We start from the raw sequence: 72,089 nt of genomic DNA on the forward strand, positions 1-72,089 counted from the left end.
TTTTTTTTTTTTTTTTTTTTTTTAAATCTAACACATGCATTCATCAGGTCCATCTTAGAGACTTTTTTTAAAAGGCAAATATTTCTTTTATCACTGTAAAAGAAGAAGAAAAAAAAAAAGAAGAAGAAGAAGAAGAAGGAAAAAGGGGACGTGTGACGACATGTGGAGACCAGAGGGCAGAGTATGATCTGACTGGCTCTCACATCCTCTCTTCCTTCTCTCTCTCTCTTTCTCTCTCTCCATACTTTTCTCCCTCAGTTGGACAGTTGAGGTTTTAAAGAAGCCTGATTTATGAACTTGTATTCTTGTCAGTACACCCGCCCCCCCCACCCCCCCCCCCCAAAAAAAAACACCCCTCTGCCTCGCTGTTTTGGTTTTGGGAGATATTGGAAAAACAATATACTGTAATTTACTCAAAATATTTTTTTTTTTTATAATGCAGAAGCAGGGCTGTCAGCCTCTCGAGTTGGCTCCGACTTGCGATTTTTAACAAGAGGAAACGGTTTTAAGATCACTGAGGAAAATAGTTGTGATTTCTGGGTGGACAGAAAAGACTTCCAGCTCATGTAGATTCTTGAATTCTGACTCCGAGAACATTAAGCAGGAGGAGGTTTTTGGGAAACGTCATCGAGAGCCCGGTGATTTATGTGTGCAAGATGTGAATGTGTGTGTGTGTGACGGCTGCCAGTGACAAACAGAAGTGTGTGTGTGTGTGTGTGGGATGGATGGATGGATGGATGGATGGCAGGCTGGCTCTTCACAGTGGTGGAACAAAACTCTTGAGAAGGTTTCCACACAACATGTTCTGACAGTCCCACCTGCTTCCTATTAATTATATTCAACAACAAAAATACAAGTTACCCCGTAGTGTATAGGCTGTCCTCTCTTTGTGACATAGCTTAGCATTTGCGTCATCTTCTACACAGCCCTCCCTACCTGGGCCTACCTTTCTGTGTTCAGTGTCCCCCCTCCACCCCCCCACACCCAAACTCCCCGACTCCCCCCTCCCTTCCCCTCCCCTCCCGTCCCCCGCTATATCCAAAGTTTTGTACAAATGTTTTAAAGTGAATAATTCCCTTTTTATTTTATAATCGTAAATGTTATGTTTTTATAAATATTATTTATTATACAATGTATATATCTGTATGACTGAACTAAGATTATATATTTGAAGAACAAAACTGTCTCGTGCTTTTGCTTCTTTGCCTTTTATTGACGTTCGCACAAACTTTCTTCTGAAGTGAACTCCAGACTGTGACTGTAAACTATGATCAGATATTTCATCACAGATCTATTAATCACTTCCAAAGTTGTATCACATATGGTACGAGATTAATCCCATTAAAATCTTGTGATATTCCATATTTTTCTTATTGTCAACAAATCCTATGAAAAGACCAATAATGATCTGCTGACAAGTATCGTCTGTTTATGTCTAATCTGATCAAGTTTATTCCTTTGCTGTCTATTAGAAACACCAGAGCTCCAAACGTGTGTTAATCCGCAGCTAAAAATAGTCCCCAAAAACTACTATTTACTCCAGTTTGACTAATATTTTCTTTAAAAACTACAGCACCCAGCTGCTTTAGGAAAGTACTGAGCCCTAAACATAATAAAAATGATATATTTATGACCCATTTTCAATGTTTTTAATCAATTTTGTCATAAATGTCAAACAGATGCGCTTGAGGCTGACAAACTAATACACTGTTGGTTTTGGTCTTTTCATGGGACGTATTAACAGTAAGAAATATATCAAATAACACATTAAATGAAGCATCAATATGTAATATTATTGAAGAATGAACCTGCTATATACAGTAGTTACATTTTACTGGTTATAATTTATGATGAGAGGATCCAGATGAGGCGACACAATCATCCAGGACATACTGGAAATATAGAAATATAGAATCTAGGATACATATTATCCACTTTTATTACATTAGTTTGCAATATGTTTACAAAAAGGTGAAAAGTCAACATTCTTGAGTTACACACAGACAGAAATGCAAACGTCACAGCTAATAACTCACTATCACTGGATTGTTTTTATTTATTTTCACTTGTTTAAAAAAACAAATACAGAAGAAGAAGACCACAAGCACGGTTATGAGGAAGATGAAACATGAAACAATATGTTTGATACTTTGGGTTACAATCATTACACACTGGATCCAGAAATCTGCATCCAACGGTTTTACTGTCATTGTAGCCGACACACGTGTAGCTACTCGGTAAATGTTTGGCATGCAGTGTTTTCTCGCCCAACAAAGATGATTTGGAGGTTAAAGGACAGATTCACATTTCTTAAAGTGTGTCTTAAAACAACTCACATGTACAATTAAACCATTCTTGGTTGCTGTACTCATTCCTCTCGTCCATACTGGTCCTGAAGAGATGATTTCAATATAAATGATGGGGGACAAACCTCCTGCTGTACTTGACAACGTATGAGGGAGCAGCTCTCAAAGTCGGAGCTCCGACTCGGAAACTCGAGGCACCTCGACTTCACCGAGAAGTGAAGACGAGAAATAAACATGAAATCAAAATGGTAAAATATCAACTGAAGGCCACGTAGTCATTTTCTCTGCCTAAAAAGAGTCGTGAAACGATTTCGAGCTCTGAATTCTGACTATTTCAACTTGGAAGTTTCCGACCTCAGACTCGAATGGAACGCACCACAGAGTTTTAGTCAGAAAGCTAACATGCGGCTTCAGCAGTCAGTGTTGGTGAAATCAAAGCCGGTATTTTCCAAACTCAACCACAGCTCAGTGGAGGAAACACTGAAGCTGGGAAACAATAGGAGGGAATTTTTGCGCTAAAAAAGACTCAACTTTGACAGATACCCACTCGATTTGGCAAATTCAGCCTCACATCAGCTTGAAGTTGAACTCGAGGATGAATCTTTGCACGAAACAACTGTGGACTTTGGTCCCCAGCGTTAGAATCTTTAATGTTCTGTTTCGACGTACATTTGGGCAACGTGAGTGTTAATTTTAATGTTTTTAAGTAAGACGGACATCAAAGAATGTGAACTTATTCTTTAACCGCCAACGTCTGTGTAGCTTCCTTCATGAGATGCCAAATTTCTCATAATTATGAGACGCCTTCTGATGATTTTGGTATAATCGTAATTATTAGAAGAATACTAACAAAAAAAACAAAACAAACAGTATTGGTTTCTATAGAGACGGTAAATTGAGAGATGTTTTTCTGGGGCTACTTGGGCAATTTCCACTAAATGATGAAGGCCTGAATATTCCTCTGTGGATTTTATACTATACATCAAACCGTCTGGGCTGAAAGCAGCGTACACATTTCTCAAGCAGCAGAAGTCCCTCGTGTGTGAGATAACTTCCCTTTAAAATGTTTGGCGGTCATTCATTTTTATTATAAAGTCCAGATACTTCAGTGTTTCTTATTAGTAATAGAATTAATTTATTCATAAAATAAAAAAAAAAGGTCTGATACAAGCAAGTAAACAACATGATAGGAACAAATCTTTAAGTCACAGAGCCACCATGTCCTGGAATGATCAGATTACAAATCCGTGCACAGAAATCAGGCCGATATAAACAAACAGTATCTTAATTAGTGTTCGTGCATGCACGTGTACTTGCCGTAGAAGTGTATCTTTCACCTTGGCTTTTTTATGTATAAAATCCCAATGGAGTGCTAAAGGGCATCACAAATAGATAACAGCACTGATCTTCAGGAACTGAAATATACACAAATGAACACAGCTCATTTGTCTTAATTTACACTGTTTTTTTTTTGTTTTGTTTTTTTCCACATCGTGCTGAGGAGGAGAGGGTTGCCTGGTTGGCTGCTGCAGTGCAGAGAGAAGCACGCAGAGCTTCAGGGATGGGAGGGAAGGAAGGATGCAGAGAGAGAGAGAGAGAGCGAGAGAGAGAGATGGAAACTATCTCTCGCTTGCTTCCTTCTGCCAGCCTCTTTCAGGCTTCCGTTCCTCAGCAACTGAGTGAAGAGAGACAAATAAAAGTGAGAAGAGACAGGCAGGCAAAGGAGACATGCTGCCACAAGAGAGCACCTGTCTAGTCGACCTATTTTTATGCACTCTGTGCGCTAACTGTACCATAAGTCTCCGAGGCTGTGATGAGAAGCAAAGCTCTCGCTGCAAGTTGAAAAGTTGTTCAAGTTTTGGGTTTTTCCATCACCCAGGGCAGCCCGTCCCGCTGGGGTGCGACTCACAAAGCAGAATTAGTGAGATAGCCCGATAACTGGTGTGTTATGAAATATATTCTGATATTTAGCCCGTTATTAACCTGCATAAATGTATCATATAACTAAACTGAATATTTATTTTTTTATGTACAGATTGAAATAAGAACTACAGAGGTAAAGGGTAATATATACAGTTATATTTAACTTTCTAATCCTGTTTTGTGAGACTTTGCACTGACACTGACTGTGATTATTTACGTGGGACCCTACAGAAAATAAAAAGTAAGTGTGGATATTTGTACCCTTCTCACCTGTGCTGTACTTAAACCATTTGTACTCTCATTATGCTCAGAATTTAACAATCTATATTCTCTATAGACAGCCAGAGATATCCAGATAATAACAAGATGAAAGCAATTGTTAATAATTATTTGGGGGGGATTTATTTGTGATTTGCTTTCTTGCTGAGAGTTAGATGAGAAGATTGACACCAAGTATGAAGCGACAGCCAACAGCCAGCTAGCTTAGCTTAGCATAACGACTGGAAGCGGGGGGGAAACCGCTAGCCTAGCTATCTAAACATAACAAAATACACCACATCACAATACACAGCACCTCTAAAGCTCACTGATTATCTCCTTTGTTTTATCCATACAAAAAACAAGATGTTAAAACAACATGTTGCAGTTTTTTTAGGGGCTGAGTTTTTTATTTTTACACTTTGGTTTTTGTACGCTGAGCTGTTTGCGTGCTAAGCTAAGCTAACCGTCTCCTGGCTGTAGCTTCATATTTATCTAACAGACATGAGATTTACTTCTCAGCAAAAAAGCACATGAGCGAATTTCCCAAAATGTCAAACTATTCCTTTAAGGCAATCTGGAGATTAAACATTTAAATGTAAGATTTGTGGCTTTTGAGGAAAAAAAATAGCTATAGTTATGTGCAAAATGCAAAATCAAACAGTGGAATCTAAATCAAAATCATTGTATATTACAGCACTGAAGTGGAAAAACCTCTCTACCATATTTTTTCATAATTCTTTGTAGATGTAGATTAGTTGCACAAGTTTTGATATTGAAGTTTATGAACATATACAGTAAAATACAAAGCTAGGGTCATTTTAATAATGAGTCTCCTGTTCTGTTAACCTTAAACATTTTTTTGACCTTGTGCCTCCATCCAGGTGAACCTGACCTGATTACTCTCATACATCGTTAATTCAGTGCAAGAAAAGTATAAATTACTAAACTTAACTGACAGTTTACAGAGAAAACTGAGTAGAAAATGTGACCTGATGCAGGCCTCGCAGTCTTACCGTTGAAGGATGCCTCTTTTTCACTACGTGGCTCCACTGAGTCTAGATCTTTGCAAACTTATTAAAACCCGGTCTGCAGGAAAAATGACAAAATATATTAATCACACTTGACACGATGCTAAAATGTAAATGTTTACTGCTTCTGTCGACATTTCTCCCCTTCTGTGTTACATTAGTAAATGAAGACTGGTAAGTGGATTGAAAACTAGGTGACGGATGTGTGCGTGGGTGCGAGTGTTCAGCGTCACCGAAGACCTGCTCGACGGAGTCGCGTAGTTAGAAACAGGAAAAGAATACTTACGCTCCTTCATCATTCAGTAGACTCAGGAACTTGCTGACTCTGTGGTCGGGATCCATCTAGAGAAAGACAGACGCGTCATGTTTTAGTGCTTCCATGCGTACAATATCATAACATTGTTTACTTTTGGATTAATTTGACTTCCAATTTAGAAGCGAGGTGTTGAAACAGCGGCATGTCCTGGAGTTCATGCTTCAGTTTGTACAAACAGGATTTTAGGGAGAGAGGGGGGGACAAGGGGGGGAGGGGGGAGGGGGGGAAGAGGAAGTAAAATTAATGGCAGCCTATGCAATAACTTACAGTATGTCTGGAATTGCCTGTAGCCACTGGAGTTAAGACATGAGAGAACCGTTGGAATGAGAGGAAAAAAGATAAAGACTGAAGACAAACTGTGAATGTGTGCGAGTGCGTGGCTGCGCGGCTGTTTGCAGCATGTCTCGGCAAACACAGGTTCATACTTCTTCAGGCTCGGGGATGGTGTGTGTGTGTGTGTGTGTGTGCAAAAGGGTGCGAAAACATGGCTGCATTGGTGCATACCACAGCAATTACACAGCATCCAGCCTCAACAAACAGGCCGTACACGTCGTCAACATACCACAGACACGCAGTCAGGGGGAAGAGAGATTAACACCAGCCGGCAGTCAGATTTAGGTCAATTTCTGCTGCTGATGCTTGCTGTCAGTCTCCTACCTGTTTTAGTAAACAAAACAGTATTTGGAGGCCACTGTGGGATGCAGATTGAAAGTTCTGGTCTCGGGAGCATTAAAGAAGAAGCTGCAGTGAACAAAAGATGCTTCGGATCCTGTATTTCGTCCCAGTACAGTTAGAACCGACTGTAACTGTCAGGCTCAGGTTCAAATGTCTACGTCTGACTCAAGATCCGACTGAAAAATGCCTTTTGGAAATGAATCATGTCCCGCAAGTTAAGCTTTTAAAGGAGAACTCCAGCAGTGTAGGACTTCGCTTCCATGAGGCTGGAGGATTTAAAACAGATTTAAAAACAGAATTGATCCAGCAAAAACTGACATATCCTGACTTGTTCCTGATATGGATCACGTTCCAAAATCCAAGATCCTACACCTCCCATAATGCAACTCAACAGTATCTTTTGTTAGACACTCTTCTATCTTTTAAACGCTCATTTATTTTGTGTCTGAGATCACTCTCTGTTTGTTGCATGGTGCTCTATATTTAGCCCATTTTATGTGGTTGTGTGTGACACATCACCTGCCAGCGATGATGAAAAACGATGATGAATCATAGATGTCCGATATATAATTTAATGCTCATAATAGAATAAACGACTGAGTGTCTTTTATATGGAAAATGAGAGAACGTGGGGAGTGATTTCGGTCACAGCCGCACACTTTCCGTCTCTGATGACATCACTATGACGTCATACACTCACCAGCCACTTTATTAGGAACACCTGTGTGCTCTGATGCAACAGCTCTGCCATAAATTCTACATTTACAAAGCTTATATGTTTTCAGTATTTGTTGACATTGTCAGAAAGGTGATAATTCTACTTTATCTTCATTACTGAGGTCATAGTGGGTGATGGTGGTGTACTGGAATTAATTATATTTAAAAGTGCTCCTAATATCTCATGTATGTTAATGGAGTGGACAAAATATTAGGAACACCATTCAATCTCATCTGGAGTTAACAAGAAGATGAGAGACAGGACTTACAGGGGTGTTGAGTCAGTTCAATGTTTGTGGACAAAAGGTGGGATCCTGTGCAGTTAGGATGCGGATCATCATGTTTAAAGAGTTCTGGCCAGTTGAGAAAGGAGGTAAAGTTGTTAACAAAGGGGATGCAGCTTCCCAGGCAGTAGCCCTTCAACCGTATATGGAGTTGATGAAGCCGGCTGAAAGCCAAAACAGGGAGGAGGTCGGAGATGACGCGCTGTTTACCAGAGTCCAGGACATCGTCAATGAGGCTGACAGGATCCGTTCTGAGTTTCTTACATTGTTGAAGTTTGATGTTGTTGATTCCAGCATGAATAACAACAGTGGAAGCCAGTCTACCGGTATGTTGCTGAAGGAGCTGTAAGGCGCCTGGGTAGCAAAACGTTTGCGTTTGGGGAACCACCACATGCCAGACCATAGATGTGCCGACCACTAGAGCATTGGGGGGGGGGCTGGGGTGGCCATCAGCAATGACACCCTGTCTGGACTGCCCCAAAGACTGGGCGAACACAGCACTCTCTGCACAGCGGCACCACCAGCAACAAGAGTAGAGGAGAGATGACCATCTGGCAGGTGTCCAACTGGTGAACGTGGACAATCCACCTCGTCCAAGGCTTGGAACTTATTGCTCAGCATCTGGAGCATCTACTGCAGCCTTTGTTGTTCCTGACAAGGACTCACAGCTCCGGGAGGCAGGAAGTGGAGCACGATTGGGACTTGGGTTTAGCTCCAAGAATCGGCCACACTTCATCCTTTAAAGCCAGGAGATCAGCCGTAAGAGTCGGTTGCCACCCATGGTGAGGAGACCTTTTCTGAGGTTCCACCTTCAGCCCTCTTATGTTGTCTTTCAGCTGTGAGTCTGCACGCAGGCATTTCCCACACGCAGCCAAGATTTTAGTTGTTTAGGTTGGTCGGCTAGCTTAGCCACAGGCTAAAGACAAACAAACCTAGCCAAGCTAGTCTGACGTGGGCGCTGACGGCAGCTCACTTGCAGGGAGTCCAGGACACACAATAATCCCAAAAGTCTCTATAAAAGATGTGTAACTTACTGCAGTTGCCACTATATTCAAATTCCATTGGCAGCAGGAAATCAGGAGTAATATCCACAGGTAAGTTACTAGAGCAGCTGAAATTCCCACACTGTTCCCAGGGGTACGGTCTCTCCACATACAGACGGTGATACGTAGCCAGCCTTCCTAATCAGGACTCTGGGAGCTGAACAGTCCACATAAGTCACCTCTATGGCCACGTCCTCTCCAAAACAAACAGACCCAGAACTCCATGTTTCTCTGACACTGTCTTGTAGACAGAGGACGTTCAATGTCACCACTATGAACGGCTCTTAAAAAAAATTAAGATCGACGTCCGATGACTAAAATCCTTGATCCGGTTGAAAGATACAGTTAAAAATTACCAAGATCCACAAAGTGTACGGCAAAAACGTGTCCTAAAACTGGATAAAAAGTCAATTCAGAGCTTCTGGCGGGCAAAACAACGCTGACACATCAACACACAGTACATACAACTTGTGTTGAAAAGAAGCCAAGAATCTGCTCTGACTCGGTGGTCTATGTTTTCATTTTTGTTTCCACAGTTGGATGGGTTTAATGTACATGTGTGTTGGCCCTCTGGGATGACCGTTCTTTATGGATTTTGCTCTAAATTGTAGGTACACCAAAACCATGGAAGTGTGTGTGATTGTTCTCCTCTGAATCACAAGACGAGACTGTGACTTGGAAAGCTACGCAGAACATGGTTTCAATACTATGAATGTATTGGATCTCAACTGTTCGGAGGATGGTTTGTGAACTAGAAATGTACTGGATCCTTCTGCTCAACAAATCATCAGCAAAGCCACACTGTTTTTCATTCCAGCTAATAGATGACAGTTTTTTGTGACGGAGACAGATTCTGTTGACTCTTGAGAATGCTGACCAGATGTCAAGGAAGAGGAGGGACAGCCTGCGAGCCTCAGACCGCACTATTATAAAAACATAATACCGAGGCTGAGCCAATTTGAAATTTGTGTTTGAGGATAAAAGGTGTGAAGTGATGCTGAATGGGTAACAATGCAATGATTGTTATTGCCCTTCCACAAATTACCTACACCAAAGTCTGCCTGAAACCACCAGTGCATTGCATTTATCATGTGAACAACCAGTAAAACCTGATGTTAGAGAGAAACAATTTTAAGAGTCTACAGCCATGCTAGCAGCTCTGTGAGGCTATACTAGCTAAATGCTAACACTAGCATGGCAACATGCCCACCGTGACAATGTTAACATGCTGATGTTTAGCAGGTTTAATGTTAACCATGTTTAACGTTTTAGTTCAGAGTGATAACACACTACTATTTGCTGAGTAGTGCTAAACACAAAGAAGTGCAGTTTTACAGAAATTTGACATGACATGAAAAGTCAGCAGATCACCAAAATTATTACCATTCAGCCTGAGGGCGACATGCATGTCAGTGCCAAATTTCATGACAGACCATCTAGTTGTCATAAAATTTCCCTCAAAACCACCAACCACCAAATATCAAAATCATGGTGGCATTAGAGGGAAAGTTAGGGGATCACCAAAGTCATCAGGATTCATCCTCAGGGGACCATGCAGTGACCAAGTTATTTGAGATATTTCAGTATAAATGAAAGTGGTGGACCGACATGACGTTAGCATGGTTAAAAAGATGCAAATACAAAGGAAATATCTCTCCCACCTGCGCCGCCATTTCAATGAGCATGAGTAACTTCTTTATGCCGATCGAAAGATGCTGCCCTTTCACCACTTTAGCTATGCTGGCCCGTTCGTTCTCCTGGAAACTGCCCAGCAGCTGTGGGGAGCAAACAGCAAGGGATTAAACTAGACAAATACAATATTTAAATTGGACAATGCATACAGGAATTACACATGAAATAAAAATATTACGCTATATTTTATCATCTTAATGCTTTTGCACAAAAATCTGTGACAAATCTGCCTGTCAGTGTCTTATGGTTGAAGATGTGTGAGAGACAGAGAGAGAAGGTGGCATCTGGTGTATGACAAAGTGTATTAAAAGTGTGGCGGTACGCATGTGTAGGTGTATGCAGTGTGCGTTACCTCCAGGGCATCGACCAGCTGCTCGCCGCTCGAGATGTTGGGAATGTTGATGGTGGTGCTGAAAGCATCTAACATCTCCATTTCCTGGAGGACATCTTTACGACTCGTGGTGCCGATGATAAGCAGTTTACGACCCTGAAAGAGAAGCAGATATGACTTCAGATTTAAAAAGTTTATCATTCATTCATCTTCTTTACCTCTTTTCCTTTTCAGGGTCAGAGGGGTTGGATTCTCTCCCAGTTCGTTGCACACACACACACACACACACACACACGTGTCCAGCCCACATGGACTCACGACTTACAGTAAACTAGAAATACTGTTGTGGTGAAACATTTGTCATACATGAACTTAACTTCTTACACATTACATGACATGAGTGCAAACAAAGAACAGTATCCCGAGCTCTACAAATAAAACATTACCACAAAAAACACGTTATTTATCAGAAATGAAAGAAATCTTACAACAAAGTGTAGCCTTAAATTATCTTCAGATAATGGAGAGGGTGCTTCATTATGTGGTTTGACCATTTTTACTCAACTATCCATTTGATTATGAACTGGGAAGAGAGACAGTTGCGTAGAGGAACAGAAGAGATAGTGGGGTAGACATAAAGACTCCAAAATCGTAAAATGAGAGATGAACCTGGTACGCATTCAAAATTCAATACTTCACTGCCATTTTAATATAGCTGAAAGGAATTTACTTTAATTTACTACTTTAGCTCGCAAGAAAAAAAAAAAAAAAAAAAAAATCTTGAAATCTTAGGATGTGATATAACCACACTGAACACATCAAATGTCAAATCGTCAAACTGTGAAAACTTTGTGCATAAAAACATACGTGTACACCATCCTATGGGGTGTTTATGAGTTAAAGAGGCGAACTGAACTGAACCTCATAGCTCAGCCTTTTTAAAACAAGGGAGGAAATTAAAATAGATGATTAGCCAAGTGAGAAGAATCCTGTAAAATCTCATGTTCCTTTCATGTTCCTGTAGACTGGTGGTATAAATTTTAACAGGGTATGCTAACTCATGGCCTGAGGGTTTTTAAGCAGTCCACTTTCTTCATGTTTCCTGTGTTGAGCTGAAGTGTTGTCGTGCCACAGAGTGAGCACAAAGGTGAGGATGCTCTCGGTATAATGTGATACGAAGTAAATCGGAGCTTTTGGGAATATTGATCGTGGATTCTCTGTGCTTATTCAAGTCACAGAGAAAAATAAAGGAAGAGGACGAGAGGAAAGAGAAGGGATGAGGAGAGGAGAGGACAACAGCACGGGAAACAACAGAAGACAATAGAAGAGAAGACAAACATGAGCGGAGAAGAAAGGAAGAGAAGCGAAAGAAATGTCGCTCCAGTAAGCTGACGAGTTGGAGAAGGACCAGGAGAAGACGACGAAGAAGGAGGAGAGGCAGAGGAGTGGCGAGTAGACAGGGGGATTATGGCTGCCGGCTGCCCCCCCATGGCGTGGGGGGTTGTGATGCTGCATGCAGATGAGGTGCCACACAGGCGGCGGTGCTGCCAGGTCCTGGCTCTCTCACAGAGCCCATTCTCCTCCATGTCCCCCTGGCCTCCCCCGGCCCCAGGCACCCCGCTGGGCCCAGCGCTTTACAACCCCAGAGGAGCACTGCAGCCAGGCATTCAACACCAGGCCCCGCGCCACTTCTCATGCACATGCAGCCATATAGTGGGCTATACTCTCATTCACAAACCCATCAACAACAGACACACACACACAAACTACAACTAAAGAAACTATGAGAAATGGGTCTCTACCACCACCATTCACTCAGAGCACAACAGGCCTGGACCAAAAAACACTCCCTAATAACCATACACTCACACACACAGTCGCTCACACATGCCAGTTGCAGCCAAAGACCTCCAACAATTCCTCACAAGACTTTGCGTTGGCATCCATAAGATCTGCTGCCCTCTTTCTGCCACCTGAGGACTAGCAACACCACAAGAGGGACAACAGAAATAAACAGAGTGTGCGTTTACCTTCGGAGGAGGTTTCTTGAGCAGGACCAGCAAAGCTTGTAGCACCAGGTTGGAGAAACGAGGGCCGATCGGGACAAAGTCTGAACATCAGGCAGAAATGAGACAGAGCATATTGAAATATTAATAAATAGGAATAAAATTAATAGAATATGATTCAACATGTTTTTAGGTAGTTTGTCTATGTAAACTGAGGTCTTACCCAACAAACGTTCGATGTCATCCACAACCACACAGCTCAGCTGTGACTTGTAAGCGTCTTCAAATATCTATCAAACAATCAAAGATCAAGGCAAAAAAACTGTTTTAGATTAAATTTTACATTATTATTTACTTGTTAAGGAGTTAAGGATTTAAGAACGGTGTCTGTAAATATATTTTCTACCATATGAACCCCATTAAATTTGCCATCTTACATGCATCAGTGCTGCAGATACAATTTCCACATGTTTACATACTTTTGGCACAAATCCCAATCTCTTCCAGATCTACAGATGATCAAATCTGTTTTTCTATATTTCAAGACTTTCTAGTTAACCTGTAAAAGATGTTTTTTTTAAATGTCGGTTACCTTTTTGATAGCTTGACATTTAGCGATCTCGGAGTGTCCGATCATCTTGTCGGGGGAGCAGATCTTGATAAAGGGGAACTGAGAGTCTTCAGAGATCTTAGCTGCCAACGCCGTCTTCCCGCTGTTAGGTGGGCCTGACGGAGAAGAACAAACACTAATTAATTGTTTGGAATAACGCTAATTATTTAGCCAAACTGTCAGTTTTCAGTCTATCACCATAGACTGTGTTCTAGCGCCTTAATGAGCTTGTCGTACACTGACTTTGGATGGTTGACCTTCATGCTGACACTGCATGACGTTACATTAGTGTGTGTGTGAGTGGATGTTGGTGTGTGTCCTACCCTCCAGTAGAACAGAGACCAGCGGCGTGCGGTCGCTGTTCTTCGTCTGCTGCACCAGCAGCTCCCCGTCTTCCAGGGCCGCCGACACCGGGTCGCCCCACCTGATTATACCGTTCATGATGTAGCTGGCGTAATCCTCCTGGTTGGTACCAAACGCCTGGAGGAGAAAGAGGAAGAGAGAGAGAGAGAGAGATAGAGAGAGTGAGGCTTTGTTTGGGTTTGTGATGCAAAGTGAGAAAGAGAAGATACTGTTTATTGTAAATGTGATGTTTCCATTGTTCTTCAATTGAATGAATGCTTCCTGTAAATCAGTTAAAGGTGCATTACTTTAAAAAAAAATGCTGTTCTTGAGATAAATCCGGTTTATATGTGAATGTCTTGCTACAGTGATCAGGGCATATATGCATGAAGCCGCTGAGCAGATTCGATTTAGGTCTTCAAATGTGTTTTAATGGTCCCTGAGACTCTTCAGACACACTAAAGTCTTGGACAAAGCGTAAATGAATTTCCTCCACCTCCCGTTTAAATCTAATTCGCTATACTTTGTCACAAGAACTAGAGAACACAATCAACTGCACTATGAATGACCTTTACAATTTGTTACTGTTTACAGTCCAATGGTTTACATTCCTGAGGTTTTTTGTGCTGCAGGCTGATGAGAGAAAGAAGGAGACCAAAATGTTTTAAACAATCTGAAATACACAACATCGTTATTGAACGGCACCCAATTTAAACAGTGTTGGTTAGTTAAGTTTCTCAGTGTGTGCAATTTAACGGTGCCGGTAAAGGATATAATAATAAAACTAAATGGGTGTGCCGGGAAGAAAGGAATGCGAGGGGCTCATACGAAGTCCTCCCCCCCCTAAAAAAAAATCAAAGATTCGATCAAGTTCAGTATAATCGTAAATATCAGACAGACGTGACGAAAACAAACAAGACTTCACAAAAGCAGGTAATGGAAACATCACATGAGGAACAGTTTCAGTGCTGTTTCACACGTGAGAAAACAATTACTCTCTTTTAGTCTGATTGCTGCCAAAAAAACCTCTTGTGTAGTGGAAGCAACTGGAAACTTTTGTGGTTAAGTTGTGGCATTATGAATAACCAAATGGAGGAAGGTAATTGGTAAAAGAATATAAAATCAGGCCGCCTCTCATTGGCTAGCTCCAGTAGAGAGTCAACACCTTAACAGCAGCTTTATGTGAATTATATTGTCTGTTCTTTTATGGGGTTTTTTTTAATGCATGTTGGTATTTTCAAGAAGGGTGCCTTAGATTGGTGGGAGGGTAGGAGAAAGGTATGTTTGAACTATGTGTATTAAATGTTTAATTTCATGTATTTTCATTAAACTGTATTTGGAAATAGAAACAGTAGGAGGCAGAGAAGGAGATGAAGATGATGATGATGTACAGCAACTTACTGGTTTGATGTCGTTATTCAGCGAGGCCATGAAGTCGAGCCTGCTGACCTGCAGCTTCTCCGCCGTCTCGGTGTTTACCTCGACCGTGTTGCTGGCCTGCAACGTACATAAAACCACACACACACACACACACACACAAAAACATAGTACAAATTAAGAGAGTTAAGTTTTGTTACTGGATGAACTCCGCGCCCCCTTGCTAGTGAAATCCATTAGATGATGTATTGCGAATTTCAGATTGCGCAATGTGTCAGAAGACAATGTGAGCTCTCAGAGCAGAAAGGTCAGACGGAGAGAAGGAGGGACGGAAGAATAAGTGCTTACAGGAGTGAAGAGAAACGTCACAGCCATTAGACATGTGTAAGGCCCTTGTCCGTCATATATCATCACCCTCCAATATCTGCTCTTTGTGTGTCTGTGTGTGTGTGTGTGTGTGTGTGTGTGTGTGGGGGGGGGTCTGTGGGGGCAGAACACTTAACAGATGAGATCTTCACCTTATCTGTGTGTCCCAATGAGTTGTGTAGATTTGAACCTGCACACCTGACAAAACACTTAAGGGCGCGCGCACACGCACACGCACACGCACACACACACACACACACACACACACACACACACACACACACACACACACACACACACACACACACACACACACACACACACACACACACACACACAGCTGGATTCTGCACACGGTCCTTCCTCACTTGTGCTGTTAGGTAAACTGGCATTATATACACAGCGGTGCACCGAGCCCAGCAGACGTGTGGCCTACAACTTAAACCTGGCAACATATGACTCGATTCATATCAGTGCTTTTGAAAAATACCTTTGTAAAAGTATCAAAAAAAGTTCCCAGAGGCAGTTAATAAAATGTAAATTTAAGGAAGAATGATACAATTTGACTTATAAGAAAAAAAAATAGCAAAATAACAACTTACAATGAGTCAATTATTCAACAACAGTTGTAATAATTGATAAATTGTGAATTATGTGAACATTTATTATCATCACATTAACTAATTTCAGATTCTCAAATGTGTGGATTGGCTGTTTTTCTCTTTTTATATCATTGTAAATCGAATATCTTTACATTTTGAACTGCTGGTTGTGATGGATCCACTTTTGACATTTTGTAGGACTGATTATTAACTGATAATTAACTCCTCTCATCTCCAGTATTTAAATAAATACTATAATAATAAACTAAAAACAACCTGAGGACTCTGACCTTGATATGTCTGTTCATGGCGGTGGACTGGGCAGCCCTGACCAGGCCCTCCAGCTCGGCACCGCTGTAGTTCTTAGTCTCCACTGCCAGTTCCTGAATGTCCACGTCGTTGGCCAGCAGTTTGTACTGACGCATCTGTGCCGTGTGGATGTTGAGGATCTGAATACGGCCTTTTTCATCCGGTAACCCTGAAAGTAGAAATGGAAAAAATAAATAACCTAAAGCTTCAGCAAAGTTATGTTTGTTTTTTTTAATGTGTTTCATTCAAACATATTGTCATCCAGAAAAGCTGTGTTGGACAGTTGAAGTCTGTTTATTCTACACTGCTTACACACATTTCTGTTGGACTAGAGAGGAGAATTTTACACGTGTCCTCTCTCTGTCCAGATTAGATTTTTGCCCCTTTGATACACTTGACCAACTCATGTAAAGTGATGAAAATAAGAGCTGAAAATGTCCGTCATAAAACCATAATTTAATTTAATTATTAATGACCTATATATTAAAATAACAGGTAAAATCTTTATGATGGTATGGATTTATCAGTTTCTCTATTCCCCTCCACTTTCAGGAAATGCTTTAACATTAACATTCACTTTTTTTGAAGCAATTTTTTTTACAGTTTTAATCCCCGTTCCCACCCACTTAGATAAACTGTTGAGTGTGAAGCCTTATCTGTTGCCTCCTTCACTTCTTACCAATCTCCATCTTCACCTCCAGTCTTCCCGGCCTCAACAAGGCCTCATCTATCAGGTCAGGCCTGTTGGTCATACCTGAGGGAGGGATAGATGATGGACAGATAGTGGAAAGAAGAGGAAAAGGATGAATGAGAGAGATGAGATAGAGTGCAGATGTTCAGGCCTGTGGAGTTTTTCTAAGTTTGGTTGGCTCTCGCTGGTGTATGTTTATGTGTTTGCACCTATGACCAGGATGTTGTTGAGCTGCTCCACTCCGTCGATCTTGGACAGCAGCTGGTTGACTACGGTGTCGTGGACTCCTGTGCTGCCCGCCATGCTTCCACGCTGCTTACAGATCGCGTCGATCTCATCGAATATGATGATGTGAAGACCGCTGTTGGCACCAAGCTGATCAGCAGAGAGAGGAGGGGAGAAAATTAATGACAGGAATTATTAATGAGTATACTGTATATGTGTACCATCTAGGGTATATTTTCTTTTTAAAATTTCTTTAGATTTATTATGTTTGAAAACGTCTGACTGCCATTGACAGTAAAATGTGTTTCTTTGTGTGTTTCCCACACTCATTCAGGCATCAAATTAAAGGACTTTTTGATGCTTTTCATGTTCTTGTTAGGTAAAACTGAATGTTTTAGGGTAAGGAAGGCCAAAAGACAGAAACACTGCTGTCTTTTTTCTCAGAATAAATAATTAAATTTCATATTTGTACCCTTACATGACATTTTTAGAAGATTAGTTTACCAGCTACAGTATCCTGATCTGTTGTGTGTTACTAAACCAGATTATTTAGTGTACAACACGCCATGTTTTTCATTGCCTTATGACAATATGAAACCATGATAAAATCCTTACTTTGATGAAACTAAAAATTACTCCTGTATCCACAAAAAATGTTTTCACTTTCAAAACCTTCAAAAAATACCAGGTTTGTTTGCAGGTTGGTGGGAACCCCGATGAAACTGGGAGAAGTAGTTATCGTATATATACAAGACAGAGAAACTAAACAGGAAGTGGAGGGAAATATACCCAACAGTGTAATTGGAACCATGTTCTGGTTTTTCCCCCAACAGAAACTTATTTACCTTTTGAATCCTTCTACAATGACACGGTTTGATCCCTGGGTTATGAAATGTTTTCTGTACAACAAATGTAACGTCAGTTTTAAATTACAGTACATGCTCAAGTAGAATATGGTGGGTATAAAGGATAACGAGAGGTAGTGTAGTGCAGCACACTGAACGGGATAAACGGATCCCACCAGAAGTACTGTGACTACTAAAAGCAGTAGCTCATATCAATATGTAGCGTCCTCTCAGACTCAAAGCGATTTAAAGTAATACATAAACAGAGACATGAACACAGCAGAATGATTACGACACTGCTGACGCTTTCTTGAAAATCATTATTGACCCTCGACAGAGAGACAGATGGAGAAAAAAAAAAAGTGAGAGAGCAGCAGGGTGGGGGGTTATCCCTTCATCTACAGACCTGTCAGTCTCAGACGTAGCATTTAAAGCAGGTGTGGAGCTGTCCTTATTACACACTGGATATGTGTGTGTGTGTGTGTGTGTGTGTGTGTGTGTCTGTGTGTGTGTGTGTGTGTGAAGGGAGATCTCATACAAGGTCAAAGAGAGCCCAGCCCCTCATTAGGTGGTGAAGAGTGAGGCTCCATGCTAGTGTCTCACCATCCAAAAACAACCATCGCTGCTGGGGTTTCAATGCATAACTGCCCACCCCCCTCTACACACACACACACACACACACACACACACACACACACAGAAACACATCATATCCTTACCAAAGTTATTACAGCTATGTCTGGCTAAAGGGCAGATCTTTCCACTCCTGGAGAAATTAGTTCTTTTCTGTTTAGATAGATGAAATGCTTATCTGTGTTTCATGTGGATAAGTGGAGAATACAGATCCCCGTTGAGAAGAGAGTTGGTGATTTATGATGTGCAGATAATAAGCTCAGCAAAACTGTTGCACGTCTGAGTACCGTATCTGGACGATGTAAATAAAACAGGCTTGTTTATTAAAACCAGTTTTGTGTGTGTGTGTGTGGGGTTTTTAATTTTTGGCTGTGGTGGTTTTGGTATTTTTATTATCGTCAAGTGTTTGCAATATCTTGGCTTAGAAAACAGGAGAAACACCCTTGTCTGAGTATGTGTGTTGTGTGTCCCTCTCCCCTCACCCTCTTCTGTTCGTCCTCTGCCTCTGCAAACAGCTTCCTGATGTTGGCCTCAGACTCTCCGACATACTTGTTGAGAATCTCGGGGCCGTTGACAATCTTTGGCTCCCGGGCCTTGAGCATCTTGCCAATCTGTCGTGCCATCAGGGTTTTACCGCAGCCTGGGGGTCCGTACAGCAGGATTCCCTTCACATGCTTGCAGCCTGGAGACAGACACACACACACACACACACGCAGAACCAGAGAGAAAACACTGAAGCTGACGAGAAACTCACATATACAGAAAAAGCTTCTACTAATCATCTTCAGCTCATAACTCTGTTTGGTAGAGACTGAATAGAGGATTTTGTTTCAAAAATGTTATTCAAGTAGCAGGACTCAAGTGTTCCCAGCTTACATTTAAGCCACTAAATGATCCCTTTTCCTTAATTTATTGGTTTAATATTGGCAATAGTTATGTAATTATGAGTACGACGTGGCACAGTGGTGACCCATGCAGTTAAATCAGCTGAGCTTTAACTCAGGATCCTGTTGCTTTGACTAAGTATATGTATTCATGATAAAAATGTATTCTTGTAAATGTTAGCATGCAGGTCTCTGTGTGACGTTAATCTGATGAAGTTATGTTTGTGGTGATAATAGACAGTTATTGCTTGAGGAGCTTTCAGTGTCCAGACTTTATTGTTTTGACCGGGAATTTTTATTGCAAAATGTGGCGACAGAAGACGAAGAAGAAATATAATCTACACTAGAGCTGCAACGTTTAGTCCTTTAATCGTCACTTGATGGACAGAAAATGAATCAGCAACTATTTGGATACTTGAGCGATTATTTTTATTAATTTCTTAAACAAATATGGCAAAAATTTGCTTCTCAAATTGATGATTTAATACTTTTCTTTGTCAGTCATTATATTAGACTGAATATCTTTGCATTTTGGACTGTTGGTCAGATAAAATATTTAAAGACGTCACCTTTGACTCTAACTCACTATTTTCTGACATCTTACACACAGATGATTGATCGAGAGAATAATCAGCAGTTTAATTGATAATGACAACAGTTAGTGCTGTTGTCCACGTGCACAGAAAAGTCAACTGAATGGATAAAACCTGGCTTCTAATCTGATTTCCTTTGTTTTTAAGATCAAGTGTGGACTGTGAGTTTACAGTGCGCGTCTTCTAATGGCCTTTTGCACCTGCTTAATGACATTTAGCCCAGACTAATTGAGAGGCCCCCAGATAACCATCTGAGTTGCCATTTGGGCCTGCTGAAGGAAAAGCAGACAGGTTGACAGGTGGAGGGGGGGGGGGGGGGGGGGGTTGGAGGGAAGAAGGGACGACTTCTCTAGCAAGGCGGGGGGAAAAAGTTATGTGGTTGTGTTGAAGCTGTGAGGAGAGAAAGCACTGAAGCCTCTGTCTTCTGTCTGTCTGCTTCACCTCTCCGGGAGCAAAGGGGAGACAGGGTGAAACCTTCAAACTTCTGCTCAAACACACACCGATGCACACGCGCACAAAATGTGTGACGTACACATTGTGCGCACGGCTTCTCTGTCAGCACCTGCGCTCCCTGCCTTCCCCCCCACCCCCCCCCCCACGCCTGCCAATTACAGCTTTACCTGTAGCTGGATGCTCTATCAGGACACGCCATCTCATTACAGCAGCCAGCTGGCCACAGCCAAAGGCCGACTCCTGCAACACAACCACCCAGCTAAAAAAGGTCATCTCACACACTGCTGGACACTGCCACAGGCCCTGTGCACTGTGGGTAAGGAGGGTGTGTGAATATAGATTTAAACATTGTGTGTATTCTAAACATTTGCCGAGCTCAGAGGTCCTTACAACAGGTTTTCACAAGACTCCTCGGGTCTGTGAGCTAGGATTAGGACTGATGTGATTGTGTGCACATGTGTGTGGGAAGAAAGGGTTATGTGTATGAGTCACAAAGATGGCTTAGATTAAGCTGCTGTCCTTTGCAGAGTGAATCATCATTGTAGCCCGACAGCTGTCAAAGATCTATAAATGAGGGTGTGCGGGGATCATTCGCCAGGGATTTTAGTCATGATTGAGGCACCAGAGAAGGCCCTGCCTGCTAATCATTGATTATAGCTCTCCAAGTTTTGTTTGCCATAATGTTGATTTAAGGATTGAACACAAGCTGAATATAACAAATGAAAAACGTGATTGTCTTTGGCAGAGTTTCCTAATCTAATCTGTCTAACGTGATGAATGCTTAAAGGGAAGTTCCCGTTTCTGAGAGATTCTCAGAACATAATCTGTGTTTTCTTCTAACTGCAGTCTAATGTATTCATGTTATTCATATTTAGCATGCTGATGAAGAGCTCCGTGCAAACGCTTTCATATTTTGTCCTTCAAATTTTTAAAGGAATGGTTGTACACAGCAGGTTTTTAAATACACAGCGAGACTTTCAGAAAGTCATTGATGGTGAGTGAGAGATTGTAGTGATTGGTTCAGAGAATCTTTGGAAACGTCCTCGCATCTGACTTGCAGCTAAACAGTATAAAAAGTGGAAGCACAAACAAATGAATAAGTGATGGCAGGATAGAGACAAAGAGAGAGAGGGGGGGGGGGGGGGGACTCACCCATCTGTTCGACGATGTCTGGAGGGAAGACGCGGGAGGCAAAGGCTCTACGGAAGATGTCAGAAAACTCCTTGTCGAGGCCGCCGATACCCATCTTCTCAAAGTTCCAGTCTGGGCTGATGATAGACTGGCGAGACCCTCGGGTCTTAGCTTTCCCTGGAGAGGAATCATGAAAACAGAAGCTTAATACATTGAAAACCTTGTGTTTTTTTTAATGAATTTGAAAACCTGATTATTTAAGAGAACTTCCTATCTGCTGTCACACATACATCTGTGCTGTTTTCCCTTGTTTTGTTCAGTTATGGGAGACACTTGAAGGAGTCGTGAATGAATGCATGCTATGAAGTAAATATGGTGGACTGAACAGGCATCGATCCCAAAAAGTAGTTTTGAACTTTTCAGTCTTCTACATTAAGCAAGCTCAATAGTTTAACTTTGTTTCAGACTGTTCAATAAATTATCACAATATTTATATAACCAGAATATATTATATTTAATTCTTGCATATATATGTATATATTTAAAAAATAAACTGTATGTCAGGTGGCTATTGGTGCCTTACTGATGTACAACACCAACAAAATAGGAAAGGAAGCAGAGCTAAATGTGTGCAGTCTGCCCCCTTGTGGTTTTACAGAGAACTGTCACTGAGCCAATGATTTTAAAAATTCAATTTTCTTGTTTCAAGTGTTTCAAGTGTTTCAAGTGTCAGGTTGTAGTGGTTTTAGCAGCTCACTGTCCTTTGGATTCCTGGATTTAACAGTCTCTGAGTACCATCATCTAGTCGGCTTTAGTGGTTGAACATTAGACAACCACAGAAAGATTCAGCTTAAATTACTACTTGAGAAGAAGTGCTCTTGTTTTAGTACCAAGTACCAGGTGTGTTGCTGACACTCACCAACCAGGGTCATGGATGAGGTCTCTGACTTCTCAAATATCACCTGACTGTTTGCCAGCAACAAACCGATCTCAATCTGAGGAAAGACAAACAAAAGAGATGATAATCAGTTCAGGACACGGTACGATCAGCAGGTGGAAATCCCAGTTATAGATTATGCACAACAACATCTAACGGTAACATTTTAATTATTGGGGCTTTAAATGAATTGTGTTCACTACAATTAATGACTCCCAAGCTATATAAAAGTCTCTACATTAGAGAAGTGTGTGAACATTATGGGACAGTGACAGATAATTCTGTGGGTACCTTTGGTTTCTTGCCGGAGGCGTGTTCTCCCTTTAGGATGCTGGGGTCCATGGCCTCAATATCCTTTATCAGCAAGCCGAAGAGCTTATCACAGAAACTAAACACCAGCTAGGAACAAAACACAAACACACACACAGGGAGCAAAACACTATTTATAAGATAAGAACAGGCAAAATTTTTGTTTGTTTTTCTGAATCATAGATCAATGAATGAATGCAACAAGTAAGCTGAGCTCGAAATATGCTTTTAGCTGTTTGTGCTTTTACTGTGAACATTTTCTCCTACAACCTCATAAACTACTAAGCTCAAACTACTCCTTCAGTCTTTCCCAGTTGTGGTACCTGTGTAGGTGGACTGTGGATTTAAAGATCCTGCATATTCACATGAAAAACACATGATAATAATTTGATAATACCTTCCGTCTTTTATTTATTATTAGCTTTTTTTTTCTCTCTGCAGCAAAGTGTTATGAGTATTAGGGGGGATAAATCTTGTGTTTTTAATGTAGTCTATGTTACTTGTATGTGTGCTTTCACTCTCTTTTGTGTCTCTGTGCCCTGACCTAAAAAGAAATAAAAAGCTTAGTCACAAAACTTATACATGAATAACACTCTTATTCTGTTATTAACCCCTTAAAGCCCCGAGCACCTGCTGGGCGATAGTGAAAGGCTGGTTGTTGAAGTGCTGGATGAACTCGATGGCCATCTTGTCCGAGTCGTAAGGATTGCTGTCCACGTTCTTCTTCTGCAAGAAATCTACCTCCACTGTCATGCTGCTTACACACTGTTTGGATTTGTCAAACGTGTAGATGGACACTACAGGGGGGAGAAGAGACAACAGATGGTGAGGTTTGTAGTTTGGATGACAGCATCTCTCACTGGTCTGGGTTATTTCTGACAGGAAACCTAGCAACACATAAACTGACCAAGTGTTTCCTCTACGTCCTCATGAGAATATGACTTTGTTTCTCCCTTTTTACTGCTGTTTAATTGAAATTAAAGCTGCATTAGTTAATATTTTGACCACTTGGAGGCAAGTGTAACAAGCTGAAAATATAAAATCTGACATATTGACACCATATAAAGTTGTTACGACAAACAGTTTCTAATTTAGACATCCGGCAAACACGAAACAACACTACGATTCATTTGGAGTTGTGTTTCTGACAAATTCCAAGTCCGATATTTTAGCTTTGAACTAACTCCTGGGAAAATATATGCCTCTTTAGTCTTTTTTTCTGTCTTCTATTTGGTGCTGGACACTCTGTGAACAGTCAATCTGAGCTTTATCACTGAAAACAGCTGCCTGCTGTGGAAGGAAACAAAGTCAAATAAGAGCAGAGTTTGCGGAAAATCAAAACAATGAGGTGAAAGACACTAAAAAGTAAGTGCAGCTTTAAATATGAATATGGGTTTAGGTATGCACAAGTGTGTGGTATCATCCAATTCACTTTTTCCAATAACTTACTTCCACCTTCATATCATTTTCAGCTTAATTAGCTGTAATTTAACTGTTCTGCAGCATTTAAATTAACATTTTCCACACAAACACTGCACACACCTCTCACATCTACCCCTGACATCTATGGTGTTGTTATGTTCAATTAAGCATCAAACTGAACAGCAGGATCTGAGCTCATTAGTACATGTGAGATGCTTATCAAATCAATAAATGCCTTTTTAGAAAGCTGTTATAATCAAGCAATAATTCCTTTATCCTTTATTGTGCAACACAGCAGGCAGCTCCTGCATTAGATATGATCTGTGATACCTTTTTTTGTTTTTTTATTCAAATCATCTGCACATCTTAAACTGCAGGTAATGTGTCATCATGAAAATGAGATTTACTGTAAGTAGCTCACGGCTGCTGCTGCCTGGTAATTAGGAAAATTATACCTGAAACACTGCTAAAATTATTCTATTCATTATGTAAATTAAAATTATTGAAATATTTCCACATGTTTAAACTGAAAGAGAGAGCGAGAGATTATTCCTTTGATCAAATAATAGAAAGAGACTTTGCTTTGCTGGGGTTTTTTTCGAGGCGATGTCGAGATAGATTAAGGTATTTTTTCACTCAGAGGATTATATTTTCATTCCTCTTTTCTACTCCTGATACGCAGACAGAACCATAATGGAGTCCATCATTTCGGGGCATCGTTTTGGCCTGAGGGAGCCGGGCGAAATATTTCATCAAAGAAAAGGCCTTCTCTTTCTCTGGATGATGTCCAGCCTCTCAGACAGATGTGCAGTGATACCGTCCGCCTATATTGTTGTACTGTCTCTCCCTGCAACTGACTAAATCATGTTCCCTCCACCCCTCATGACACCTAAATAATAATGAACCCCCCCAAACACCATGTATAATTAGTAATCTGCAGGATGTGGGCATCTGAAGTCAGATGATGTTTTTTTTCTGGCGGAGAGAAAGACTGCGGCGTGAATCCTTCAAAGTCTGAAGGTTCGATGTCAGAGGCTCTTATTCTTTCCACTGTGGCGATGTCTCTCTGACTCAGAAGGCGTTCGGTCATAAGAGAGAGAAAGACAGTCGAGCACAATTAATGGAAGTCGTGACAAAAGGCTGGAAGAACGTCCCAGAACAATCAGAGTCTGTGCAGCCTGCGCATATGTGTGGGTAACCAACAGCAACCATAAAGCAACATAAATTCACTTTTCCATTGTCATTTTGTCATGTACAGTAAATAACTGCTGCACATTATACCATCGAAAAATCACTGTGAGGGATTGTTTTAGTGTTATAAATCATAAATGCATCAAAATTCAGCTGTATGTTAAAGCATCATGTTCTCAAAATCTTATCCACCATTGTGACATGTTACTCTGATAAATTTATTTTCCAAAGACATGTTTTACTGCCATCTAGCTCTCGATGGATGTATATTTCAGAGCCACATCCTGATTTTTCTCTCTTTATCCTTTATATAATTTTTTTTTTTAATACAGTTTTTAATGCTGCTGACAGTTACAGCCTAGCAAAGCCTAAAATGTTCGACGGTACATCACAACTATTTTTCCATGCTGAATGCTACATTATGACAGGAATATCTATAGGAATACTTTATTACCATTAGTTAAAGTTTTACTTTGCACTGTGGAGCCCTAATAAAGCTGCAATAAAGCTCTAGATAAATAAACCCTATAAAGCTCTAATAAACCAACTGTAAGCTACCTGCCCAGCACCAAACGGCAGACATAGGATCACATCTAACAGTTAAAACATCAGATGTTGTGTTTTCAATATTGTTCTGTTGCCCCAAAGTAGCCAGAAAAGTAGATTTAAATGTTTAGAAAAGTTTAAAACTTTAAGCTCACCTTCAACTTCTTGTCCGATCGATAGGCCTGCCCATTTTCTCTGTAAGGAATAGGAGCAGATGATGGATCTAGTTCCATGTCTCATCATTTCTTATGTATTAGGATTGCGTTAGCATTGTAGCATTGCAATGGAAAACAAGCAACGGGTTGACCTTTATCCATCAATAAGGTGATTTACATTTTCCAGAAGCTATCAGACAAAGCACAGCTACACCTCTAATTAACATCACTACACGTTTCACAGAGACATCAGTGCAACGTTCCTCTGCAACGTGGTCTTATTTCACAACATTTCTGTGGGTTGAAATGCTTAACTCAGATCCAGATTTTTAAACATCTTTAATGCTTTTATACACCACTTGGTTATGAATTCTTGTGGTAAAATAAGACCGTCTCGAGGAGGTTACAGTAGTACCTGTGTGCCGTTGTGGCTGCCAAGTTTACAGACGGGAGGAAGAGCGGGCAGAGACAGGCAAGGCAAAAGAGGAAAAAGCAGTAACAGACAGATTGAGACAGACAAAGAGGTTCATGCAAAGAGCCCACAAACAACCACGCAACACAGCTCAGAAGTTTACTTGTCAGAACACTGCGTCACATTCAAGGTTAAAAAGAACAGCATGTTTGCAGGAAAAACAGATGATTGTGTACACAACAGTTAGCTGTCTTTAGTACCATGCAGGTGCTTTTGTAAAGGAAAACTGTGGATATTAACAGTTAAATAAATGTATTACAAAGACAGAAAATTGACAAAGCAGTATCTCATTTTATAGAAAAGAGAGAATTGAGGAATAACTGGTCAATATATACAAAAACAAACATTTTCATTCATTTTGTCTTGTAAAATATTCTCGATGACATCTGTAGGAAACAGTTTAACAAACAGCTGCCATCAGGTGACACAGTAATTATTTGCTCTGTTTAAACATTGAAGCTTACCTGTGGCAGACTGAAGGCGATGGTCCCACAGTTAACGCTGGGATGCCTCTTCAAGCTGAACACATACTTGTGGGTTGAATTGCGAACAGTCACGAATCTGCGTTGAGATGATGAATTAGGAGAAAGAGGAAAGGATTCAGTGTAGATAACAGAAACATGTGTCTCGACTCAGATGTAAATACTCTTCTTCTTTTACCGGAGCAACTACAAGGTTAAATACTCAAGCGGATTTCTTCATCACATCCATCCTCTGAGACATCTGTATTTTTGTTAGCAATGCCTCTAAAATTTCCCGTGAAATAACTCCCACAATTCAGGTTATGATAACCGTTATGATAAAGTGTTTCTGTCTTTTTTTTGAGAGTTTTGAGAAACAAGACACCAGCAAGTCTGGTTTTTAGCCTCAGCAGTTCATAAGGTTATCATGTATAGTTCAAAAAATTGTTATAAAATCAATAGATGGATCTACAAGGGATGACATATCAAAGTGACAAGACTTATTTCCAACACGGTCTCATGATTTTAAAACATAGATACACAAAATGAGGCACAAAATGAAACAATAAGATGTTAAAAACCAAAATTACTTCAGTTTGGTTACGTGAAATTTCTTTCTTGGCTTTGGCCTGTTACAGTAACTCAAGGTCTAGATTTTTTGGGAGATTTCAACCAAGTCTGTGATGTGAAAGTTCAGAAAAAAGCTAGTAAGTAGACACTTTGTCAAACTGTCAACCATGAGTATAAACTAAACCCTACGAAAATATCTAAATCAAATCTTCCAAATACAAAAAAACCCCTAATTGATTGTTCAAATACAATATCATGATAACCAGTATATCCACCAGTATAAAGAGGGGGCTTGTGGCTACATTATTTACAAGTATAAAGTTAAATCTGGCTCGCTGTAGCTCACTGGACAGAAAACAGAGTCATCAGTCAACACATTATAGTTTTCCATTATTTGGATACCGTCACAAGCACCCAAAATAACATGCACTAAAGTAAATACTTTTGTATGCTACATGAAAACACACAAATGTGCAGATAAAGGATCAACTGACAAAGCAGGGAATCGACCCTGCAAATGGTTCTGTAAGAAAATCCTCATGGTTCTGCAAAGAGTTTTGGTGAAAAGCAAACCTATGATTAGTAACAGTGAAGGTCAGAGAGATGCTGAAGAAAAAAAAAAACAGGCTGTGGGTGTCTTAACAAGAAACACGCTGAAATCTCACTCACTGTTCAAACTGTTGCTCCTTCTCGTTGATGACAGCACAGTTGGTCAACGACAGTTCATCTGTTGGGCATCGCGCCACCTGCATAATCTGTAAACAGGAAGATAAGAAATAAAAAAATTAAAAAAACGGTGACTCCAGTGATGAAGGAAAACATACAGACAGTAAGCACGTAAACTGAGCCGAGTCCTAAAATCTTTTCCTTTCAGCTTACGGGCGATGTTATGATTCACAGTTTATGGTAAAAGAGGCTAAAAAAAATAAAAGTATTGCAATTTTTAATGCACATTGCACAACGTAGCAGTGTCACTATAGTACGCTGAAGAGAAAGCTTTATGTATATGTATTCTGTATAATAATTCACAGTGTAATTTACATAGTTCTCCATAGAGAGAAAAAGCAGATTCTGTTGGTCAGCAGACTGTAGGTCTTCCCACCAGCACAGAAATAACTCCCACAAAACCACCATTACATGCATGTTGCTATGGTGATCTCTTTACACTGATTCAACCTTGCTAGACCCTTTAGTGCAGCTCTCCGATAGTGTCCACCAGGAAACTCCCAGCAAGGTCTGATGCTCCTTAAACTCTTTTTCTATTCTTTGTTTAAATGAAAAATGTAAACTCAGCTTCCTCTGTCTGTAATGATCATTAATATAGTCTGTATGAGGTAATAGAACAACTACACATGTTTACCTCCATTGTAGTTCGCTTGAAGAGATAAATGTGAATTAAGTATTGTAAGTAAAACACACATAAAGAGCTGTATTGCAAATATTCTTAGTGTAATACAACTATACAATGTGATGGATTACAATAATGGTTAATAATGTAGGACAAAGGGATCGGTAGAGACACCATTATGTGCTGCATACGGTGGACTTATTGACTTCTTATTGACTTTTTCGTTAGCTCTGTTTCGCCTTAATGACTTATAAATATAGTCGCTTCATGTTTGTTGCAGGTGGGTTTTAGGCTCATAATTAGTTTCAGCAAGATTCTGTTTTACTTTATTAACTCAGTCAGTTAATCATGCTGCACAGCCAACCACTGTTCAACCCTGCATAACTTTATTTAAATTTCTATTGTGGATCTCAGCATTTCCAATTATACCAAAAATAATCAAACTGAAAGAAATGTTAATAAAATGATGCTCTAGAGTGTTTCTATTTGATGGACTGGTGCAGCCATAAAAATAGAAAATATATAAATTTTAAAAAATGCTACCTAAGGGGAAAATAATAGAAGTGGAAAATTGGATATTGATGACCTCTGCATCCTCCCAGAAACTCTGTGACATAAGCGTTACATTGACCAACACTGAGCTGCTTAACAGACAGCAACAAATCCTCACAGGACTGTTGCAATATTGTTTGACAACAGTCAGACTAACAGTGTTAACTACTGGCCGAGTGAATCAGAATCTCCACAGCTGTGGTGAAACAAGCGACTTCATGATCCACTGTGATGAAACTAAAGACAAAGTTAAGTCGAGCTTCAATTTGGCCTCAACAATACAATGTAGACCAAATAAAAGGACCAACAAGAAGATACAGTCTACAAAGCCGCAACAATTAGTCAATGAATTGATTAGTCGATCAACAGAAAACTTATCGCCAACTACTTTGGTAATCTATTCATCGTTTTGAGTCATTTTATAAGAAAAAAAATGCCAAAATTCTCTTGTTCCAGCTTCTTAAATGTGAATGTTTTCTTGATTCTTTAGTCCTCTATGACAGTAAACTGAATATCTTTGGGTTGTGGACTGTTGGTTGGAACAAAACAAGACATTTCAAATTGCGTCTTGAGCTTTGGGAAAACAGTGATCTATATTTTTAACTATAATTTGGAATAAACCAGTTTAACAAGCCATAGCTGTCCAACCTGCTCTCTAATTACAAATAATTAAGAATTAAGTGGTGTTAACCTTCCAAAAAGCAGAACTCTAGCACACATGTGAGGTGGAAGACTGACAGGTAGTCACTCATATGTATTACATGCAGTTTGGCTGTCATGCATGATGGGCGACGTGGTACAAATACAAATTGGTAAAAAAAAAAAAATCAATTTATAATCTCAATGTAGCCTTCACCAGTGTTACAATATAACTTCTCATATTCAGAGGATTACATTTAAAGAGACATATTACAGAATACTAAACATACAAACAATTCAAAAGGAGCACTTGCTAGCATAGAGACTTAGCATAGAGTCAACCCAGTCAGTTAAAATGATAATAATTAATCCTTTCTAAGAAAAAGGGGGAAAAAAATCAACCTGTTCTCATTCCAATTAGCTAATTAGATTTCAGCAAACCAATAGAGGATTGATTTCTGACCTACATCTCAAAAACATCAACCTTAGCCTATTTCAAACATTTCAAAATCTAAGCTAACGATGGTCCTGGTGTCCTTATAACATCAGACTGTTGCTTTTCACAGTAAACAGATCGCTGATGTGCCGAGGTTGTATCTCTAAAGAGATCATTTTTAGAGTCAGCTGATACACATAGTGTTTCCTGCTGTAGAAATGTGGATTAACAAACAGGAAGACACAACTTGCCATCTCTATGTAGCAGACCATGATGCACCTATTGGTGGTGATGGATGGATTGTTATTTTAGAAATAAACAATCCAATTACAATAAGTTGACTTTTTTGTTGATTTGATTTGTTTTGTTGTCTTTTATATTCTGGTCCTGTGAGAAATTATATTTAATTTCACCCTTATTTTATATAGTTTGACTGACAAACAAACAAACTTTAAACCAAAAAACATGACAAATTAAATATGCCTTTGATCTAAAGCCTAACAGCAATAGAAAGTCTTTTCTATGCACCAGACATTGAGTAAAGGACATTCTTTGCATTGTTCCCATATAATCAGCTCTAATGTAAAGTGTATATAAAGTACAGAAAGGTCTCAGCATTTAAGAGGCCATATGATCCGCATAACTCGCTCAATGTAATGTCGTGCAACAACCTTTCTTGGTAACTTACTGATACTTAACATGAGTAATTATACGCATTGTACAGTTTCCAGTTTATGAGGATTACCTAGCTAAAATGTAGTCTAACACAGCAGCCCTGCAATAACTCCTACCTTCATTATAATGAAGGTAGGAGTTATTGCTGAAATTGTTTTACAGAGGTATTAACTGAACTTTATGGTAACATTATAATGTACGGAAGTTCATTCTTGACCTTGGAAACAGTAATTTGACAAAGAAATATTAACTAAAGGTTCACTTACTACCATCATCTGAGTGCACAAGTATTCCTGAACTCCATCTACTACACAAGACACGTGAGACGCAGTTGAAAGCCCCAGAAAAAGCAAGTGGACGTAAGATTATTTTGTCAGACTCACCAAGACAGTTTAAACAAAAACTTAATATTATAACAACAGCTGAAAAAACTGAATTATTTGGCTATTTTGATGATCAATTAAGTAATTTCTTACAAAGAGTTAACTGGTTCTTGCCTTCCAAGTGTGATTGTATGCTGGATATCTCCTTATATGGAACTGAATATTAATGGTTTTTGGACAGTAACACTTAAAAAAGCAGTTTAAAGATGTCATCTTGGGCTGTGGAACTCCGTGATGGACATAATGATCTCTGATCGATAACGAAAATGATCTTTAGTTTTTTTTAGTCAGACATAAGACACCTTATTGTCATTGTATGCAATACAGTCAAATTTTGTGTGGCAGCAGAAAAAGGCAGCAGTAAGAAGAATGCTAAGGGAACGAATAAAAATAATACAGAAAAATGAATGTTAAAAAAAAGGACATAGCACAATCGAATTAATTTAGATTAAAATATACATAAATACTTTAAATATGCGTTGCACATTCCTAGTTAATTAGTTGCAACCATAATAACCCTCCATGAAGCCAGGATTTACTGCTGACTATTGTATTAGACTGTATTACTTTCACTTTTTACTAGGTGTACCTAATAATCTGGCAACTGTTTGTTTTATTTATCTGTAAACAGCTGCCGTAAAGAAAGCATTATGAATGCAAAAACACTGACACACACATATAGAAAGACACTTTGTTTACACTGTAGCTTCTTAAAAATGGCCACTAGTGAAAAGAATGAATGGTACATTTAAAATCTGTCTAGTTTATATGACTGCTCTTCTTGTTCCCTTTAACCCGTTTAATGCTGCTACACTTCCTTCATTCCACTTCAAGACTTTAGCCACCACTGGTTTAGCTTTTAAAAACCGGAGTTAAATTTAGCTTACAGTACAATAACAGTACTGACGACACACTTTAGCTAGTTTAGCTGTGCAGCAGCTAAAACAACCTCACTTTAACACATATTTAACTACATCTGGATCAACAGTTGTGAAGTTAAAACATGCTAACAACAGTCCTAGTGGTCATAAGATCATCCATTCGTCTTCCGGGCCGCCTACGAAGTTTTGAATGACAAGTGTTTCTGCCACACAGGCTAACTTAGTGCTGCGCTGGCTCTCTTGAAGTCTACAAAAAAAGCTTCTAGTCCCTAAAGTACACGTTAGGTTTAGTATTCTGCGTTGTTTACATGTGTTTAAGTTGTAATATTCGCTTCAGAGACACTCACCCGAGCGGTCATCTTTAAGTTTTGTGTTGTTTTTTTTGTTTTTTGTATTTTTTTTTTAGTTCCCGTTCAAGTGCAATTCAGCATTAACGCTCCGTTGACAGACCAACTGAAAAAATAAAAAAATGTAGAGTGACGTGGAGGACGTTGGTGACGTCATTACGCACACCAACGCGTAACAGGGAGTGCGACGGTGAAATATAAAGTAAACGTGAAAGCAAATCACTGTTTTTAAAGAAATGGGTTGATAATGACACACTACTTGTCTGTCAGTTGTTTAACAAGGAGGGCCATATGTTTACTTATAATTACTTATTATCGGAATATAACATTCCTGTACTAAGTAGAGAATTAATATTGTCTTTGATACGATTTCCGTCAGGTATTAAAATGCTGCTGTCCTCTACAACTAGAGATATTATCCATTAAACTACTCCACCAGAATTATATATAGGAAAATCAGATCCTTTTTTTGAGTATAAAAACTAATAATAAATGTATAAGGGAAATAATCCAGAGGGGCACAATTAGTAAGTAAATGGTTCTGTGTTTGTTTGGAATAATCTGTGTAGGCCCATAAACTGGAGAAAAAAAAGATTATTATCCGGGATTTTTTTCAAATAAGGTGTGAGACCTGTTTCTGAGAATATTGCACAGGTGTTATCCAGTTAATTCATTTATTGTAAAATATAGGCTAAATCTTGACCCTCTTTGTTCCTCCTGTCATCACACAGATGAAACGACAACTCATCATTTTTGGGACTGTACCTTTGGTCAGACTTTTTGACCTTAATTTTTTTTTTAAACAAAAAAATATTTCTTTTAATATTATTTATTTATTCAGCTGATGAAATGCCTATCAAGACAATGTATGTTATTAATCTTATTTCTTTATCAGCAAAATTACACACCAGCAAATTTGCATAAAAAGAAACCCATCCTTACTGTCTCCATGTCCTACTTAAAAAGTTTGTAACAGATGTGAAATTGTAAAGATGAAGACACAATAACATGTTTATTGTGTCTTCATCATCATCTCCTTCTACATAATAGCATTCTGGTAGATAATGTTGCATAATATAATGGGTTAAAAGCCAAAACAGTTATTATGTACTATAAAAAATAACCAGAAAATACAACTTACATAAAAATTTATCAGTTCTATTTGTTAAATTTCACATCCATAATTCCAAGTTTAAATCTCTCCCATCTTTTGAATTATTTAATATTAAATTAGAAAATTACATTTAGTCTTTCAAGCTTAATTGTGTACATATAATTCATCAATTTCATTAACTATTTAAAGATTTAAGTAGGCTAACTAAACTTTTTTTTCTTTTTATAAATATATATATATATATAAACATATATATATAAATATATGTTTTAATACATTTATGATGTAATTTCTATATACAATAATATTGGTGCAATTAATGCCTTGGTTCTGTCATCCTTGTTCCATATGTTAAAAAGAGTGAGGAACCTATCTTTAATCATTTCATATCAATATTTTCATATGATGTCATATCAAACTACCATTATTATTTACTTTCACTGTTTGTTCACAATGCCAACCCTGTATGAAAATTACATGTTTGAGCATAAAGTGCACCCTCCTACACTGTAAAAAAAAAAAATTGTAAAAGAAAAACAGTAAAAAGTCTAGCAGCAAAAGTTGCCAAACACTTACCGTCAAATAACAGTGAAAATTTTTTTTAGTTATTCTACAGAGATCTATTTTAAAAATACAAATATTTACTTTGGACATTGTCTGCATTTTTACAGTCCAACCATTGTAAAATAAAAAGAAAATCTATTTATGAAACATTGCTATAATGTTAAGCAAGTGTATAAATCTGCACAAAAATTGAAAAAGATTGCAGAACTACCTTAAAATTACCTAATTTAAATGAAGAATCTTATTTTCATACAGTAATCTTTGGTAAATTCATAGGATTAGCCAATCCATCCACAAGAACTCCCCATCAAAGTACAGATTTCTGGATGTAAATCACAGAAAAATTGTGTAAAATTACATTCAAATTACCCTCCTTTAACACCCATTAATGGTATCTTGAGAGCTTTAAGCTTTTATTTTATAGGATTATCCAATCTATTTACAGTGAATCCCTGATAAATGTTGGTTTTATACTGTACAAAAAAATAAGATCATGTGATAATAGTTTACAAAAACATAATTTCAATAATCATTACTTTATATAAACATTATTTGACAGTAATTACAAGCAACTCTCCAATATATTTACAGGCTTTTCCCATAAATATATGGGGTATACATTATATAAACATTTTTGACAATAATTTAAATCAGCTCTCCAATATATTTACAGGCTTACCCATTAATATATAGGGTTTACTTTATATAAACATTATTTGACAGTAATGGCAAGCAACTCCCCAATATATCTGCAGACATTTCACATTAATGTATGGGGTTCTGAATGTACAAAAACTAGAAGGTCTATGTAAACGTACCTTTATATCAACTTCTTTTACACTGAATAAATATATACATTTTTCTACTGACATTTTACAATCCATTCAATACAGATCCCCATTTGAGATGTCTGAGATTTCAAGATGTTTAATAACCAGAATGTATCATAAAAATTACCTTTTACTGCTCACTGTGCAAGGTAATACACTATTTTTACAGTGTTATCCTTAAAGTTTCAGAATTAATAAACCAATAAACAGCCATATTGAATAATTATGTGGGTCTGAAGCTGATCAGCCCAATGAGAGCTCAAACAGAATACTTTAGTAGAATGTATTTATTTTTTCTCATTCAGATTACTTCAACAGACATCAATGGAAGCAACAGTTTTGTACATTGTGTCAGTACAATGTCCCGTCCCATCCCATGGTCTAAGATGGTTCAAAATGTTAGTGAACATGAACGAATCTCTCCCTAATCCAAAAATTATTTTGCTAAAATTCAAATTTGTGATGTCATCTGATAATGTCTGGAGCTTTTCCAAAAACAATGAATTGAGAAAGATGTTACAGATGACACTGAGAACACCCAGGGGGATGTTCTGAGTATACGGTAGGGTTGGGCCGATGGGCAATGCCATCATCCATCGCCAATGGCTGACAGTCATCAACCACTGAGCTTCTACCATCATCATAACATCGTGATTTAAAAGCAAGAAAAGTCAATTAAGTCACAAGTCAGTCACCATGAAAGAAGCACTTAAAGCACGAGAGAAAGGGGTACAATGGCACGCCAGGTCATGAGAAAACTGCACATGTTAGAAGAGGAACTTCCTCCAGTTGCAGTAGTTAGCACAAAGCTAGTGGGTTTTAACAGCAGCAAAAATATGCTGGTGGACTGTGAGCTACATATACTGCTTTGTTGTGGTTGTAAAGTGCGCAGATTAAAAAAAAAACTGCAAGTTATACTACAGCCCAGCATCGGCCTGAGTCTCTGTCTGCAACACATGACTATTTTGGTATATTTACTCGCCAAATGGAAAATCTACCCGCATTTGGCGCTTGCACAACGCAACATAGTATTCTAGCTGATGATTACTTTTCTCTGCTGTGGATTGTGTAGACTAATACATCCATTAATTTAGAACACTGAAATTGTTCAAACATCAAGCATCATCAAGGAAAAATATCATCTTGTTTGCTTGATGTTGAAGGATTGCATTTGTCACACAGTTGATTAAAGAGAAAGGGACCATTCTGCTGTGGTTGAGTTACACTGACTTTGAACTAGTGAGGGACCACGAACAGAATAATGAAGCTCTGTCATGAAAAGCTGTCAATTCATAAGCCTTCTTGTCCGAATCAGAAAAGGTCTGGTAATATTAAGCTTGAGAGAAAATCAGCGCAGGTATAGGTCCTGCTAGACACTGTCTTTAAAGCCTGGGTTGCGCACACTACACTAGAAGCCACCCTATCATATCTAACTGTTTATGTTCAATATCTACAATAATGCAAATAGGCAATTCAGTTAAATAAAAATTGTCAGGTCTTTTCAAGTCATCTGCCTCAAGTCAAAGTCAAGTCGAGTCTTATCAGTGTTAGTCAAGCAAGTCTCAAGTCCTCAAATTTGCGACTCGTGTCAAATCATGCCACTTGAGTCCCCAACCTCTGACAAACATTGATTGGACTTTCCTTGGCCATGGAAATAGGGGCTAAATTCAAAAACAGGAGCTAAATTCCTTCCAGAAACAAACAAATAAGTGAATACATAATCAGTATTAACATACAGATGTGAATCTGCATGCTAAAAAAAGCCTCAAGTTCATATGGCAGATAGAAAGTCACCCACTTCCTTTCAGAATTCCAACGATGGCTGTGATCCTCTGCAATGAGCCTCAGCAAGCCTTGTCCTGAAAATACAAAAACAGAAAATATGTATCATGTTCTTAAAAGTGCCTGCACACCAGCAGGTGGCAACATTGTTTCCTGTATTTTTTTCTATGTACACACAGTGGCAACTTTGCCTCTGACCCTTACAGCAGCAGCAGAGGGGAGCCATGAGGCTGCCGCTCTTAAGGAGTGCAATTTGCCGCTTGAACAGAAATTGAGCATGATCAAACTTTGCCTCTTTTAGTGCAGGGACATTAAGGGTTTAAAAAGGACTGAAATTAAGGTTGGGGCCAGATCAAGCTGTTCTTTAAATATGATCAACAAAATATTAAAACCATTTGTAAAACTGACTGGTATCCTGTGTTGGGATGCTTAATTTGGAGTGATGTAGTAGTCTCTACATTTGTAACCAGTTAAAACTCTGCTGCAGTATTTTGCACAATCTTTAGATAGAGAGTGATTTTCAGTTTTTGACTTGCAGTACAGTGACTGAATTATGCAGAATATACCATTTAAAACAACAAATATACACATTATATATAAAATAACGTAATTAAATCCTTATCATCAATACAGTGAAAATTCTCTAAATTACTGATCATCTAGCCTATCAGTAGAAACTGAAATCTTGGTGCAGACGGCCAAAATTAGTTTAACATAATTATGTATGGATTTCTTTATTGTGAATATATAATTTATTTACATAGCAGTCAAAGTATCTATATCCATGCTTCACTGATGCGCAGAGTTGGGAAAAAATAGACTTGAAGCTGAAATGAACGGAGCAGCAGAAGAGCAGGTCCATCTCCTGTGCAGAATATGAGTTACGGCTGTCACTTTTTCCAAAAATAAAGTTTGTGCTTTGATTGGGCAGCCTTAAGGATAAACTGGATAATACTATGGATTTACTAAAGAATACTGTATAAAACAAATCTTTATTTAAATGAGGTAATTTTAAGGTATTTCTGCAATATTTTTCTTTTTGGGGGGGGGGCAGATTTATACATTTGTTTAACATTCTAGCAATATTTTATATTGAAGGCTTGAAGGGGGGGCTGGTGGTGGTGGTGGTTGTTGTTGTTGTTGTTGTTGTTGTTGTTGTTGTTGACTATTCAGATGCCAAAACCCTGCATAGCACTTTATAACAGTGCAAGTCAGTATTTTACAACCCTGGCAAGTTTGTAAAGTCTGGAAACATGACCGCAAACATCTTTATATATATAATTCTGAAACACTGGCTTGGGCAACTATGGTTGCTTTAAAAAAAAATAGAACCATCATAATTAAATTCTTTTTTAGTAACTACATCGGTAGAACTGTTACACTCTTTTGTGCTCGATGTTTGTGTGATGTATAATTATTTGTGTAATAATTATTACTTTTTCATCTTCGGTCTATGAACAAAATGTTCATGAACATGAGATGCACTCTGGCCCTTCGTAGCCTTCCAGTGTATCACTGCGAGGAGTCTCTGAGTTTTCCACTGCCGACCAGCCAACATGTTTCTGTGTACAGTATTGTAAATAACTTTGCAAATATATTGAACAGCCCAGTTTCTGTAGGGGTGGATAGCATTTTTGTTGAATATTTTTCCTCCTGTTTCTGTTAAGTTAGGAGTTACGTCAGTCATTTGTATTTTTCTTTATGTTTAAATAGGTAATTTTAGGTTGATTAGCTTAGTTACCTTTTGTTTGTTGTTTTGCTGTTAACTCACCCTGAAACCACAACTATGACTGCTGTTTCTCAGGAGCTGGGAAGAGGGAGTGTCATTTTCATCTTGCACCAGGGTTTCTCCTACAATATATTTTTAAATTCTTCTGCTTCTCCCAGTTTAAAGGCTCCTAATGATAGACCCACAGAGGTGTTTTTGCCTATTTTGCTTGATTAGACCTCTACTTAGGAGTGTGTGGGCTTTTATAGACTGTCTTTGATTGACATCTTCCCTAAAGAAGTAAAACACATTTGAATCCACTGGAGATAGAAATATGAACGTATATTCAGACTATACAATATATATCTAAATAACACAGCAGTAGAGTGGACAAAAGAGTCATTAAGTTTCATTCAGCGTATTCTGCTCATTCATTATTCACCACAGTTGTATCACTCATTCAGTATATAGCAGTGTTTAGTGTGTTCATTATGGAAAAGTGAGAAAATAGACTTTTGATTGATTTTTGTGTGTGCTTTTGATGGATAATATGAAAGCAGTACACTATAAAGATTAGAAGATATTGTACTATATGCTGATATAGAATAGACTGCTTCAACCAAAGTCTTTTCTCAATCAATGCACCATATATACAGTAACCTCAAATGTCATGCACAGTGGATTGCACAGTCCCAGGCTAAATCAGTCCATTGCATTGTAAAATTGCTCAATTTTCAAGCGCAATAATGTAATTAATTGCACAGTCAAAGTCATTTCATTTCCTTTAAAGTGCAACTGCGTGTTTTATCCTGTAACACCAGAGGGTCAAAGTCAAAGTCAAACATCTAAGTGAAGGAATGAGAAGAAAAAAATATTTTAAGTTGATGGGAACTTAATTATAACTTAATGGTGTCTTAAAATCACACAGTCAAGTGCACGAAAGTGTATTTTTGTATATTTGTAATTGCACTAATTAAATATAATCAATAGGTTAAATACATGTTAATTATTATGTTCAGCACACTTAAAACTTTTTTGGGGGTGGGGCGTATTGGTAAATATTAAATGAGAATTTAATTTAAGTATATGGTAACTTTTAAAATTACTTTCTGTATCATAAAATTAGGGTTGACTATATTCCTACATGATAACCTCATATGGTTATGAGCCATATTTTGGTCTTTTAATTTTCTGATTAATTTGTCTAACTCAATATTGTCAAACTTTTCATCCTTTCACAATTCTGTTTTTAAGCTCTTGACTATTTCAGATGCAATCACAAATCTTAAGATGTTTTGTGACAGGTTGAAAAGCAAATTTCAATGAGTTCCAGCCAAACAATATGACCACACGGGCAGTACGACATTGCTTACACAAGTCTTCACAAGTGAAATGAAATGAGAAATAAAAAATACCTCTTCATTTCTAAATTAAAATGAACAGAAATTATATATTTCCATGGTAACAAACAGCTTAGCGACGATGAATCGTTAATGTAGCCTTGTTTAATGTTTTTGTTTGTTTGTTTGTTTTGAATTGAATTGCGAAAATCCATAAATGTGATACAGATGAACCCTCCACCCACCCAACTTGTTTTTCAGAAATTGATCTTTTTCAATAATGCAAGTGAAAATCTTTAACATACAACAGTTTTTTGTTTGTTTGTTTGATGCAGAGTATACTTACATACAGTCCGTTACTGTATGCTTTACTAGTTTTTCTTCCATTTTTAAGCTTTGCCTGTAGTATTACCTCCCACCAAATAAGAACAAAGAAAAGTGGACTGATCAGACTGTTTTTTACCTTCTTTTTTCTTTCCTTTCCATATGACAAAATACACTCTCAGCTAACTTGAATGGGGACAAAATAATTTAATTGTGTGGCTCTTCTAGACTTTCAGATGTTTGGACCAAATGGATCAAATTCTGATAGTGAGGCAACTCATCTTGCAGGGGATGCATGGCGCTCAAAAAAATATATCCACTGTTTTACAGCCACAACAGTAGCAACGGAGTAATCTGCGGCACAGCCTATGTAAGTAAGTGTCAACCATGTTTTTGTAATTACTCTTATTGCCAGAAGAGGGAGACAAAAGTCCCACAGTTGGGCTTTAACTGTACAATACATATTTTTGAAGGTATATCAACTGTATACAATCTGTAACCCTTGCTTGTGGGTTGTCTTGTTGAACTGTAGAGTGGCTGAGGTCATGCAGTGAGGGTTCATGTTCAGGCTGGTTGAAAGGCTCCTACAGTGCTTAAACAGGCATGGTTGGTCCTACCTGTCTCAGTACTGCTGTTACCCTTCTTCAAATAACTGATAAGCTAAATACAAGTCCTATTCTACTGCTAGGAGTTGGAAGACCACTATCCAACATCTGTGATTTATTCATGTCTACATAATTACAAACAGGCAAGGGACATAATTATCAATGTCAATCATTCAGTCTCAACAACCAGGATAGAACATAGGATACAACAATCTCCTACAGTCTCATACATTAATTGGAAAAGTCTGTAGATATATTGGATAGTTGCTTGTAATTACTGTCTAATAATGTTTATATAGGGTGATGATTATCAAAATTATGTTTTTGTAAGCCATTTTCGCATGATCCTATTTTTTGTACAGTATAAAACTAATATTTATCAGGAATTTACTGTAAATAGATGAGATAATCACATACAATTAAAGCCTAAAGCTCGCAAGATACCATTAATGAGTGTTAAAGGATGATCATTTGAATATAATTTTACATTATTTTTTTGTGTTTTACATCCAGAAATCTGTGCTTTGATGGGGTGATCTTAAGGATAAATTGGATAATTCCATGAATTTACAAAAGAATACTGTATAAAACAAAATTAAAATACTTAAAAAATATTTTTTGTATTTTTACATAGAATTCAATGTAATTTAATATTCAAGACCACTAACTAATTGAATAATTCTGTAAAAAAAAAAAACAATAATATTCCATTATATTAATTTACAGATTACAGCCTTCATTTAATGTTGAATATTTTTTAATAAAATTTACTGTGTTTTATGGCATTTATACTTAATGTAGAAAAAAAAAACAAAACTGTAAAACAATACAGTAAATTTCTGTGAAATAACTTTTTTTTTACAGTGTAGGTCAGGGAGGAGCTGTCACATTCCTTAGGAATTTCTTTTCTCTCCTTGTGTCTTTTTCTGAGAACTAATAGCTGCCAGATACTGAAATGTTTATTAGTGTTGCTATGTGTGTTGTAACATGTCTGTGATTTATGATTTACATGCTGTTATGAAAAAAAAAACTCCAATTGAAACCAATTCTTTTTAAAGAGGGATCAGTCATGTAGTATTGAGTGATCTGGTGCTTGTCGTTTTATGATACTTTTATTGTATTATTATTTGTAAATAGTTTGTGTTTTGTGCAGTTTTGTTTGTATTTTACTATTGAGTTTTATGTATTTTATGATGGCATTAGTTCATGCTATATATATAGATATATATATAGATATAGATAGATAGATAGATAGATAGATAGATAGATAGATAGATAGATAGATAGATAGATAGATAGATAGATAGATAGAGTACTTTATTAATTAACATGTAAATAATCAACTCATCTTTTATTACAAACTACAATCACATTTTAACTCGTGATTCTTACTGAAACTTTACTTACTTCTTTTAATCTTACTTGATGTGTTATTGCTATTATACTGATGTTTTACTGTATTTAAGTGCTGCATTTGCCACCATCTAATTTATTTTTTGTTGTTTTTTACAATTTGATGTAAAGCAATTTGAGTATGTGTGATGGTGGTGATGGATATACTGTTTATACTATATAAGAACTGACTTGACTTAAAGATCCCTTCCAGACATATTTTAAGACACATCAGAAAGACAAAAAAAGTTCAGTTAACCAGTTAAAAAATCTTAAAATGACATCTACTCCTCGTTCCTCTAGCTAAATCCAGAATCTGTGAATATGACGTTGTTTTCTATTTCAGTGTTTGTGCACTTGCAGGCTTCAAGTTTCCACATCACACTTGTTTAAACTGCATACTGGCCTTCGACTGGCTCCAAACTAGTTGGTCCACATGTTAAATTGAGATTTAAGGTGAGAACAGAGAAACTTTCCTTCATTCAGCAGACGAATGTGAAAACAAACTCTGAAAACACATCATTCTGTACAGAGACGCTCAAACATCAAACTGTAGGGACAAGAAGACCATATTAACCATATTTAAGCTTTGATAAGAGTTCATTAGTTGACTTTGTAAGGTTTTAAAAGATTGCAGCAGAAATATCTTACATCCCACATGTTATACAGTACTTTATATGTTGTTGAATTTTCTTTGTAATCCAGGCCTTTGGAGATGTACAAATCTACAGTCGTGACCCATCAGCAGAGATTTTGCTGCAATCAAACACAGACTGTCCACAATTTAATCTCACAATAGTGCTGCTCATTATCTGGTGGTTTTGTATAAAGCAGCCCTCCTCCTTTATGGGATGTTAGTTTTATCAAAGCTTGCTCTCAGCTCCTCTCAGCGTGTCCTCCGTGTCCTCTGGTGTCACCACCCACAGCGGGAAGACTAATGTGCTGAGCAGGCATAGCTTTGTCCTCTATCAACCCACAAACCTCCCAGCGGTTCATATCTCAGCCTTACAGGATGAGCAGTGTGCTGCGGATCAGGCCAATGAGCTGCTTGTTTTAAGACCAGAGGAGTCTTTTGGGGTTTTCACTGTGTCACTGAGACAAATTCTTGTACTTTTACTGAACTCCGGGGTTTATTGTGAGAGTGGAGGACAGTTGTGAATCAATTTGTCCTTTACAGAGACGATTATTTCAGGGGAGCAATAGATTGAACTGATAAATTGCTCCCCAAAATATGGCATAGGAATTATACAATATATGACCAAAAGTATGTGGATACCCTAATCTGCATATTTTTGATCTGGGATGTTTTTTCATGGTTTGGGTGAGATCATTTTGGTTCAAATTCAGTTTAATTTTAGACAACAGTGTTCTTCCAATTTTGTGGCAACAGTTTTTTGGAGAATGCCTGTTTTTCTGTTTCAACATGGCAATGCCTTCATGCACAAAACCAGGTCACCAGAAATGTTTTTCCCAGTTTGTTGTGAAAGAAGTTGACCTCAACCTCATCCGACATCTTTGGGATGAACTGGAGCACACAAACTGTGAGCAAGACCTTATTGTAGCCGACTTCACTGATGCTCTTGTGACTGAGTGGAAGCAAATTCCTGCAGCCAGGTTTCAAAGTCTGAAACCAGAAGAGCGGAGGCTGTTACAGCAGCAGATTAATCCTCATAGTTTTGGAATGACATGTTCAAAAACAAATTAATTGACTCCCACACACTTTCTACACTTCTGACATTTCAAACAGCAAATGACAAGTCTGCATGTAAATACGTACACACAGGCTTTCACTGATATATGAGCCAATCCTGGGGAGTTGATATTTTGTTTTGAACTACTGCTTCAGCTCCTACGTGCCTGTTTACAGCAGGTGTGCAAAGACACTCCTTTTTTTTGCATTTTTGGAATGTTCAACAGGTTAAGCGGGTGTAATGTTCAGGTGCTCACATACCTGTTTTGGCTATATAATGTGCCATTCATAACATGACAATATGTTTGCAACCATAAAGCCTTTAAGAGGACAATAGGATTTTAAGATTGCACTGCTTTACCTGCAGTTTCTTACTGTAGACTAGAGCTGCAAAGATCAGTTGATTAATCGATGGACAGAAAATGATTTGGCAACTATTCTGATAAATCATTCATTCGTCACTTTTCAAGCAAAAATGCCAAACATTTTAAAAATGTGCTGCTTCTCTTTGTCTTACATGATGTGCTCAGACAAAAACAAGACGCAATGACGTCAATTTGAGCTCTTGGAAGTTTTTTCCACTTGCCCTTTTTAGTGTTTTCTGATGTTTTATTGACCAATTAATCTCGAAAATAGGCAGCAGATTAATCGTTAATGAAAATAATAGTTAGTTGTAGCCCCACTCTGTCGCTGTCTGCATAAAACTACCATTTATCACTTGTGTTAATCCATGAGTTTGTCACCAAAATCCTCAGAAAGTACAATATGACTTTAAGACTATATTGCTTTGGCTTTAGCTTCATTCTGTCTGACTCAAGCTACAATGATTAAAAGTGTTTGGCAACTATTTTGATGATTGATTAATCGTTTTTCAAGTAAAATGCCAAACATTCAGCTGTAATAGATGTGTCTTCTTCTTACATTATCATAAATTAATGAAGAATTAATAAAAACCTGTTTTTTCACAGGCATTTTTCAGTGTTTTCTGATGTTTTATTGACCAACTGATTAATCAAGAAAATATTTAGTAATTGACTGAAATTCAAGTACACTCTGTTCAATAACAAAAAAATGAAATGAGGCAATTTTAAAACCAAAATGGATTTATTGGTAACATTTTTACATCAAAGCCCTTGAACAGTTTTTTTTCCCTTCGGTTGCAGTTGACAGTAGAAACCACAGGGGTGAACACGGCGTGTTTCTGATGCTTTACAACAGGAATCATAATGAACAGACCAACACGAGGGCGCTCACATCGACCCATGACAGAGACAGAGACAGAGACAGAGAGAGAAAAACAGAAGCAATAGTTTTGGCACACATAAGTACACATAATGACAATGTTTTCAAGTTTACCAGTGTTGCAACGAGTAGGCCTATCAGCTATCAAATCCTGAAACATTACAGAGAAAACATTTCTCACATTCTTTACTTAAAATGCCTTCTTAAAACAGTATTCAGTGCTGTTTTATAGTAAAATACAGGTTTTACAAAAGTGGAAGAGGTACAAACAGCTAGTATAGTGCTTCAGGCTACACTGGCAACATGTTGGTGGTAAAAATCAGATTATTGAGAGAGGGGACAACTGATGTGTGCTGGTAAACTGAAACCAAAGCCTTATTAAAATCCTTTCTCAGAGCAACGCTTGCAGCAGGAAGGCAAGTTCGAGACAGATTTGGAGGCTGTCCTTCAAAAAAAAAAAACAACCGACAGTAATTACAACTACATCACTGGACACACAAACGGTAACGCACACACATACAATGACTGCGAGAGGACGAATGTAAACATCAGCTCCTCCACGACGAGAAGACACCGAGAGGCTGCCATCGATTGAACATACAGTAGTGGTCGGACACGACGGCGGAACAAACATCTTCACGTGTTTGTTTTTTTGCGAGCCAGAAATTCCCTTTAGTGCACATTTGTAAGCTTCTGCTACACTAGAGTATGTGCTCACACAGATAACGTGCAGTGGTTTCATCTATCAGCATCCGCTATAAACGCATGTCTTCATAAGATGGAGAAGCATCTTTTGAAATGAGCATAAAACACAGGATTTAAAGAAAAGAGGACGGTATGAAATTATGCTACACATAACACAAATTAAACACTTTTACCTAAAGCTTCTCTGGACATTACTACGTTCATGAGTTTACAATTATCCTCCATCTCTTAAAAGACATAGCTGGCGATTTTCTATATTTTTCTTACTGTTAACAAATCTCATGCACAGAGCCAAACTGTGTGTGTATCTAAAGCCTGATATATCTCATTCCTCTGTGCCGCAGACCTCTGTTGTTGTTGTCCAAAAACTATTAAAAACTCATCAGTAAGCCACACCGCTGCACTGGGTGACATGATCCTTCACCTCGAAGAGTTCGGGAATGTTAGTTTGTTTAGAAACGGCTCCAAAGACTAATAACAGCAATCATGTTTTCAGTCTCCAGAGAGTAGTTCTGTGTAAGGCAGACACACAACCTTTTGACATTGTTCTATATTGTAAATTTCTCAAAGATCTTCAGTACAGAGTCGAGAGGTTGTGATATGCAGCACAAGAAGCTAGCAAACCTCTGTAAACAGAATCCACATTCCCGCACATGCTCAGTGGTGTCTCCCTTACACAGAATTACTCCCCAGAGACTGAAAATATGATTTATTAGTCTTTAGAGCCGTTTTTTAAACAAACTAACATGACCATGACCTTCGAGGCGAAGGAACATGTCCCTAAGTGCAGCAGTGATGTGTTTTTAATAGTTTACAGCACAGAGAAATAAGATGTATCCGGCTTCCGATACATGCGGTTTGACTCTGCACATGAGATTTGTTGATAATAAGAAACAAATCACCAGACTGATCCTGTAACATTTAAGAGGCAAAATGGTGTCATGATCAGTTTGTCAGCAGATATAAGGAATGTGAAAATGCATGAAAGCATCATTTGGATGGGAAGAAGAACAAATTAAAGCACAATTAAACTGCACATTCTAACACAAACACTGTTACATCTAACATGTACACTTTAGATCTGCTGGAGAATGTTATATATATTAAGAAAATAAATAGATTCTCCTTATTTACAATGGACATCTCCTGTTTTCCCCTCTAAGCAGCTCACTGAGCGCATCACAAATGATCACAACAGCCCCGTTATTTTCTATTTCAGCGTATCATTTCACAATCAGCACCTCAGAATATGCGACGCACGTTAACGCAGAAGCATCACTGAATCTCTTGTGTTTATACAGTCCACTTTTTTTTTTTTTTTTTTTTACTACAATATATAAGTTGAATCAAATTATTGTTCAGTAATTACAAAGTCACCTGATCTACCCCGTGTGTATCTACAGTATTCATTCAAATTATCTGTACAGCACACAAGGAAAGGTTCAACACTACTGGGGAAGAAGAGCAAACACTAAATACATGTAGTGAAGGATGAGTATAATCACGTACATAAAATGAAGAGGGTAACCTGCTCCTTTAACTAAAGTTCAGGGGCCAGATGTATAAACAATGCATACACACAGAAACCATACATGCACCATTTCTGCACATAAAATTGTATTTTTTAAAGCATAAAGTGCTTTAAAGGGCTGCAACTAACGACTCTTTTCATTAACTATTAATCTGTCCATTATTTTCTTGATTACTTGATTAGTTGTTTGGTCTAAAAAAAATGGTGAAAAATGTCAATTACAGCGTTAATCTTTCATTTTGATCACTTTTGTGTGCTCAGTTATATTATTTTTACATTATTTACCTGTTTTTCTTTTTTCATTTGCCTTTTATTTTAACATCTGTTTCAATATAAGTGCTATAACTAGATCATTAATTAACTTCTGATGTTTAACGATGGTTTACAGGTGCTTTTGATGAATTATACATATCATAAATAGCCACAGTCGAGTGTAACGGTCACACAAAACGGCGACTACTCCGGTTGCCACAATCGGTGACAGTACGCTCCTCCTCTGCTCTTCTTTTCATTGAGGAGTAATTAAGCGCATGTTTACATCTATTTATGGCTAACTATGGGCGTGAAGTCAGGTTTGTGTATGTAGGTCACGATAATTGAGATTCATAAAACAGAACTATGTGTAAACACGACAATCTGATGAAAAGAGCGTTAACAGAGTTTCATACATCTGGCCCCCACGCTGTAAATGGCTGACACCACCTTTTAAAACACACTTTAAACCATGAAGGTGAGATACAGACTGTGAGTTGCTCATTGTTTTGTTATCAGGTGAAGTGAATAAGGCAAAATGTGCGTACAGTATGTAAACAGGATTTCTACATAAGGACAGAAGGACTAGAGCTTTAAACAGAAATGTTAAACATATTACACAATCCATTTCCTGGAGGCAACTTGCTCTGGGACGGCTTTCAGCTGAGGAATGTGTTCATTACTCAGATAGTATCATTTGAGAAAGTGCTTGTGTGGTTAAAGCAGACACTGAAACTCAACTTCAGAGTTTTTTTTTTTTTTAAATAACACCTGGTGAAAATATATCAGCCGCACAGCTCAGCGACATGTGACATGACCACAACTCGCAGCTTATAAATTTGTGTGTAATATGTGTGTGTGTTTGTGTGTTGGGTGATTGTTAAAAACTAAAAAAATTGAGAAAACATTCAGTTATTTCATTCAGTGCTTTGTGAAGTCTTCGTTCCCTTTTTGGTTATACTACGTTCACTATCCAGTTAGACACAGATGTGATAGGGCTAAAATGTGACGTGACGTTGGGGTGTGTGTTCACAACGTTTCCACAACATAACTGAGAGCAGCTTTTTCAAAAATACTTTCATCCATAAAATATCATTCGGACGTTAATAAGATCCTAAACGTAACTAACTTATGACTTATAACTCCGTTTTGGGGAGCTTTAATAGATAAACTTGTAGTTCATTCTCAGCTAAAGGAAAAAAAGGAGAAATTAAATAATTTTCCAGGACAACACAAGATTTTCCAGGACATTTTTCCATGTGTTTTCCATGACTGGAAAAATTCAACTGTTTTCCAGGTTTTCCAGGATGTGTGGGAACCCGGACTACTACTACCACAAATACTATTTAAAAAGTTCTAGTTGATGATTTTGGGGAATGCAGTTATTTTCTTTCTTTATGAAAGTGAGATAAGAAGATCGCTATCAGTTTCACATGTGCCGAGCTGGAGACAGGAAGTGGTTAGTGTAGCATAGCATAAAGACCGGAGGCAGAAGGAGACAGCTAGTCTGACGCTCACTGATTAACATGTATCTGGCTTGATAAACCTGTACAGAAATGTAAAAATGACAATTTATGGGTTTTGGGGCAGTTATGTGCTGGAACTGTTTCTTGGTCGTCACAGTGAGGTCGCCATGTTTGGTAACAATACCCGCTGTATCTGGCATCCAGAGACGGTGCAAAGAAGAACTGAGCAGATGGATAAACTCTTGTTCATTAAGAAATAGTTCCAAAACTCCCCTTAAAGTTACAGATTGTAGTTTTTACATTTCTGTTCATGTTCTGGTTAAACAAATAAAATAAAATACAGTGTTTAAATAAATCAACTTTTGAGGTGTTGTAGTTGTTTAGCCAGTTAAGATGTTTAGTCTTTATCAAAAACTGTATATAAAGATGGATGTAGTGAGGTGTGACATCACCCATTGGTTTGCACTGGAGCCGGTTTGAAGCCCAGAGTTGCAGCTTATGGTCGGCGCCATCTTTTCAATTTGGCGCCAGGACCTTCCATATAAGGAATGCAGGATGTTGTCAGGATGTTCACGCTCTGGAAACACGCCTCGCTACCTCGCACCCAAGCTAACAGTAGCTCACTGGGAACACTGAATGGTGCACACTTGGGCTAACGTTAGCTACGTTAGCTAAATTGTGCTAACAGGGCAGGTATAGTAACATCAAGTAACATTAAACTTAGTGAAATATTGCAACAATAGTCCGACTCAGTGCGGGTCCCGGAGACGGGGAGAGCAGCAGGTGAGCTAACTGTCGATCACAGCTGTCAATCAACGCCCACACGGCAGACATCAAAGCTACTTTAAGCCTTCAAATCTCATTAACGGAGCAATAATTATCAAAATGACCACCAGCGCACTTATTAGAGGGTCTGAATTTAGCGATTGAGTCCATAATGACTCGTTGAAAAAACATTATTGACTTGGTATTTCTAGAGAGAAGATGACACTAGCTGCATCTAGCTGCCGTCTGTGGAATTGCACTTTAAGGTTCTTCCACATTGGCTTCAGCCTCAAGTCGTGGTAGTTTTTGCTTGGTCTTTATGCAAAGCTAAACAAAACGCGTCCTGACTCAGCGTTAAGTACATGCCTGCACTTAACGCTGAGTCATGACTGATATCGATCTCTTCATCTCACTCCTAAAGAAAGTAAATAAGCATAATTTCCAAAATATTGACCAATTCCCTCACAATTTAAAATTCACAAGTGCTTTTTCTAGTTCAGAGATCTTATGTATACATCATGGATTCCCTTTTTCATTGAAACATATGAAAATTTGTTAACCACCTCTGACAAACATCTGGCCCTCATATGGCTGTTTTTATATACTAGTCATGAGTTTATGTAGCCAAAGCAATAATTTAAATGAAGTGAGAACTATGTTAAAACATTGCATTCCTCCATCTCTTTCTTTAATTATCTTCCTACATACATTACTCCCAACTAATCACGAGATCATATTAAAATGTGCTCTGTCTTTCCTAATGCTGATGTATCATTGACGTATCGTTGTTTTGAGCTACAGATGCCTATCAAAAGGTCAAGTGAAAATGTCATAACAAGAGGAGGATGCAGCAAACAGTTAACTAGTGCAGTTGTGACTCACACATTCATGGCCCCTCACTGTTGGTCATTTCTACTTATGGCACACTTTGATGTGAATGCAGAGCCCAGTACAAACATGCTACTCTGCCTTGGATCCTTTGTCCACAGAGGAGCCCTTGAGGTATGTGTTGTAGAAGAACAAGGCAAAAAGGACCAAGTAGCTGAGGTACATGAGAGAACCCCACGCAATGTTGTCCACATAAGACGGACAGCGCACCTCATGCATCCAGTGGTACACTAGGCCCAGCACGGCCAGGCCCATCACCATCTGCATGATCTGGGTGGCCGTGATGATCATGGCGAAGGGACGAGGCACCCGCAGTCCAGCCGCCCGGGCTGCGTAGTAGGTGTACATGAAAGAGTGAACTAAGTAGTTCATGGTCATGAACCAGCCGCCGCCTGCCACCTGGTCCTTGTAGGAGTACCAGGAGTAGAGCAGCACGGTGATGTGGTGGTACCAGTGCAGGAAGATGAGACGCTGCTTCCGGAGGACGATAAACACTGTGTCACCTGGGAGAGACGAGGGAGAGGAAATCGTTCAGTAACACGGCTGAGTTTCTTATCTCAAAGGCTGAGGCTGGTGATTTTCTATATTTTTCTTATTGTGAACAAATCTCATGTGCAGAGCCAAACCAACAATGTGTGTGTATTCAAAGCCTGATATATCTTATTCCTCTGTGCCGTAGACCTCTGTTGTTGTCCAAAAAGACGTCAATGAGCCACACTACTGCACTGAGTGACATCAGCACAAAGAGTTTTGGACACTTTAGATTGTTTAGAAACGCTCCACAGACTCATGATAGTGATCACTTTTCAGTCTCCAACAACAGAGGTCTACGACACAGATGAATAAGATATATCAGGCTTTGGATAAACACACATTATACTTGTAAGTAGGATGAGTTCATCGTTGGTTTGGCTCTGCACAAAAGATTTGCTGACAATAAGAAAAATGTAGAAACACTTTTTTTTTTTACTGACTGAAATGAGAAAAAGCTACCAAAAAGTACCAAAAGCTGGCATCAAATATCTGGCCATATTTGTAATCTTGTTTACTTCTTTCATCAGAAAGTTCCTGCTTAAAAATTTTACAAATTTTACACCAAACACACACAAAGTTCTTAAATGTCTGATTGCGTTTAGATAACATTTGAGAACTTTGGCTTCTTTTGTTCAATAAAAAAATGAAGGTACTGAGAAAAGTACCGTATTGTATCTGCAAAACAATAAAAGTTTAAACTGATACCCTCACATGTACAAAGTACATATTTCTACTTTTATGGGGCTTTAGACTGCATTATCATTCATTTCAAGGACCCTGTCCTTTATATCTTAACATGAAGACTGTAAAAGGGGAATTTCGCCTTTTTTTACAGCAGACATTTTGACTTGTCATAGTAGGAAAAGCACAACATTAACAATGGCTCCATTCTAAGGCTGCATCTAACAATTATTTTCTCTATTAATAGATTAAACATTTGGTCTATAAATGTCAGATAATGTTGAAAAATGCCCTTCACTATTTATTAAAGCCCATGGTGATGCCATCAAATTTCAGTTATAGTAACATAAGACAAAGAAAAGCAGAAAATCTTTACATTTGTGAAACTGGAACTAGGAAATGTTTGGCGTTCTTGCCTGAAAAATTACTTAGACGTTCAATAAATGATCAAAATAGTTGCAGATTAATTTTCTGTCAATGGCCTCCTCTGTTCCAGTTTCCCGGTGAAGCAGCTAAATGGAATTCAACCGTCATTATTACACCTGTTCTTTTCCTCACTGTAACATATCAAAATTCCTATCTGTAATAATGTCATTTCTAAGATCTGAGAACACAGTTTCACCCCTTAAAAGAAGTCTGACAGGTTAAGAAACTCAAGCAGTCAATCGGCTTTTAAACAGAAACCTCCAAGATAGTTAAAACTTGTTTGAGAGAGAAAATTAAGGTGAAATACATCGAAATTTACAGACCGTCTTCCTGGATTAACTTTGACCTCCTGTATTTACCCACACTGTTTTCTTATGTGATGAGTGATTATTAACAATACTTCTGGGCCACTCATTTTCTGTGTTTCCTCCAAATAAAGTGGTTTTCTTAACCTGAACTGTTGGCTTGTTTACAACCCGTCTGATCGTCTGACTGTGTCGCAGTCATCTCGCCAAATGTTTCCAAATCTCAGCCGTTACTCTAGTGAGTGCAATGTTTGCCAAACCTACAAAAATAAGTCCTGATGTAATAAAGTGGAATTATCCGTTAAAAGTCCATCTGCGTAGATAAAAGTAGGTCTACTACAGTTCATATCCTGTCGTAAACGAATGGCCTGATCAGTAGGACGATGAAGACATCCTTCCTGTCTGCAGCTGAGGAAGCATCGCCTGCCTCAATCATGCACTAATGGAGTTTTCTTGCCACTTCAGCATCTGCCTCCATTTCCCAGAGCAATCAGCTCTCTGTCGGACAGAACAGGCTACATTACCCTGCAGACACAGAGATATCATCCCCACCCCGAGAACCAGCTAAGATAACTGTTTACTGATGGATTTACTGGAAAGTTTAAGTGCTTCAAGGAACATACCTCAAGAGTAAAAAGATTTGGTCGCTCAAGGTTAAAGTTTATGACTGTCTAAGCATGTAAAGGTCCTGTAGGTCTCATGTAAGCAGCCTTTTACAGTCTGTGACGTTACTGCTACTCCCTCTGTTTCAGGGAAATCTAATCTTCAATGGATTTCAGTTAAAGTCCTGTTAGGTAATTATCTGACATTACCTGGAGGTCTGTTTAAGAATCTCATTTTAAATTGTTCCCAGTAAACATTTAAAAGATGTGTGGATCTTGAGGTTAAGAGTGGGCTAAATGTAGTTGAAAAGTTAATGATATTTTAGACACTAGGTTATATATAACTGGTGCTTTCACAGCATTTCAACGACCCTATTTCAACATGTATTCAGGCCCCACGTCACACTGGAATATCGCCATTTAAAAGCTGCAGAAACAATGGTTGTATTTAGGGACCGAGCTCAAAAGGAAGAGGACTACTGTAAAACCCTATTGTTTGTTTCTTTCTTTATTATTACGTCACTTCAGACCTAAATTTGACCCCCTAAACATGCTCAAAAACTCACCAAATTTGGCATGCACATCAGATCTGGTGAAAAATTTGATAAAATGTAAAAATTAAACCCCAAAGTGCCAAAATGTGCTCTCCAGCGCCACCTATGTAACTAAAATGGCCACCACGGCCTGTAGGAATGTCGTAGAGAGATCAAACCAAAACTCAATTATTTGTCTCATCAAGACCTACAAATCATACACTGACACCCCTGACCTAAATCCAACAGGAAGTCCGCAATTAGTCTTTTTAAGACTTTGCCCCAATTTTGGACCCTGAACAAACACTATCTCCTCCACCGAGGACGTTAATGGTATCAGATTCAAACTTTAATAGATGACTTATGACACTAAGCTGAAAAAAGGTTGTTAAAAACTTTGTAATAACTTGAATGGTTTGGATTTTATAAGCCCTGAAAGTTGCAGTGCCACATCACAGCCTACAATGTAAAACAATGGGGAGGCATGAACTTTGTGTCAAACAGAGGCTTCCGATGTCTAAACTATAAGTCTGACCACTTTCAAACCTGTATCAATGGATTCGCCACGAAATTTCCTACTAAAATATGATTTTTAATGTAAGATTTGGCCAAAATAATGGGATTTATGAGGAGATTTCACAAAAAGCGTACTCTAAAATCCTCCTCTCCACCTGCTCCTGGTGATGTCACTCCCTCAGTGCTGTGAAACATTCCGCAATACACACTCATTATAAAATCACAGGAGGAGCAAGAAAAGACTTTAAAACTCACACTCTAATATCTGGAAAACAGTAAAAGATAGAAAAAACATGTAAATTCAAGATTTGTATGTCAAAGTCTTGTGACTCATTTAAAGTTCAAATGAAGTTTGTATCTAAGACTATGTGGAAGCAGTAAATGTTCAAGAAGGTGTGGGTTCGCTCACACTCTCCATTCAAATATATGAGTATTTTTCTGTGTCCAGCTGCAGTTACCAATTGTCTCTACACACCTGACAATACACATGTCAATCAAACTTTCAAAATAAAAGCACACTACACTTGTAAGAAATATCCCTCATTTTTAAAAAGCAAAATGATCTGATCCCGACAGGCCAGAGTGCCAGGTCCTGACCAACGCTGCTTGCAGCTTTAATTAAGTTTAACATCTATAAAACGCTCACTTTTCAACCAAATTTAGCTTCATTTTAACCTTGACATCAACACGTCTTTTGAACTTGTCAGTATTACTTCAGCAACTACTGTGTTTGTGTGTAATGCTGCTTTAATGATGACATATGTACATCATCTACCCCGGCCAGTACAGACAACTATATCAGGAAAGATTGCAGGAAGCCTTACCCAGCTCGGGTGCCTTGCTAAGAACAAAGGCGTAGGCCCAGAATTTGCTGACGGGGGCGCTGTAGAAACTGTTGTCACACACCGACTGTTTGAAGCCGCTGGTTGTGAGGACGTGCATCATGTACAGTCCGGTCCTGACTGCTCCTATGATACTGCAGAGGGGAAAGACACCATGCAAACACATTAGCATACAAATAACAGTGATGTTATTCATCATTGGTGGAAACAGCAGACCCCACTTTTTGAGCCTCCAAGAATCCTCTTAAAACAGTGTCTACCTTCCTGAACTGAAAACTGAATGTCCAAAATGATTTTATTTCTCAGATTTAATGTTTGTGCTTCTATGATGCTGCCGGTTCACCTGATACCTGCAGTAGAGAGCATAAACTATGACCATGTTACAAAACTTTGGCCACATTTGAATTTAATAAAGTCTCACCTTCCTTAGTTATTCTTGCAATTTAACAGGCTATTTGAAGGTTACTTTGTTGTCAGCAGACAACAGTGTCACCTTGAAGGCTTTTCACAACAGTTTTATCATCATCCGATACATTAGTTTTTATCACTCTAGGAAGAACAGTCTCAGTCTGGCATTCTGTTGTGTTAGAGTGGAAATTCACTAATTTTACACTGTCAAAGTGTGTTTAAAGGTGTAATATGTAAGAATTATGTATTATGTATGTATCAGTTCAAAACCTTTAGACGTCTATATATTGTGTTACAGAGATATCTACTTAAGCTAGCATGCTAACCAGCTTGTAATACCACTGGTACCTCACCACTGGCAATAGTGAGTCACTGTAGGGTCCAATCTGCCCTCGGCCCAACATGAGAGGATGAAGAAGGAGCACTTCCTCTTCTAGGTTAGATTTATTCAAGCAAACATTAACTCAACATTAGCACTGAATTGATATTGCTATCACACTTAGTTAAAGTCCTAGTTACCAAGTTTGCTAGCTAACAGAGCATCTTCACACTACAAGTTTGGGTTTGAAGTTACAGAGAAGCGAGGTCAGTAGAGCTTTGTATCCCGCTCAAGGCTACATTAGCCGCTACTAGCATAACACACCCGAATCTATGACCAAACTGTTGGTGATGGAGGTGCATTGTGGGTAATGTAGTCTTGAGGAATACATGGAAGAAAAAAGATTATATCTCTGGTTCTGCTGCGTCGATTATGATCCTTTTTTTAAAAGAAATCTGAAAAAATCTGTCCATCATGAGTCTGATGCTAAATCGGTGGAGCGCTCTTTTAAAGAGTAATAATTCTGTAGGGGCTGAAAATGAAAACATCCCATTTCAACAGCCTAAAAACTAAACCTTTTTACAGCACACGGCACTGTTTCTCATAAAAACACTGCTGAACCATGGCGGCAGTACATTCCACATGTGCATTGTTCCCGTCTGCAACGAGCCACAAAGACTCAACATTACTCATCCCTGTAATGGCAATAAAACTCTCTAAGAGCCCTGCGGTCACAGTATACTGTAATCATAGTTTTTATCTGCGCAGCAATCCGAACACACTTGAGAACTTGAGAGGGTGGAAATGACTCACAAGGATTAGCTGCATTCTGCTAAGATTTATATTTTAAGTTTACCAATTGATTTTAACATTTGTTATATTCTAGTTTAGCTCAAAGTTATTATTGCTTTGTATTTTTCATCAGTTTCTATTTTCATTTCATTTTTGTTTTCAATTCAGTTTAGTTTCATTTAGTTTCCTGAGTGGATTTGCTCATTTCAGTTTCATTTTGACTAGTTTCAGTAATAGTTTTATGGGGTTTTTTTATTATAGTTTGGGGCGTATTTGTCAGGGGAAAGATTTTGTCAGGGGAACGATTTAAGAAGCTCAGACTATGTTTTACAATAAAAACTTTGTGAAGGCAGTTGACTCACAGTCATGTAGACATCCTGGTCTCAATAAACATGCATCGATGCCTCCTCATGCTTGATGTGTTGAGAAATTTGACCAAATTGACAAAAACTAAAGACATTTTCTGTATATTTTTATTTTATTTGTCAGTTAGTTTTGTAAGTCAACAATATCGTTTCAGTTAGTTTTCCATTTTTTTCTCAAGTCTAGTTTTTATTTTATTTTTAGTTAACTATAATAACCTCGGTTTAGCTAAGACTTCTCTTCGTTGCTCTGCAGAAAACATTCAACTAAAAAACTATGAATGGAGTCGCTGTGTGCAGTTTATAATGAGAGACTCCCTCCATCATCGTTATTGTCTCGATACGTCCATCAATGATGAATCCAGGAAATATTCTGATTTTCAAATCTGTAAAAACCATTGACTGTATATAAATACAGACAACGCGTCTCCACTTCCTACCGCTATGCAAAAGTGAAGCAAACTTTCTCCTTTCCGGGAGCTGCCATCTTGCTTGAGTGACGTCATTCAGAGCCAGAGTCTGCGCTGTCAATCATGATGTAACACCTCATTTTTATATCATCAAATAGCTTGATAAAAACTAACTTATCAGAAAAAATGAGCATGTGGACAAACATGAGCGTGAGAAGAACTACCTAAAATGACATCCTCACTCTAATACGGATTATGTTCATAACAGTTTCTAATTCACAAGGTCGTGTTAAGTCTGTAGTGCTACAGGAAAGACAGGAAAGAGACCCAGTAACCCGGGACACCCGGTCTTCCAGTATCATGTCCTGTATGCAGACAGCTGAGGGGTGGAGAGGCCAGGTTGTGCCCACTGCTGTGGGATTAAGATTAGAGGGAGGGCTCAACGCTCAGGACAGAAGCCAACTGGGTCACAATCTCTACAAACTCTCCTGGCAGCGATTACATTTCAGGCGCCACATTTGGATTTTTGTGGATCATTTTTTTTTTTGTTTGTTTGTTTTGTTTTGCTTTGGACGCAAGAGTAGCAGCTGCTTTAAATATGAAAGTGTGGTTTTCAAATGGTAATTGGATTTCACATAAATTACATAATTCACCAGGGTATTAGTGTAATCTAGGTTCTCTCATATAATGACATTTAAATAAAATATAGCCTTCTAATTCATAAGGGCATTAGTGAACTCACAGCAATCTATAAAAGCTAAAAAATACATAAATCATCATCATAGAAGCACATTTTCCCTGAGGTGAGACACACGATGAGTGTTTAAGCCTCTGAGATGTAAAGATAATTTTTTTTCCTGTAAGTTGACAGTACACAGCTTCAAATCCAGGGAGGAATGTGTCGATGACTGGTTTTCTCAGAGCGCGCTCTCTCTCCCTGAACTCACACGACCCCGCTGACATCGACCGCTGCGGAAAACGTCATCGAGATTCCGACGGTGCGATATTAATTGTAATTGAGGAAACAATTTTCTCTGAATGGTTTCAACGCTGCAATAACATTACAAGATGGATCGTGCACACAGGAGCATTTTTATAATATCTTAGACAACAGTGAACTTCAAATTTTGTGCATATAAAGTCTGCTCCATAAAGAAATGACTTACATCTATGTTACGGTTAAATCTTAGGTAACATTTTGCCGTTTATAGACACAAACTGCTCTCCCCTCAGAGGAATGAGACTAAACTTCGCTTTTCACACCTCCAAATTATTTTGTGCTCCAGTAAACAGTAGAGAGCTGCAGGTCACCTTCACACTGCTGCATCCTTTGTTCTCTTGTTAGACCTTCATACAATAAATGTTTGATATCTTTGCTTGAAAAATGATTTAAACGATTAATGGGAACCTCTTTCCTGCAGGTCCCCCTATAAAGCTTTTTAAAGCAGTATATGAACAGTTACTAAATGGAATAAATGGTTTATGACACACTATAATGTAGTTATAAGCACCTATTATACAAAATATAAGGTTTCTGAGTGTTTATTAATGTACAGGAGGAGTTATATCTGCTAACAACTACATTATAGTGCATTATATATAAGATTTACTAAAGGGGGCCTTAAAGTAAAGTGTTTCCAGTTAATGGATAGTCAAAATTGGTGTTGATTAATCTGTTTAATTAATACAAATCTAAACTCACTCACCTGAAGATGGCCAGGCTGAGTGACCACAGCACTAGCGGGCGTCGCAGGTTCAGTTTTGGTCTTTCCCTCATGAAGTGCTGACCGCCGAATACGAGCGCAGCATACAGGCCACAGAACATGAACGACTTGCTCCTGTGGAGGAGAAAACACACACCGCAAATGCACTCATAAACACAACAGAACAGACTGATAATTAACACAATATTTCATGTCGTATCACCTTAGAACCTGCAGACAATATGTATTATTTGTAGCATAAAAGGAATAAACAAAATAACACAAACACCTTGATATAATCTACAGAAAAAACTCACAATATCTTTAAAAATGCCGTCAGTGTTTATAGACTGTACGGTATTAATTCAACTCCAGTAACTCTGACGCCACAGTTTCTGGTGCTGTTGTATTAAACTAGAATATTGTAGCTGTTTACTTTGGAGCTGCAATTATTAGTCAATTAATTGATTAACAGAAAATATTCTGATCATTGATAGTAAACAGATTATCTTTGGGGTTTTGGACTGTTTTCGGACAAACTATGACATTTGAAGGCATCGCTTTTAGACACTAGGATATTATAATTACAATTCACTATTTTATGACAATTTAGAGATAATTTACCAAATAATTGAATTAATAATGAAAATAATTATTAGCTGCAGCTCTAGTATGGTCAGATTCATAGTCTCACATGTTCTTTGATCTGATAGTTACTCATTCTTTAAGCGAAACAATTTAAATCGACGATTAATTCATCGATAATGAAAACAGCTGCAGCTCTATTATACTTGTGTGTAGTAGGTTTACAGCCTCCAGGAAATGAATCTACTAATAAACCTGTTTGATGTTAATCTCAACAACACATCCTTCTAAATCTCAACAGTGCACATCAGCTCCTCTGTGACCTTCAGTTACTTTGCATTATATTGTATTACTATTAATATTTTAACATCTATTTTGCTCTACACTTTTTATTCTATAACATGAAACATTGTCAAAGCACAAATTGCAAATAGAGTGCTGCTGCAACAAACAATTATTTCCATTATCAATTAATCAGCAGATAATAAGTTTTGTCTATAAAATGTCACATAAATGCTCGTTATAACTTGTCTTGTTTTGTCTGACTGACATGTTCATTTTACTGTCTTATACTGTACTGTAATGTTTCAAATCCTCACATTTGAGAAGCTGAAACCAGCAAATGTTTGGCAGTTTGGCTTCAAAATAGTTGCTGATTAATATTCTGTCAATCAAATACTCAAACTTATTGTTGAAGCTGTAAATTGCAGCATTTAACACCTGCAACCTTGTGGAAATTTTACTGATAAAACTACATGTTTACATAGTTAATATATATATATAGAATACTGGCTATTTGTCTTACAAGTAACCAGATAAAGGATGACAGAAGATGACCTCTCCTGTCATCCAGCCTGACGTGTGTGTGTGTGTGTGCTGTACTTTGAGCTCCATCAGGCTACAAAAAGAGGAAGAGGATGACTTCCCCCTGACAAACAGCCCTGTTAAATCACCCTAAATCACCTCAGTCAGACCCTGAAACACAAGATGATTATACAGATGTAGTGCTGTTGCATAAGAATATTACACAATTAGGGTGAACGGACCAGACCATTGCAATTAAAAAACAAATATGACATGATGTGACTGTCTGCAGACCGGAGCTGTTTGTCTAGTTGAAACACCTTGTACAGATGCAACATATTGTTTTCTTTTAACTAAAACACCTCTTTTATAAACCTATCATCCGCTCTGGGAACTAGCAGTTTATTTATCCTCGTTTGTAATCATTGCAAAAGATTAACAGAGATTAGTCGTTGACACACTGACCATTTAGAGCGCCACGTCCGGATGATGAGGCAATTTTAACTGGGCACTGCTCCTGCTCTGGCTTATCGGCAACCACTGATACCATTTCAATTACAGCTGGCACCAAAACATGTGGTGACAGAACAGAAAAGGCCGACTTCTGAGCTCAGGCAGAAACGAGATGAAAGTTAATGCGTGCGCCATGAAACTGCTGCTGCAGCAAAAAAAAAAAAAAAGTAAAAATCCTGTATTTACCTACAGTCAATAAAGAGTCTGTGCTTGAATTACATCTGTGAGGCTGCATGCGTGTGTGTCAGAGGTGGTTCGGGAATAGAGCAGATGACTAATCCAGATTGGCACAATACATATTAGACTGAGTAGATGCTGCTGTTGCTGCTGCTTGACCCAGTTAAGGCTACAGGGGCTCCTGATAGCCGATGCCAGTCTGTCCCTGCGAGAAAAACCTGCATGAAGCAGCAGATTCTCCTGGTGGGAACTGATAGTGTTAAATATTTAATAAAGCTGCAGATAATCATTATTTTCTATCCTCAGTTAATCTTTTGGGGGTTTTTTTTGTGATTAAATTAATGATTGTTTAATCTTAAGTGAGTCGCTGTCATTTATATACTGATGGTGATGATGTCGGATGTTGGTCAAAGTTATAAAACTTGAAGGTGAACATGCGTAAAAATGCTGCCTTCAAGTCAAAACTCAGGGCTTCAGCCTGCTCTTAACGCAATTTAACCTTTACATCGTCCTCATGATGATGTCACAAACAGCCTTTGCTGCTAAGGTTGTTGATAAGGCTGGGGTTAAGGGTCTCGTTCAAGGGCACCTCAGCGGTGGTGATGAGGGAGGGTCCAGCAGCCCAGATTTATCCTGCTGGTCTGGGGGGGGGGGGGATTGAACCAGCGACCCCCTCACTTCGCTAACCTTTCCACTGCCCTATATATAAGAAGTCAAATCTGACTACTATAGTTTGTTTATGTAGCCTTCGGAGGCGGAGGAAGCTTCCTGAGGCCGACCAATCAGAGCAGAGTGGGCTCATCAGGAGATGGGCTGTTACAGACAGAGGCTGAACTGAGGAGGAGGAGCTGCATAAAAGGACCAGTTTAACATTAATAAGGAGTTTTTGAACTGTAAATCATGCTTCAGAATAAAAATATAGACCTGGAAATGACAGTTGCTGATTCATTGAACAAATCGTTGCAGCTCCAGGCGAAACATTTAATGCTAGCATTCTTGCGCAATAAATTACAATTAACTAACGATGAATCACAAATACGGTCTGTCGTTCGATTACCATGTTACCCAACAGTGCACTAGTGTCAGATGGACACCCGGAGTCCACAGATAACTGAGTTATCAGTGCATCTCTAATGAAGACCACCTACCCTACATGAATAATGTTCATACTTCTTTAAAATAAAATATAACCTTTAGGGAAATAATATCCTGCCAAAAGGTCATCTGCTAACTAACTTATCTAAATCCTGAAGATGAGGTGTGTCTTTATCAGGGTGGCTTCCGACCTGCAAAGAAATAAAGAAGGAATTTGACTCTGGTGCTCAGTAGCTCTTCCAGGAACGAGAGATATCTGAGTGTGTTTGTGTAAGACTGACGGAGAGCGTCGGGAGAGCTAATGTTGCAAGATAAAAGGTGTACGACTCATTAATACTGCCTGAAAACAGAAGCTGACGGGCAGAGGACGCCTCCTTCTCTGAGTAACGCAACGCTGGCTCCTCTTTAATTACTCCCACAAACTCTATTTTCACAAGCGTGTGTGTGTCCTCTAAAAGCTGACACTGAATGTCTCGTCTAGAGCTGCAACGAAAACAATCCATTAATCAATTAGCTGATAGGCAGAAAATTAATTGGCAACTATTTTCACAATCAAGTATTTGCTTCAATCATTTTTAAAGCAAAAATACCACAAAATTAACTTATTTGAGCTACTCAAATGTGATGATTTAATGCTTCTCTTTGTTATATATATGTTTTCTAACATTTTATAGATATGATGTACCAATTAATTGATTCACTTTTTTTGTCATTGCGTTTTCTTCTGATGTGACGTTACGTGTGTCTGTGTTGCCTTTTGTCTTTGAGAACATCCAGAAACATTTTGTCGACTATTTGTTCACGTCACATCTACGTTTGGTTCTTGTGTTTGATACGTCTTCATGTCAGTCAATCAACTCCACTATTTTATCATTTAAATCTTTATTTTGCCAATTTTATACTGCAAAGTTCTTGTACGACTGTTTGCGTTTATAGAATATTTAATATTGAAGATGTTCGGTTTCTTTTGTTAAATGAAAAAATAAGAGTTTGTTTAGTGTTGTCCTTTTGTTGAACAACAAAAAATGTATCTCATTAATTAACAGTTCTGATAATCAATTAAAAATTTATAAATCATTCACAAAGCAAAAATGTCAAACATTCAGTGTTTCCAGCATGTCAAGGGAGGAGGATCTGCTGCTTGTTTGTCTGTTTTACTGTATTTACTGTAAATATGATACTTTTGGCTTTTGGACAGTTTGTCAGACAAAAAAAAGGAATTGCAGATGTCTTCTTCTGCTTTTTTTATATATATTAAATGACATTTTATTGACAGAAGCAGCAAAAGAGACTCCTGAGCTTCCCTATGAGAGGGCCGAGTTCCACCTGAGCCACTGCTACAATTTCCTTCCTTTATTGCCTAAAAAGTTAATCTAACGAGGTAGATTTATGATTAAAATGTACAAACAATTTTGGAGCTGCAACAGTAAGTTAATTGTTTTTGTCATCTAAGCACAAATGCCAAAAAACGGTTGGTTGCAGCTTCTGAAATTTGGGAATTTTATGGTTTTCTTTGTTATAAGGTGACAGTAAACTGAATGAAATTTTGATTTTGGACATTTGAAGACGTTACCGTGACATTTACGAAATCATAGCAGGCATTTTTCACTATTTTCTGAAATTTTATAGACAAAATGATTAATCAAGAAAATAATCTGCAGATTAATTTATAATGAAAATAGGTGCAGCCCTGAATAACTGTAGCGTTTCTTGCGTAAGGATTGTGTCACCTGTGGGGGGGGGTCTACTTGATCTCACGTTTTCATTGGTTGCGTCAGAGAGAGAGAAGTTTCAGGTGTATTAGGTAAGTGATAGCAGATAAGGTGAAGGCTCGGTTAAGATGTTTAAGTACTCCAGCTCGAGGTGTGTCTGAATGGCTGAACATCAGACCCTCCTTTTATGGCAACTGAGTGCCTTTACAGCAAAGTTACGCCACTACTCAGCAGAAGGAATGCTGAAGCAGGTCCAAACACTACACACACACACACACACACACACACACACACACACACACACACACACACACGCACACACAAAGAAAAAAAAACACAGCTAAGCTCCCCTGCGATTATTCACTTGTAACTCTTTCAGGTGACTAGATTTTTTTTTTTTTTTTTTTTATGCTGCTGTGTGCACAAATGTGGAAATTTAAGCTGGTTTGGAGGAGAAATGGGATGCGTTCGGCTGGTGTTGCACTTTCTCCTGAGCTTTATGAGTCTTCATTTGACAGTTTAATTCGTTCTGTAACAGCTGTATTAGGTTTCAGTCTCGCACAGCTGAATCAAAGTGAAGCTAAAAGAATGTGGTCTTACTGGGTTTCCCTCGAAGACTGCTGGGTGAGGGATCACTCCCTTTCTCTGCAAGATATTTTATTGGACACTGACAAAAGGTATTTTTTGAGAGCAGTGATTCCACATTTTTGCTTTCTGTTTGTTTTGGTGACATCATTTGTGCTGCACATACTAGGCCACCTTTCTATTTTCATGTTTTAAAACAACAGTCAGGTGCCCGTATGAACAGTGAAAGAGGTTTTCCTCCTGTCCATACCGGCTGTTAAAAGATCCCCTTCAAATGTGCTTTCAATTTAAGTGATGCAAAATCCACAGTGTGTCCACACAGTCATTTTGTGCAGAAATGCATTTAAAAGTTGATGTGAAACTCATATGAGGCTTCAGCAGTCTGAGTTAGTCACATCAAGTGGATATCTGCCACATTTACAGTCTTTTTTAGCATTAAATTCAATTGTTATTAAAAGGCTGTTGTTCTGCATGTCTGGCCTATGGGAACACAGATGAAGTCATGTCGTGCATCCTCAAGGACGTTTGAATAAAAGCGGGTAAAGGGGGGGTTTCCCCAGCTTCTTAAGCTGTCTTTGGCTGATTTTAAGTGTTTTTTTTTTTTTTTTTTAATGAGCTGCGACTCATTAGTGTGCATTATAATGGAGGAAGATGTGAGTCATTAAAAAAAAAAAACAACAACGTGAGGCAGACAGACAGACACCGGGTCCGCATGGCGAGCAGCCCTGACAGGACATGCAGTACAGACGGAGCCCCCCACCCACCACTGTCTACCGGAGAGGAGGAGGAGGAGGAGGATATATTTTCTACTTCTTTTCTGGCATTTCTACATGTTAATATTTCCTGCTCTACTCACCAGTTTTCCTGCATCCATTCCAGGGCTCGTCTTTCGTCGAAACGCCGCTCGAAATCGTACTCCGCCAGCGGGGAATTGAGCTCACTCTCGTTCATCTTTCCTCGGATTTTCTTGCTCCGGGTTCCGGACGTTTCTGGAGGGTTTTTTTAAGGGGAGAAGTCGATGTGAACAGGCCCGCTGACAGGCTACAGTCTGACTGCGGCTCGTTTATCCAGCTGATATTAGCTGGATGTCACCGAGAGGATGCGGTGCCAGATGCACTTCCCCACTGTCACTCACGGTGATGTTAGCTTTCAAGCTAGCTAAAATCAAAAAACGCGTTTCCGGTTAGGGCTTTCAACATAAAACCTGTCGAAGCTATGACCCAGACAGAAACTTTGAACTCAAAGGAATCAATAGATTAATCGATCAAACTATAGAAACCTGTGAGTAATTATTTATTTCAAATTAGATGCACCATCTCGTTTACGAGGTGTTTGTCAGGCACAAAACATAAAAGTTGCAACATTTAAAGAAAAGAAAACACATCAGTTATAATACTGACAGTACATCACACAATACAACTACACAAAACAATCAACATAGCGACATCAACACCAACATACACATAAAGGCTCTCACACACATCTGATACACGTGTTGTCTGTTCAAAGAATGAACGAGAAATAAATGAATAGATCAAATAACATTATGTCAAAGTACTGAGTCTACTTATCAACTAAAATGAGAGTAAATACAATCAAAAACAAGAACAAGTAGATTTAAGGTACACAAATGAAGAAGTCTTGAAGTCATGGATAGAAGTAATCGATCAGAGTGAGTTAGGCCAATTATTTTAGTCTACCAATTTCTTTAACAATTCTAGGCACAATTTTTTAAAAAAAAAGTTTGTGTGAATATGATGATCTGAATGGAACTAAAAGCTGTTTTAGGTAATCGAGATAGAAACATTGCAATACCAAAGTGCCTAAAGTATAAAAAGTAGTATACTGTATACTGTGTATACAGCACTATACTATACCTATATGTAGAGTAGGTGATTTCAGGGGGGATGCATCCCCTTTGTTAGCAAAATGACCAAAATGCATCCTCCTCATTAACCTGCCATCCCCCCTCTCCATCCCCTAGTAGCAGAGAGACTGCAGGGGCAGAGGGGTTGTTTAGTTGAATATATTAGTCTTGTCTGCCCGACTCAATGATCCTTTATCTGACCGAGGTTTGTGCAAGTTAGAATCTATGACCCCGACCATGGCTCTGAAATATCAGTGGCCTGACTGTGCTGTGTATTTATAAATCCATGGTGCTGTCCGTGGTGCTGAAGTAGCAGACGGATTTTAATTTAATTTAACTTTTTCTCTCAGTCCCATCCTTCTGTCTGTTTTGTCTTGGATCTAAAATATTCTCTAAACTATATACTATAAATACTCTATTCTATACTGTATTGTAGCCTATATACTATATAGAGTAGTGTCACCTTCATGATCAAAGTGGTGACGAGTAGTTATGGAAGAGCGAGAGGATCATAGAAACACACTGATGGCTGTAGTATTCCTATAATATTCCTTTAATATTTCTATCATCATTCAGTAGCATCTGTGCTGTTGAAAATATACTCCCAGACCAAGCCACCTCTGTAACAAAATATTTTAGGGGAGACATGACTACAGATATAGTTTTTCCTATAGATGTTTGGTGTAATCTGGGAGTGGAGCAGGTAATTTGACTGAGGAAATTAACTTGCACTGACTGCACTACACTCAGCTGCTACATTTACAGTTCATTTGAGGTCAAGTTTATACCGTCAAAACTATGGTGTGTTCTGAAAAATAAGAAAATAAGCAGTTTATGTCCACATCCAGTGAACACCATGTTGAACTCTGTCAATATTTCTGAGATTTTAGAGACTAATTAAGAACTAATCAAATACTCAAAAAAAAAACAACGAATCATTAAGTAGAGCTCTAAATTTAATTCTGAAAGGTAAAAACACTTATTTCCGGTTTGCCTCGCGCTAAGAACTTAGAGCTTGACGCAGTGAGAGCACGTTCTCTTTCTTGAGCGCGCGGTGATGGTGGCGTATGGGGGGGCGGGGCTTATCCGTGACGTTTTTTCATCTGTTGAGATTGTTACCACTGCGAGCGTTGACCCGAGCCGCTCCCACACAACAGCGGCTCCAACTACATGAAGGAGTGAATGTATTAATTGCAGGGAACCTGTGCAAAACTGGCAATTTGAATGAATTTCATGTGCATCAGAGATTAGTTTTCCTTATATTTTTATGAACAATTTATTCCTCTGTTGATTCACTGTCTGTATTTTTTTTTTTTTTTACATTTTAACTAACTCACATTCTTAATAGACATTTTTTGACAAATTCAGTGTTTTCTTCTCCCTGATGCTTGGCCATTGTTCTATTAGCTCTTTGGTTGTTTTAACTGCCTACTTTTTAGGTTGAGGCTATATATGTTTAAGTTTTCTTACACCCCTTAATTTCAAGAAGGCCTCACGACCCCCCCGTGAAGATTTGGTGACCCCTGGTGATGGGTGGGAACCCCAGGTTGGGAACCAGTGCCAGACTTTTTCCAGAAGTTCAGGCTGTTCACAAATCATCAATCGCACATTCATTACTATGACACCTGACAGATTGTAATGCTTTATCACACACTAATTATAGTTTCTTTTATTTCATTTGACCTAATCTTTATTTTCTTTCTTGAATCTGTGTTGTTGTGGTATTTTTGTTTGTTAATGTGACTGCTGTATGATTTCTGCATGACAGTAACAAGAATCATGGTTCATTAAATTAATTAGCATTAAAATGATTAATAAACTTTTAAAAAATCCACAGACAAGGATAAATTAATTGAGTTTTTGGGGCACTTAGTGGAAATTGGTGAAGAAGGGTTTCTTTTGACAAAATATATTTTGTTGTCTCAACATAACAAACTTGTTTGTTTTTTTTTAAATTACAATATCATTATTTTATGATCATGAGTAAACTGTTTGTCTATGCGGTAGGGAGCAGTAGGAAACACTTCCCCCAAGTGCTCTTGAATGCAACCCTTGTCTGTTTGCCAACCCCTCCCTTCCTATCAATCAGGCTGAGTGTAAGACACCTCTTAGCTTTCTGCCTTCCACACGTACTCTGATGAAAGTATGTGGGCTGATATTTGCATTTTAAAAGCTACCTTGTTTTAGATATCTAACTATGATTTATTGTTTTAGCCTGGTGCTCCCCGTGAGTCTTCCTGGCTGTCGACCTTTCCATATCACAGTGATTAGGAGGGCCCAGATAACTTTAAATTGATTTTATTGTGTATGCAGACAGAGGGCTATATTAATTATATGTAATCTTGTTCGTAGTTCCTTTTTATTTCTTTAATTTAGTGGAGCTCAGTGCCAGTCTGCTAGGGAGGCTACACTGTTAGAAACTTCTGTTATTTTTCTATCAAAATGTCAACAGTATAATCCTGTTATCTTTAAATGCACTACATTACTGTTAATTTGGTTTGGTGAAATGACTCAGACGAAAGATAATAGTATTTTACACTTTGTGGTATTTTGCATTGCATTCTGGGAACACAAACAATAATAGAGAGTTGGGACATGTCTGCCTGGACAGTGGAGTATGATTTTTCACCCATTTACATCCAGCAAATCAATAAGTGAGGTCATTTTTGGTTTGCTTGGTAGCATAGTAACCTGATGCGCCAGATGGTTTGTTACACAGAACCATCTGGGAAGACTTCTATGGGAACTGTTTGGAAAAAGGGCAGGCACTTACCAGGTGATTGGATGAACCATCTGTCTATCACCATCTTACGTTGCGAGGCAGCTGGAGTCACAACACTGATTGGCACATAAGCACAAGCACGTAACTTGATAAGATGGATTCTCGTGATCTCGCGAATCCAGCTGCCTTGCAAGGTAAGGGTAGGTAAGCAAAGGCAAAATACATTACATTTCCAATCAGTTTGAATAATGTTATATTATATGCCCTTCTGTCATGGTAATGATTTGGTACGATGCCATCTGATCACAACATCAAACAAAATAAGCTTTATTAGTAGTGTATATCTCTAAGGCTGGTCCAGCCATGCAATTAAAAGTCCAAACATGAAAATCTAATCTTGCTTGCAGTTGGCTGTGTTGCATGTTAGCACAGTGCATAGCATTGCGTCTTATAAACACTAGATTGTTGGTTCAATCCCTTCTGCAAGCAATGTTAGTCTTTGTAGAATTTCAATACTATTCAGCTTCCAGCAGTCACACACAATTTATTTTTTCATTTAATTAAAACAATGTTTTGTATGTTGTTTTATGATAACAATAAAATTAAATCTATTGTGTGCATGTCGGTAAAAGTGGGTTATATCTTCTACAAATAAAGCTAGTGAATTTTATAAAGCATCCATTGTATTCTCAACTCACTTCATGGGTTCAAGGGTCATTTAAATTGTCATTATACAATGCAGGATTGCACAATGAAATTCAGTTTTAGCCCCTTTTCACACTACACACATAGACAATGTATTCAAATTAGAATATATTAAAACAATACATTTGGCAATAAAATTGAAGAAAGTATATAAAAGTAGCACTAAAAAAAGATTTAAAAGAAAAAAATATATAATTATATATTATATGCAAGGAATATACAGTGACAAAAATACACACAAATATTATATACTGTATATACACACCCACAAGTATTACTGTACAAAATATGAAAAATGTTTTAGTTTAAGCTAAAACAGCAAGTAATGATTATTTACATTATCGATTAATGAAACAATTATTTTCTCAAATAATCGTTTTGTCTATAAAATTGCAAAAAAAATGCTCACTACAGTTTCCCACAGTCCAAGGTGATGTCTTTCTTTGTTTTCTTGTTTTATCCAACAAACAGTCCAAAACAAAAAGATATTCAGTTTACTATCATATATGACAAAGAAAAGCACCAAATCCTCATATTTGAGAGAGTGGAAGCAGCAAATGTTTGGTATTATTACTTAAAAATGACAAACATTATTATTAAAATAGTTGCCAATTAATTTTCTGTCTATCAATTAATCAAATAATCTTTGCAGCTGTAGCTTAAGCCTTTTATCTTTATGTGTTTATCTGTAAAACCCACCTACTGCCTTCACACACCTGTGCAATGAAAGGTTCCTTATTTTTACAACTTACTATGCAATCGTGTTGTAAATTATCACTGACTAAACTGAATTTGCTCATTGATATACTCTTAGAAATCTGTGCAAAAGGGTAATGAGTCACTTACAGTACATTTGTAACATTTAGGTGTGCAGTTATGTAATATTCCTCACTGTACGTCTGTTATCAAACTGTGTTGTGACGGAGCTGTCAAGGCTGGATTACCAATCGGGCGAACGTAACCTGACAAGTCCAAAGTTCACTGTGTTGCAACTGATTTATGGTAATGTCATTAACTGTAATATTACTGAGAAATTCATTATAAAGGCCATAAAGTAGATCCTGGTTTATTACCTGAGGTTAAAGTGTAAAAATCTAGATTGAAGACCTTCATTTTTAGCTGATATTGTTATAACTTAATCACACTTACACTGAACTACTCTCCGGAGACTGAAAATGTGTTGTTATTAATGGCTGTTATTAAACTTTGGAGCCATTTCTGAATAAACTAATGGACAAAAACTCTTCGTAATGAAGGAACATGTCACCCAGTGCAGCGGTGTGGCTCAATTATGTGTTTTTAACCATTTTTGGACAACAATGGAGGTCTATGGTACAAAGGAATAAGATATATCAGACTTTGGATACACAATCGTAGATCAGTTCATTGTTGGTTCGGCTCTGCACATGAGATTTGTTGACAATAAGAAAAATATCAAAAAATCGGCAGCCATATCCTCTAGATACATCTTGATTATCTTCACAAGGCGAGAAAAGTATTGCACCAACACAAAATACGTGATGTAAAAAAAATATACGTCAGGAATTAACATAGCGCCATCTGCTGGACAAAAGTGTATGTGACTCGAACATGAACGTGACTCTCAGCTCGTAAGTGCCTTGAATTTTACAGCTTCCATGAAAAATACCACTATTTTATGTCTGACTAAGTGCAGCAGCCTTCAGACTGATTGACTCACTGAAACCAGACAACTTAATTACACTTC

General features: G+C 38.2%; 2 protein-coding genes across 3 annotated transcripts; both read right to left on the minus strand.

Moving 5' to 3' along the window:
- Positions 1-1,916: 1,916 nt before the first annotated feature.
- On the minus strand, positions 1,917-33,084 carry LOC122971089 (vesicle-fusing ATPase-like). Of its 2 annotated transcripts, none has more exons than XM_044337558.1 (22): positions 32,968-33,084; positions 28,376-28,461; positions 27,140-27,236; positions 26,204-26,243; positions 23,520-23,686; positions 22,872-22,979; positions 22,563-22,638; positions 21,665-21,820; positions 19,065-19,264; positions 17,089-17,254; positions 16,868-16,942; positions 16,170-16,357; positions 14,936-15,031; positions 13,516-13,672; positions 13,175-13,308; positions 12,806-12,872; positions 12,607-12,686; positions 10,598-10,732; positions 10,215-10,328; positions 5,805-5,860; positions 5,504-5,576; positions 1,917-3,981 (listed from the first exon to the last, which is right to left on the minus strand). In XM_044337558.1, exons 1-21 carry the CDS (start codon positions 32,977-32,979, stop codon positions 5,546-5,548), a joined length of 2,241 nt encoding a protein of 746 aa, XP_044193493.1. In that variant the 5' UTR covers positions 32,980-33,084; the 3' UTR covers positions 1,917-3,981; positions 5,504-5,545. The 2 variants fall into 2 exon arrangements, with proteins under 2 accessions (XP_044193493.1, XP_044193492.1); XM_044337557.1 differs by having other exon boundaries at positions 5,504-5,579.
- A 17,338-nt stretch (positions 33,085-50,422) lies between these two features.
- LOC122970653 (elongation of very long chain fatty acids protein 6-like) lies at positions 50,423-66,229 on the minus strand. Its single transcript, XM_044336797.1, has 4 exons — positions 65,926-66,229; positions 59,602-59,733; positions 55,587-55,738; positions 50,423-51,668 (listed from the first exon to the last, which is right to left on the minus strand). The coding sequence occupies exons 1-4, from the start codon at positions 66,018-66,020 to the stop codon at positions 51,238-51,240; spliced, it is 810 nt and encodes a 269-aa protein (XP_044192732.1). The 5' UTR covers positions 66,021-66,229; the 3' UTR covers positions 50,423-51,237.
- Between the last annotated feature and the right edge of the window lie 5,860 nt (positions 66,230-72,089).

This window comes from Thunnus albacares, chromosome 20 (genome assembly GCF_914725855.1).
Source record: "Thunnus albacares chromosome 20, fThuAlb1.1, whole genome shotgun sequence".
Lineage (NCBI taxonomy): Eukaryota > Metazoa > Chordata > Actinopteri > Scombriformes > Scombridae > Thunnus > Thunnus albacares.

Bases quoted from the DNA above. Each gene is read 5' to 3' on its own strand.
- LOC122971089 (XM_044337557.1), bottom strand. The intron at 26,244-27,139 runs GTAAGCTTCAAT...TATTCCTTACAG, and splicing joins TCGCCTTCAGTCTGCCACAG to AGAAAATGGGCAGGCCTATC. The intron at 13,309-13,515 runs GTAGGACACACA...CTTCTCCGTCAG, and splicing joins GGTCTCTGTTCTACTGGAGG to GCCCACCTAACAGCGGGAAG.
- LOC122970653 (XM_044336797.1), bottom strand. From the start codon at position 66,020: ATGAACGAGAGTGAGCTCAATTCCCCGCTGGCGGAGTACGATTTCGAG. The intron at 55,739-59,601 runs GTGAGTGAGTTT...TCCCCTCTGCAG, and splicing joins CTCAGCCTGGCCATCTTCAG to TATCATAGGAGCAGTCAGGA. The intron at 51,669-55,586 runs GTAAGGCTTCCT...CGTCTCTCCCAG, and splicing joins TAGCAAGGCACCCGAGCTGG to GTGACACAGTGTTTATCGTC.